A 72,089-nucleotide genomic window follows, 5' to 3' on the forward strand; every position below is an offset into this window, starting at 1 on the left:
TCTTTGAGTTTGCAAATATTTCTAAACTTTTATTGTGAGGTTGTGAGTTTAAGAAGGAGGATAACCCTTAAGAAATTGTGTTATTGATTGTATAGAGTTTTAAAGAATTAGGTTATAACATTCAACACATAATGGATTGAACTTCTTAGCATGTGAGGTTAAGAAAGATGATGTAGGTGCCTAAAGAAAGGGCTAAACTTTTATAAATTTTGGTGTTTGCTTCTCTATCTCTATCTTTTTAATTTTAAGATTATCAGTATACTCATATTTGTTGTATTTATTTGCTTAGAAAAATAATTTGTGAATTTTATGTTTATTAGATTTTAAATTTGAAAAATTTATAACGAACCCATTCACCACCTCTTGGTTTAATTCAAGTTTTTGAGATAATAATTAGTATCAGAGTTAGTACTATATTTTTGTAGGTCCAAACAACCTAAGAGTGATCTTGAAAATGGCTAAAAAAAGTACGATGATGAATGTAGAGCAACCATCCACAAGTAACAACAAATATGATGAGCAACAAAAAGTGTCTCATGGTCAATAAAATGGTTGCTACATCTCTTGAAGGTGAAGGTCATTCCATTATAAAACCTTTTTTCTTTGTTGGTGACAACTTCTCATATTAGAAGACTATTATGAGATTATTCATTTAAGCCAATGACAATGAAGTTTGAAGAGTTATTGTCAATGGTTCTCAAATCCTAATGAAGAAGGTGAATGATAGAGATATGGTTAAGCAAAAAAGTGAACAGGATACCAATTATATGAAGATGACTCAATTTAATGCCAATGCAGTACATACATTCTTTTGTCATTGAGGCTTAGTGAGTACAATAAAGTTTTTTTACGTGAAAATGTAAAAAAAATTTAGGACAAGTTAGCCATCACTTACGAAGGTATCAATCAAGTGAAAGAGATCAAATTTGACATGCTCACTCATGATTATGAGCTATTCAAGATTAAATTAGAAGAAACCATTAGTGAAATGTTAAACCACTTCATTGACATCATTAATGGTTTGAAGGGTATCGAAAAAACTTACTTAAATATGAATATGGTGAAAAAAATCTTAAATAGTTTATTAAAGAGTTTGAGAAGCTAATGTGATAGCCATTGAAAAGTCTAAAGACCCTCACACATTCTTTTTGGATAAACTCATATGTTTTCTCTTTACCTATGAGATGAAGCTTAAAAGCGTACAAAAACCAATCAAGAAAAGTGGTATTCCTCTCAAATCAATCTCTCAAGAAGATGAAGAAAAGTTTGAACAATAAGAGGTTGATGAAGATGAAAAAATGGTTATGTTTGCAAAAAAGTTCAAGAAGTTCATAAGATGAACAAGTTCTTAAATAGAAGAAGACTATAAAGGAAAATAATCAAGGGAGAATAAAGTAGAAAAGAAAAAGATCAAGTTGTTTGCTATGAATGCAACAAACAGGTCATATCAAATTCGATTGTCTTTTATGAAAGAAACAAAATGCAATTAAACTAAAAAAGAAAGCAATGGTTGTAACATGGAGTGATAGTGACTTATCCGATGATGAATCAAATGAAAAGAAAGTAGCCAACTTATATCTCATGGCTTTTAATGAGCCTAAGGTAATTTCTAATCCAAATGATTTAAATTCATATACGTTTGATGAATTGTAAGATGTTTTTAATGAATTAGTTATAGAATTTGAGAGCATGAACATGAAGTATAGGAAAATGATTTCTAAATTAAAATAAAGAATGAGCTCTTGACTAAGGTAAAAAAATGACTTAGAAAATAAAATTGAGCTTTTGAATGTCGATGATTTGACCAAGAAAAATGAGAATTTGTGTAATTTATTTTCTGAATTTTATATGAGACATCAAGAACTCAATGACATGCTTGAAACACAAAGAGTATTTTTTGATAAAGATGAATTAGCCTATAATGGTTGCGGCAAAGAAATTCGTTTGAAGAATTTTTTTATTAAACCAAATGATTCATCGAGTACATATGTATATTGTCATAAATTGAGTCATTCTATATAATATTATTTCTTGAAGAAAGTCACTTATAGAGGTAAACTCATTAAAAGTGTATGGATTCTAAAAGAAGTTAGTACATCTCAAGATGAGGTTACTAGGATGAAGTGGATTAAAAAATGCACAAGAATTGTGAGTACTAACACTCAAAAACCCAAGAAAGTTTGGATACCCAAAATAAAAATTTAATTTTGGGTATCCAAAACAAAATTACCCAAAATCAAAATTTTGATTATGTTTTTGTAGGTGGATGAGCATTGCTACTAGGCAAATTCAAGTAAAAACAATCCATGGTATCTTGATAGTGGATGCTCAAAGTACATGACTAGAGATAAAGCTCAATTTAAGGATTTAAAGGTTAAAAGTGGAAAAGATGTTACATTTGAAGACAACTCCAAAGGCTAAATTGAAAGAATTAGCTCCATTGATAACAATTCTTGTACTACTATTGAAAATATTTTGCTTGTGAAAGGACTCAAACATAATTTACTTAGCATTAACTAATTGTGTATAAAAGACTTAAAGTTGTATTTGAATCCATGTATTGTTAAGTGATTGATATCAAGACTAACAAAGTAGTTTATATTGGACATCATTAAGAAAATGTTTATGTAATGCATTTGGATGATTTATCTTTTAAAAATGATTGTTTTATGGCTTAAAAGGAAAATGAAAGTTGGATTTAACATAAAAGACTTGGACATGTAAGTATGCATGTAGTTTTAAAACTTTATTAAAATGATTTAGTTATTGGTTTACCAAAATTAAAATTAGAAAATGACAAGATTTGTGATGCATGTGTTTAAAGAAAATATAGAAAAATCTCTTTCAAACCTAAAAATTATATTTCAACTACTAAACCACTTTAACTACTTCATATTGATATTTTTAGTCTTACTAGGACTATGAGCCTTGGTAAACAACAATAATGGTTTGTTATTATTGATGATTTTAGTAGATATATACATGGATTCTTTTCTTGTATTCAAAGAATTAAGCTTTGAAAAAATTTATCACTTTTAACAAACAAATACAAAATGAAAAAGGTTATTCAATTTTTAGTATTAAAAGTGATCATGGAAAAGAATTTGAAAATCTTGGCTTTAATGTGTTTTGTAGTGAAAATAGTATTAGCCATAATTCTTCTGATCCTAGAATTCTTCAACAAAATGGGATAGTAGAAAAGAGAAATAGAATTTTAGAAGAAATGGCTAGAACTATGTTTTATGGAAATAATTTACTTAGATATTTTTAGACGGAAGCCATAACTACCTCTTGTTATATTATAAATAGAGCTATGATTAGATCAATCTTGAAGAAAACTTTTTATGAACTTTTTAAAGGAAAAAGGTCTAACGTAAGCTATTTTCATCCTTTTGGTTACAAATGTTTTGTTTTGAATAATGAAAAACATAATCTTGGAAAATTTAATGCAAAAAATAATAAAAGCATTTTTCTAGGATATTCTTTGAATTCAAAAGCTTATAGAGTCTTTAATAAAAGAACATTCATTATTGAAAAGTCTATATATATTATCTTTGATGAATTTAATCCACATTTGAGAAAGGTTTCTTTTGATAATGATGATTTAGATATACTTTAAGAAAATATTAATGTTGCATCACATGACATTGAGGAGAACATTCAAAATAAAGATGATGAATTTATAGATAAGCCACAATAAGTAGAGCAAGAACTAAATCACTATAGAGAAATGGGATATATCATAGAGAGTGAGATTATTAGTGATCCAACTCAAGAGATAAAAACTAGATCTTCTTACAATGTGTGTAATTATGTTACTTTTCTTTCTCATATTGAACCCAATAACATAGTTGAAACCTTAAGAGATGATCATTGGATATTGGCTATACAAGAGAAATTGAACCAATTTGAAAAAAGCTAAGTGTGGAACCTTGTACATAGGTTTAGTAATCATTTTACTATAAGCACTAAATGAGTTTTTAAGAATAAAATGAATGAGCATGGCAATGTTATTATAAATAAAGCTAGGTTAATAGCTTAAGGGTATAGTTAAGAAGAAAAAATTGATTATCAAGAAACCCATGCCCCGGTTCCAAGGTTAAAAGCCATTAGGATGTTACTTATATTTAGATGTTTCAAATATTTCAAGCTTTTTCAAATGGATGTCAAGAGTGTGCTTCTAAATAGTTTTATAAATGAAAAGGTACATGTAAAGCAACCTCTCGGTTTTGAAAATCCTTAATTTCTAAATCATGTTTATAGATTGACAAAAACTTTATATGATTTAAAACAAGCTCCTAAAGCTTGGTATGAAAGATTTTGAAGTTTTTAATTGAAAATGATTTCAATAGAGGGAAGGTTGATACTATACTTTTTATTACAAAAAAAAAATGACATTCTCATTGTGTAAGTTTATATTGATGATATTACATTTGGTGCTATTAATGAATCTTTTTGTCAAGAGTTTACTAATGCTATGTAAGGTGAATTTGAAATGAGCATGATGGGAGAGCTTATATTTTTCTTAGGATTATAAATAAAGCAAACAAAAGATGGTAACTTCATCAATTAATCTGTATACATCAAAGACTTCTTAAAATGTTTGGATTGGAAGAATCAAAGTCTTACTCAACACGTATAAGCACTACAACAAAACTTGACAAGGATGAAGGACGTAAATGTATTGATTCTAAATTATATAGGTCTATGATTGGTTCATTGTTGTATTTTATTGTAAGTGGACCTAATATAATGTTTAGTGTGTGCTTATGTGCTAGATTTCAATCATCACTTAGAGAATCATATTTATTTACTATTAAAAGAATTTTTAGATACCTTAACGATCCTAATTTAAGGTTATAGTATCCAAAAGGTTTATTTTTTGCCTTGCATGCTTATTATGATGCGAATTTTAGTGGTTGTAAAATGGATAGAAAGAGCACTTTTAGTACTTGTCAATTGTTTGGGAATATGCTCATATCATGATTTTCTAAGAAAAAATTAGTGTTGCTTTATTCACAATCGAAGTTGAATATGTAGTGGCCGGTAGTTGTTGTACTTAAGTTTTGTGGATTAAACAATAATTGAAGGATTTTAGAATTACCATGGATCACATTCCTGTTAAATATGATAATACTAGTGCTATTAATCTCACAAAAAATCCAATTCAACACTCAAGAACCAAGTATATTGAAATTAGACATTATTTCATTAGAGATCATGTTCAAAATGGTGATATTGTGCTTAACCATATTGATACCTTGCATCAATTAGATGATATTTTTACAAAACATCTTGATAAAAATAGATTTTATACAATTAGAGGTGAATTTGGTATGATGAATGCTCTATGAAATGTGATTTTTGACATATATGTGCTTTGTTGAAAAAATATGTGCTTATTTTGATAAATTTTTGAGGACTTGTTTATTATCATATTTATGATTATTTGATCCATATTTGTTTGGTCATATTGCATGCATTTACAAAAATTCTTTTAAATTTTTTAAAATAAAATTTTTTTAAGCTACATGTGAACCAATCAATCCTATGAAAGACTTGATCAATTAGTTCTTCAACTCATAACAAAAATAACCCAGGAAACACATCACGCGATTGATCTTTTAGGGACCCAATCGATCAGTCCTAAGTTCGCTTGCATCAAATCACATCTTTTTTGCATGAAAATCCTACTTTTTCTTTTCCTTAAACTTGCCAACCTTATTCATTCTTCACCTTTTATTCCATTCTCTCTTAAAACCCTAGGTATCCATCTCACAAAGTTTTCAAGATTCACCAAAACTCATCATTTTTAATCAAAATTTCTTGCAAAAATCTTTAAGTTTTCTTATTTTCTTGCAAAATCCTTATCTATTTTCATAAAAATCATATCAAAATCATCTCAAATCACTTCTAACCATTTCTCTCTTTAGAATTTGATCCCCTTTTTGAAACTTCATCATTCACTCAATATCTTTGCTCTTTACAAACATATATCACTTCCTATCACCTATATTGTTAATTTTCTTCATCAATTTCATAAAAGCTTACTTATTTTCTTATATCCAATTTTTCAAAAATTTTCATGGCATCTAAAACCAAAGGAGGTGTTGAACCAAAAAGGAATCCTCCAAAGGAGGCTTCTAATTCATCAATTAAGTCTTCATTCAATCATAATTTTGAAAATCATGTTGCTAAGGAAATGTATGAAGCAAATTTTACTCATAATGAGGTTAAGCATGAAAGGGTAATATCTTTTGAATTTTTTCAATCTACTGAATTTTCTTATCTATATGTATTTAAGGATTTTGGTTGGATGAGTTATCTATGCATGGGTGAGATAGTTTATGAGAATCTAGTTAATGTGTTCTATAGTAATGCTATATATATTAAGATTGAAGAGAATGAAAATATATATTGTCTTGATAGGTTTAGAATTTTTATGATGGGTAGAGAGATTATCATTAATAAGCAATTGTTGGCTAAAACTTTTATGCTAGATGATGATGAGGACACAAACACAAGGTGTGACATGTTGGATTTAGCTCAAAATATCTTTGAGAATGAAAACTTAAAAGTTGCTCCTATACCGACCACTAAACTTCTTATGCATGATAGATTGTTGCATTTTATAGTTACTTATGTTTTGGCACCATTTGGCACCTAATATTCAACTATTTGGGAACAAGAATACTAGTGGATGAACAATATCAAACATGAAGAGAAACTTAATCTTGTGCATTTTATCTTTAATGACATGATAAAGGTAGTGCAAAACATAAATTACTTTTGATTTATGGGTTTGCTATAAGTAATCTATTGAAAAAATTAGGTATTAACACTAGGAGTGATAAAGAGATTGTGTTTAATGACTCATTTAGCATTCTTGAAGTTCATACTTTGCATAGTGTGATTTATACGCAAAATGTAGTTGGTTTGGATAAGAAAAATTGAATTGTGGTTGTGCAAAAAGAAGAAAATGAGTATGATGCTGTAGATGTTCCAAACGTCCTTCAAAAAGGCCCTTTTAGTCTATCGTTTGATATTCAAAGTGCATTATAAATTATTATAGTTTAAATGAATAGCTTGCACTCCATAGTTGGGGACATGAACTCAAGACTTGAAAATTTAGAGTTAAATTAAAATGCCAAGATTGAAGAAATTCACTAATGAAGATTGAGATAAACTAACACTTCCACCATTTCCCACCTTATCCTCTTTCTCCATGATCTACTTTGATGCCATGCCTTAGATATTTTCCTTATATATCTATCTTTTAAAGTTTTTTAACTTTCTTAAAGACAAATTGCATTATGTTTTTAAATCTTGGTGCTTAACATTTAAATTAATGACATATGCATTTCATTTTCATAATGGCACTTGGTATATTGTGTTGGAGTTGGTTTAAAATTGACATTATGTGACAATTGGTATTTTGATTGAGCTATAGCATTGAGTTGTGGTATTAAGTTAGTTTGATTTAAGCATATATTGTAGTTTGATTTAAGCATATATTGAGCTTATTGTTGCGTTAAATTGATTACCATATTATTTGATTGTCTTGTTCTTTTTGCTATGACAAAAAAGAGGAAAAGTAATGAAATGAAAAATTTTACCAATTTTGCTAAAGTTAGAAAAGGTTTTGCAAAAAGGGAGAATGTATGAAATGAAATTTGATCACATTACTTATTTGCTGAAATTGAAAATTTGATGACTTGCTTATTTTAGATTGAATACTTATTAAAAGGGGAGTAATCTTTGGTCTTATGCTTAAATGAATATCTTGATATTGCCTTTACCTTTTAATGTTCTTGATATTGTGCTTAATGTGCCAATAAATAATGGATGGTTATATTTATGTTCTTAGCTTGTTAAATATATATTTTTTATGTTTAAATTTAGGAGGAGCCTAATGGAAAAATGTTTTTCAAAGCAAACTTTTTTCATTTGATTTTGTCATATAAAAAAGGGGAAGATCTTTAGCCTTTAATTGATTAATGTATTTTGAAATGACAAAACAAAAACTTGCTTAACTTGGACCAAATTGATTTAATCTCAAATTAAATATTTTTTTAGCATTCTATCTTGCTAAAAACATTTTTGAACCAAAACAAAATAAATTCTTGAAACAAAAATGAGTTTTGGACAAATTCAAATAGAAGGGATCGATCTTTCTCGATCCCCTAAGGTGAGGGATCGATCTCCTCACATGACCCAATCAATCCCCTAGCTCAATGGATCAATCCATTTTTTTTGCTAATAACCTATCTCGTAGAAAAATTTCAAGAATCAATCGATCCCTTTCCTATAGGGATCGCTTTGTTAATGTTCAATAAGAAAAGATTGATCCTTTTTTTTAATCAGAAACCAAAATGTTTTTGAAATTTGCAAAAATGATTGATTACCCTAAAAAAAAGATTGATCACCTAGGATAAGGGATCAATTAGGTCCCTTACTTGATTGTTTAGGTGGCCATTTAATGCATGAAAAAGGCTTGTATTTTGCTTAAGCCAATCGATCCCTTATATGAAGAGATCGATCCCCTCGTATCCAAAAAGCAACCAACAATTATTTTTGTCTAAAATTTTGCAGAGGCTCCAAAAATTTAATGTAAGCAATGGTTAATTTTCACTCTTTACATAAAAAAAAAGGTTTCTTACTACATTTCAAGTTATCAAGAGACAAGAAAAACTTATTGCTTTCATTTACCATCTTCTCTAAGCATTAAAGAGCATTTGTTGTGTGAAAAGTGTAGAAATTTATCTTGTATTTATTTCTTTCTTGATATTCTTCTTAATCTTGATTTGTACTTCAAATTAGTAAACACTCAATCTTAGAAAGCTATTTTGAGTTTGCAAAATACTTCAAAACTTATATTGTAAGGTTATGAGTTTAAGGGTGAGGATAACCATTAAGAAATTATGTTGTTAATTGTATAGAGCTTTAAAGAGCTAAGTTGTAACATTCAACATATAGTAGATTGGACTCCTTAGCAAGTGAGACTAAGGGAGAAGATGTAGGTGCCTAAAAGAAATGATGAATTTTTATAAATTTTAGTATTTGATTCTTTATCTCTATCTATTTACTTTTAAGATTATTAATATACTTATATTTGTTGTGTTTATTTGCTTAAAAAATTTGATTTGTGAATTTTGTGTTTATTGGATTTTAAATTTGAAAAATTTATAATAAACCATTTCACCCCTTCTTGATTTAATTCAAGTCTTTGATCTAATAGGGTGTAAACAAATAGAGTTTTTTACAAACAATTCATAAATATGTTAAATTTCTGTTTGTTTATTAAACTTAGCAAATGATCTTGAATAGCATTTTTATATTCATTTATGAAATGAATCGAACACGAATAGATATATTTTTTGTTCATTTATGTTTACAAATAAACTTCTTTAACGTTCGTTTAAAACTCGTTCATTTTTTTGGTTTGTTTATTATTCGTTTATTCTTAATTTTATAATTGTATGTATGTTTATTTACATTTTTTTGGTTATGGTTTATTTATTATTAATGAACATGTTTTTTTTTATATATATATGTTTATGAACATGCTTGTTTAATGTTTATTAACGAGTTCATTTAACTTAAACGAACCGAACATAAACTGAATGCAAACATCTTATCATTTAAATGAACTGAGCTTGAATGTAATGAACAATATTTTTATTGAAACAAACAGTTCTAAAAAAATGAACAACCATGGACATACATTCGTTTATTCATGTTCAATTCGTTTACTCATTTACTGTTATAGTAACCAATCTTACTGTTTTAATAACTAATCTCACTTTTATTGTTGTTTTCAATTTTAACAAAACTAATCTCACTATCTATTCAAATAGAGCCAACCGGTGGTTAATTTCAAATTTGTATTTGAAGAGGTTCATGCATTTGGGCTTAACTGGCTTTTGTAAATAGCTATTTCCTTTAGGCTCAATAAGTTGATATTAAAAGATGCCCTGATGTGCACTTGTGTTAAGGGTTAAAACTTCAGCTATAGGCTCGTACAACTCTTGGGGTTTGAGAATAGGCTTGTCGACGTCCAAGATCAATCACACATTTGGATTAGTGCTCAGCTACTTGAAACTCTAGGGCCTAACTACCCAAGTTGTTGTTAAACAACATTGCACATAAGGTGTTTGAAAAAAAACTAAAGAGAAAAAGAGAGATATAAGGCAAGAGTAAGATTTGTATTACTCAAGTTCTGAAGTGTATACATGAGGGTGGATTCTTTATTTATGGTTGAAGCCCCTTTACATTAATAGTTGAGATTCATCTTATCTAATGGCTTATATAGAGTCCAAAAAGTACATAAGATTACATAAGAGTTCAAATTTAAAAGGACTTATCAAGAGAGAGTTTGAACTAGGTGGGGCTCTATTCTAAAAGGTTTCAAGTTTGTTTTTAGTAATGTCTATGCCAAGCTTACCCTTTGCATCTATACTTATGCCCGTGTTTGAGGTTGTCTCAAAGTTGCTAAACTTGATCACCTAGTTTGGGCTCATGAAGCTCTTTTCAATGCTCGCACACTTTTTTTAGGTCTTGGTTCCACCCCCAAAGACCTCTGTTGCACTTTTAGGCTTGCTCTTCTATGCGGTCTAACTTAGTCTTACTTGAACTAGAATTCCGCCTTGATTTAGAGAAAAACCCCAAGTCTGGTTCATCTCATGGATTGTGACATTCTTCCTCATTCATTCTAGGAATGTCCTCATTGCTACGGGGATGTTGTTCTTGAACTGTAAGTCCTTATGCATGTCGATTCCATCTTCTACCTTGTGGACTAATTTTTCATCATCTTGGCCCTATACTCTAACAGATACTTTATTAGTTTTCATTATTTTTGATTTGAGTATCTTTAGCATTAACCTACAATGATTCTTTTTTCCTGTATTGTTGATGCTTCTTTCACTGCTTCAAGTTATCCATTGCATATTTTCTTAGGAGGGATTAGGTTACTTTTTAGGATTCTTACTGTGGTGTACCACTACCATTTGTCTCCCCTAAGCTCTTGGAGAGGTTCTTACTCTTGACAAAATCGAATAGCACCTAGTCACATCACTTTAGGCTCCTTTTAGTGTTGTTCATCATTACTGTTGCTCTTGCCTTTAGACAGTCCCTTTACTTGCTCGATGGTTGAAAGCTTTTTATGCTTCAGGCATTCTATAACCTGATGATGATTAGCACATAAAAAGTAACTTTTAAGCTATCACTTCTTATCCCTGTCCATAGCAGCTTTGTTGATTTTAGCCTTACGAAATCTAAGTTTCTTCATAATCCTCTCATTGGATGAGCTATTTGTGTCTCCTACATTGTTTTCTTTATCTATAGGCTTTGGATGCCTAGTGTGCTCAAACTTAATCATTAATTTCATAATAGCAATGGCCTGATTCAACTCCTGTATGCCTCTTCGTTGCAGCTTAGTCTTTACCTATGGCTTCAGACCATCCATGAAATAGAATAGAGTCTCATCCTAGCTTATACTTGGGATCATTAGCAATAGGTTTGAAAACTCTTTACAATTGTCTTGGACTCTTTCCCTTTGAATAAGCCTACGGAGTTCCCTTCGAGCTTTATCTTTAGCATACTTTGGCTTGAATTGTTGTCTAAGATCCTTCACGAACTCATCCCATATGATGATTGCTCGTTTACCATGCCTGACATCGGCATACCTAAGGCACCACTACAATAGAGTATTATTGCTAAAATACATAGCAACTAAGCTTACCTTAGCATTATCTACTGTTTCAACCATTCAAAAGTACTATTTCATACCTCACACAAAGTCTTTCACATCTTTGATTAAGTGATTTCTTGTAGGTGGCTTCAGCTTAAGCATTTTCACCCTGGGTCTTATACCTGTACCAACAAGCACGATAGCTCGCAATGTAGCATGATCAACCCTGAGCCATTATAACTATTCTTGTAAGGTTATCACTATGGCTTCCAATGCTTTATTTCACTGTATGAGTATCTTAATTACCTCGTTCACACACTTTGCATCCTTTCCTTGAACTCTTTTTTTATTAAGTCTAGCTCTGTGATGTGACCATTGGTGTCCTTAAACCTGTTCTGCATATTTACAATGGGCACCTCACACTTTTTCTGTTGGGTGTCTATAGACATAAGCATATCTCTTAAGCTAGCCTTCCTTTCTTTACTTATAGGTTGGCGCTCCTTATGTGCCTCACTCTGGACTTCTGCCTAGTTTTCCTTAGTCATGCTATTGCCCAAAATAAATTATTAAACCATGAATGCACAAACCAAGGAATTTGCTTCAACTTTTTAATGGATTCAAGTGATCTTAGTTTTGTTTCAAGCACATCAACATTGCAATATGTTAGCACAAAACACCAATACAACATTTATGACCTACACATTCTGTCAAGCACCAATTTGCACATTTGTACTACACATCCAACAAACCCATAAAACTATAATAGCAATCTATCGAGCACCTGTTTTGCACTTCAGCATGCGCGTATACACCACACTTGGGGGTGTCACACTAGTACACGAGCACAACAACACTTTAGGATGCCCGTATCACACAGTAGAATGCTCGTATGCTTAAGTCAAAACCTCGTCTAAGGCCCACTCTAGTTTTGGTAGCAACTCAATACTGATTACCAATTTTAAACCAAGTTTTTTTGCCAACTTTGAATTAGGCTCTGATACCAACTCTAGTCTTAACTAAGCTCTGATACTAACTATCATGAGTCGAGATTTCAGTTTCAATGTTGTGCGGCTCTTGGACCCGAGAATAAATTCGTTCGACGTTTAAGATTAGCCTAACACTCGAACTAGTGCTTAGCCACTCAATACTTTAGGGCCGAGTTGCCCAAGCTATTGCTAAACAACATTGCACATAAGGTGTTTGAGGAAAGACTAAAGATATACATATATATATAAGGCAAGAGTAAGACTTGTATTATTTTGGTGTGTGTACAATGAGGGTGGGAGACCTTTTATTTATAGCTGAGACCCCCTTACATTAATGGCTAAAATTCATCCTATCTAATGGCTTATATAAAGTTCAAAGATTACATAAAATTAAATAGGAGTTCAAATTTACAAGGACTTTATAAACAAAAAGTTTAAGCCAGGTAGGACTTTATCATGAAAGGTTTTAGGTTTGTCTTTAACCGCGCCCGTAATTGGGCCCTCCCTTAAATCTATAACTATGTCTGCAAGTGGGCTCGCACCTGTGCTTGCAGCTGGCCCTGTCTCAAAGTTGCCAAACCTGATCATCTAGTTCAGGCTCTTGAAGCCTTTTTTAGCTCCCGCACACTCTTTTTATGTCTTGGCCTTGCCTCCTAAGATCTTCGTTGTACCTTTGGGCTTGATCTCCCATGTTATTTGACTTAGTCTTGCTTGAACTAGAACCCTACCTTGACTTAGAGAGAACCTTTCATCTTGTGGACTGTGACACTTGCACCAACCATATATAAACTCATAAAAGCAAGGTGACATGAAAAAGGATAAGAAGGTACATGATTATTTTTTTTTCATGTTGTTTTCTTTTATGGTAAAAAAAACACTTTCAATTCTTATGAATTGATGAGATATATCAAGTTAAGGAGTAAGGATATCAATGGGTAGGGTATAGAAGTGGGTGGAATATTTTTCATCATCATATTTAGATTTTATATTATATCTATCCACATACTTATATCTAACAGGTATTTCAAATCTATCATCATCCATCCGGGTGTTTAATAGGTATGAGTATTCCCCATATATATAACTTTTTTAAAAAATAACAACCAAAATTTATTTTTTATTTTCTTTTATCTTGAATATTTATATATTTTTTAAAAATATAATTAATATATTTTTAAATAAAAATATATTAATTTTAATTAATCTAAAATAATAATTTATACTATTTAATTAAAAATTTATTTATTAAATATGTATAATATATGTAAAGTACACATATGAAACGAGTATTATATTATCTATTTTTATCTCATAACCGATAAAAATTTAAAATTATATCAATTCTCATTTTTATCTCTATACTATAATATCTATTATTGTCTTCATTCGGATAAATAGTTAATTTCCCGATGGGTATGGTCAGATTTACATCCTTATTGAAGAGGTAAAGAAAGTAGAAGCTTATGTTATATATCCAGCACCAATGGTAAAAGAAACATTACCAGAAGAGACGAGACACCCACTAATAATATCAGCTTTCCTCTTGATTTTCCAAACACGGCTGACAAAAAAAATCCTATAGACTCTTAATATTTTGTTGGTCATTCTCAGGCATTTTTTTTTAATTAGGCTCTAAAACTTGATTTGACTTGCTAATGCCAAGCAGTTGCTAGCCATGTGACGGAAGCGTTCATTAGTAGCAGCAAGACGAGACCCAGCTTTACCGGCTTCATCATCGCGTGTCACATAATCAGCAACCACTGCGCTGAGGTTGCTCATAAGGCTGCTAGGGTTCTTTTGGTTGATGTTGTCCAGGGATTTCTTCAGGTTGTCAATGGCATCGTCGTAACTGGTAAGGCAGTCATCAAGTTCAGGACTTTTCCAAGCTTGGCAGCTGATGCCTTTGCTTCGTTAGTTTGATCAATCATGCTTTAATAGAAATTCCAGAAGCAAGTTTTGGGTCATGCACTGTTCCCTTTACAACTGCCCTGTAAAGCTGTGGGTAGTCTGTCTTGCGACACAAGCCACCATCAAGAATGCGAGCTGTGGCCTGACAAGAAAGGATGAAAGTGGCCGTGGCGAGAAGGACCAAGGAGAAAGAAGTGAAATGCTTGATAGACATGAATCTGATCCTTGAATTGGCTCTAACAAATGCTTTTGATTTTGTTTTATATTTGGGTTCTTCCTCTTTGGTCTTTTCCCCAGGTTAATGTCAGGATCTTGTCTGTAAATGGTAGGATGATTCGGTATATTATAGTATATATGTAGATTGTAGGAGTTCTAAAGCTGCTAGGAACTTGCCTATTTCTGGTGCTTCTCTGTTGTTTGATTATTTTCTATGTTCCAAAATTAATGCTTGGCTGACAATTGCCGTGTACAGCTATTTTTATTGCTATGGTACTCTGGTTACCCTTAATTATCGTAGAAGCTTCTTATATTGGTATTCTGAGATTGATTTAGGCCTAGTTTAGTGAGGTTGTAAATAATTTTTGTATTCAAAAGTTGTTTTAAATTCAATCTCAACCTTAAATAAATAAAAAAAAATTATATTTGATGTAATGTTATAAACTTTATATATTGTCAATGAATTGATTGATTTTATCTCATTATTGAAGTAAATAAATTATACCACCTTAATAAGTAAATTTTTTAAAAAATATTAATTTTTATTCATTTATTTTAAATACTGATATTTACTTATTAATGAGATGATATCATTTCATTTATTAACAAGGTATAAAGTTTACATACGGACTATGTATCAAATATAAATTCATAAAAAAATATGATTTTTGAGTTTGAAAGTATGAGTTTTCAAACACAAATAAAAAATTTGTTTAAAAATGCTTTTACAGTGAAAAAAAAAGTGTCTAGGATAAAAATTTACAATATTATCTTTATATTTATTATATTTTATTATTTTATACATGAATTTTAAATATTGCAATTACTCATAATATTTTTTCATAATAATATTAAACATTCAAAAGTTTTAATCACATTTTTATTAACAAACTTTTTAAATACATTTTTTTTCAATCCAATATATTTTTAACCATAACAAAATTATTAAACTAATCCTTATCTCCTATGAGGACGTTCAGACTGCCCAATGCCGAAATGGTTGCAAAGGATGATTTGGTCTCATAAAAGTGCATTAAAAATTAATAATAAAGTTCTTTTGTATCAATTTGTCTTCTTTTATATGGGTTGGTGGGGAATAATTATAGAGTTTATATTTGATATATTATTAGTATATAAATTTTATACATTAGTAGTAAATTAAATAATATTATTTTATTAATAAATAAATATTAATTTTTAAAATAAATATATAAAAATTAATATTTTTTAAAAAACTTACTTATTAATAAAATAATATTATCTTATTCACTTCATTAACGAAATGACATCATTTTACAATGTATAAAATTTTTATATTGACAATGTATCAAATATAAATTCATAATTATATGCATCTATCTAAAAAAAGTAAGAGAAGATATGACTATAAAAGAGTACCAACGGCAAAATATATAACTCAAACAAAAGTGCAAACATATTTCAAATTGCAAAAAAAAATAATAATAATAATAATAAAAAAAGTGCAAACAGAACTCGAATATTGGGGTATCGAGGAAGAGGTTCCATGGTTTTCAACCCAATTAGTCCTACACACCTTGCCTTACAAACGGTTCTGCTGCCACCAGGCTAAGTAATATTGAAGGCCTCACATTGCACGACCTAACCATGTAAAGCTTCTAATATAACTCTTCTTGAAGGACTTATGTGCTGTATTATTTACAAATATTTAATTTGTTTGGAAAGATCTTGAGCCTGCCTGCATCTTATTACACCATGCAAGTGAACATTTCTTTTCAAGGGTAGAATGCTTGTGGACCTGATTTTCACATATCCTTCCTCCCATCCAAATGCACCTTACTTTGTTAAAGGTAATTACTCTGTAAATATATTATGTTCAAACTCTCTTGTTTTATAATCCAAAATCAAATGTTAATTAAATCTTTTAATTGCCGAATTCTTCGCAATTTGAGACTTATAACATTTGAAATACATTTTAAATCAGGTCAATTGAAAGATTTTTCATCGTTTTTCAAAGATCATGGCCATCCAATTTGGTTTTGAATTTCACAATTTTAGTGCTCAACTTATGAGAACTGATTATGAGCATGATGGCTTCTATAGTATACGATTAAAATATGTTTTTACATATTAAAATTGTAAAACAACTGCTCTCAAAATACATTTGCATGCGCAAACATCTTATAAAGTTGCACAAAATAATTAATGGACGGATCTTTTAAGTCCCTCCCTCTCGTTACATATATAATATGCTCAACAATCAGAACAACGAGCTACAATATCATTTGAGTTTCTTTTCATCGTTCACATCATCTTGTATTAATTCAGAATTTAATTATAGTTAGCTTGCTTTAATGAGAATTCCAAGCACCTGGAACCCAAAGATTTCAGGGCTGCGTTATTGGGGATAAAAGGAGACGGCCTGGTGGATTGTGCAAAAGAGTAATCACAGTTATCATACGCATGCAATGCCGCCAGGATGACGGCTTTGAGGTCTCCGGTGTCTTTGCCAGTGCCCTTAACTAGACCCACGGCCTTGTTCAGGCTGTCCAATGCAGACGAATAGGCCTTATCGCAGTCCTGAACCATCTTGCTGTTCCCAAGGACCGGAACCTTGGCCTTTGCACGCTGTGTACCACTGATCATCTCGTTTAGAACCATTTCAAGAGTTGGATTCGTTGCTCCATCAACTTTAGACTCTAGGAGTTCACGTCGAGCGGTGGCTTGACCAGCCAGGAGAATCATGGCCACTGCAAGAAAGGCCAATGAGAAAGAGATTTGCTGCTTGTTAGCCATGTTTCTGAACCTGGTTTTTTCCGGACGCCTTTGGAATTCTGCAATTGTAACAGAGGGCTGAATGGGATTTATTTAGGAAATGTCATCGAAAGGGAAAAAAATAGTACAAAAAACCAGAGGTCATGAATCTGTCAAGGGGTTGCCTGTTTTGGATATATCTTTGCGGTTTGCTAATTGTCCTCTAATTTTCTAAATTTGAAACAGGATCAAATTCAAATGTTTGACTCACAACAAATAAACGTAGCCCTTTAAATAACCGTAGGGCTCGCCATTGTTTTAGCTGATGCTCTCTCGGGTATCGGCATAATGTTTCCACTTGCCTCTGATCTCTTCGTTCACAATTCATATTCTCGGAATTCCTTCACGATTAATTTGAGTGAAACTCGGCACAATTGTTTCATTTTCTCTATCATCCCAACTGTGAATATTTTAATCACGAAAACACTCTATCGCTGGCAAAGTCAAACATGGAGGAGAAAAAATAGTAAAGAAGTTCGAGGCAGAAAACGTTTATATTAATAATTTTTTATTAAATTAAAATATTAACTAATTTTTCTTTATTTCTTTATTAATATTGAAGTCTTTAATTATTAAAGTAAAATTTTCTTAGATGATAATTTTTTAAAAATTAAACATAGACTAATTTTTATGTATCTATTTTTTATTAGTCTAGAACTTTTTATTAAAGTAAAATATTTTAAATAAAATTTAAATTTATTTACTATATAAAAAACTAGAAGATGTATGGTATTAAATCATGAAAGATTTCATTAAAAAAAAAATCATGAAAGAGCTCAAACAAATAATTTTTACGTACCTCGAAACAAAGGATACATTGTGATTGTAGTATAGAAATATTTTTTTAATAAAAAATCAAAGCAGAATCTAACCAAATGAAAGAATGCAACTCCCTCAGTTCTTGGAAAAGGCTTTGCAAACTCCCAAATCCCAAGTAATGCTTCATTGAACTTGTTCCTCAACATCTGTATCACTTTGACATGAAATCCTTTTGAGTTCAGACCACCAACCAACAAGATTAATCAATTTCAAACACAATAGTTGCCATTACTTAATACACAAACATTTGTTTGAAGTGGACCGACAGATCCAAGTTGTAAGAAAAGAGGAATTCCAGTTGTTAGACTTACAGGCTCTATATAATTTCAGCTATAGGACACCGTTTACTCTCAACCTTTCTCCTGCAAAGGAGGAAGAAAAGCATGCGTTAAAGAAAGCTTTTAATCTCTAAAATTCGTTTATAGATTCTTCTATTGTTTCACCCCTTATTAATATGGAAGTGCAGGGTACCGCACTAGAATCACACCCTCCAAAATTCACTCTTCTGGTGGACTCGGAACACAAGGCAACAGAGTTTAGGCTATTTTCAGTGGTAGCACCTCACATGAGAGCATTTCATCTCGCATGGATTACCTTCTCTTGTTTTCTATATACTTTTGCTGCTCCTCCACTGCTTCCTTTTATACGAGATAACCTCAACGTCACATCAACATACACAGGCAATGCAGGGATTGCTGCAGTCTCTGGTGCAGTCTTTGCCAGACTTGCCATGGGGACTGCTTCTAACCTATTTGGTCCCCATCTTCATCTTGCCTCTTCCTCGTTAATCCTCCTAACAACACCAGTCTTACTTCATTTGCATTGCGTCATCACCTGTTTCTTTCCTTCTTGTTCGCTTCTTTACGGGCTTCTCCATTGCTACTTTTGTGTCAACTCGATTCTGGATGAGCTCTATGTTCTCTGCTCATCTGCTCCTGTTGTTGGTAATTGGTACTGCTAATAGGTTGCAGGTGGTTGGGGAAACCTTGGAGGTGGCGTAACACAGCCAATCATGCATATAATGCTTGTTTCAAACGTTGGAGAAATGCATTCTTCATACCGGCCTTGTTTCAAACATTGTCAGCATTTGTAGTTCTGATTTTTGGCCGAGATTTGCCTGACGGGAACTTTTGGGGGCTTCAGAAGTTGGGGGACAAAACGAAAGTTGAATTCTCACTTGTGTTCTTTCATGGTATCACAAATTACAGAGGATGAATTGTGGCATTGACATATGAATATCGTTTTGGGGTTCAGCTGGCAGTGGATAACATAATTGCCGAGTACTTCTATGACAGATTTAATCTTAAACTCCACACTGCAGGAACAAGATTTGGATTAGCAAACGTGATTTCTGGACCTGGAGGAGTAATTTTATCTGATGTAGTGGCAATGAGGTTTGGTATGAGGGGTAGGCTATGTGAACCTTAGGAGGCGTGTTTTGTATCATTCTTGGGCAGGTGACACCGCTGTGTCGGAACCAGAAATTTTATCCAGTCCGGGTTTAGTTTAAGTATTAAATTATAAAAAAAAACAATAATAATAACACTAATGATAGCAGTAGAAAACTAAATCTTCTACGTCCAATCATCACTGTTAAAAATTTTAGAGTTATTTTATATTTTAAAAATGTTTTACAATAATTTTTTTTATCTATACTTTTGAACACGATCTTTTTCAATATATATAATTAAATTATCATTTAATCAGTAATCTTCCATTTGATTATTAAAATGAATTTTCAAGATATTTATTACTAATAAAAATGCTATAATCGATAAAATTAATGTTAGTCTAAACAATAAATAAACTGAATTAATAAAAAAATTTTAAAAATTTTTTGGCCTCCAGCCCCCACTGGTCCTTCCCTGAATTCGCCGAGAATTGCGGTGATGATTGATTTCTCTTTGTTTGTTCAAGTTACGGCTCCATTTCTTTCCTTAAAATTGAGAAAATGTTTTCTGAAAATAATTACATTTTCTTAAAAAGTAAAGATTTTTTATTATTTGGATGAGTTAATAAAAAATATTTTTTTTATTTAATTATTTTTAAAAAACTCTGTTTTTTTTTTTATAAATAATATTAATATAACTATTAAAATATTAAAAATTATTTATTATTAAAGTATATTAAAATTATTTATTATTAAAATTATTAAAGTATTATTAAAGTTTATTAAAATTATTTATTATCAAAATTATTAATATTCAAGAATAATTAAATTTAAATAATAATATTTAATATTAAAATATTATATAAATATAGAAATATTTAAAATAAAACTATCTATTCTTCTTTATATTAATATTTTAAAATATTTTAAATAGTATCACTATTCTTAAAATATTATTTTTATTAATATTAAAATGGTAATATTTATTATTAAAATATTTATATTTTATATTGAAAATATTTATTATCAAATCATAAAAAAATAATTTTTTATTTATATTTATTGTTAAAAAAGTAATATAAACAACTTAATAAATAAAAATATAAGATTATATATTTTAAACTAAAATATAATAAGAAATTATTTAAAATATTAATATTAATAAAATAATATTATTATATTATTTAACATTAATTATTAAAATAATAAAGATATTATTATATATTATTTATTATTAAAATAATAATATAATACTATTTATTATTGAAATATTAAAAAAATTTATGTTTAATAATATAAAAATAAAAATATTTAAAATTGAAATATCCAAAGATTTTTAATGTTAATATTTTCATTTTTTAATTAAAATTAAATAATTTTTTATTAATATAATAATATTTTAAGTCGAATCAAATCAAATTTGAGTTTAAAATATTATGTGCAAAATCTTACTTGAATAAAACTACAAAAATATTTAAAATTAAAATATTAAAAGATTTTTAATATTGATATTTAATTTTTTAAGTAAAATTAAATAAAAATATTATTTATTTTAGGTCGAGTCAAATTAAGTTTGAGTTTAAAAAATAATGTATAATATTTGATTTGAGGAAAATTATGCTCAAACATATTGATAAGAAGTTCTATTCATAAATAACTCTTTTTCAAAAATTATTTTTCCATTTTCAAAAGGATAAGACAATTTTCAAAAAATTTATTTTATTTTTTGTTGACCAATAAGTTATTTTCCTTTAATCAATCAATTTTTTATCAAACAAATATATGAAAATATAAAAATTATTTTTCAAAAATCATTTTCTGCTAAACAAAAAAACGTACGTGTTGGCCCACATTTGGAATGGTACCATACGTCTCTCGAAGGAAAGGTATCTACAAGAATTGTGTGCTATATTTTCTAGTTTTTCTTGCTTTCATCATATGATTCTGGTCAAACAAGATATCTTACAGCAACATTTTTCTTGCTTTCATCATATGATTCTTGTCAAACAAGATATCTCATAGCAAATAACATAGATTCTGAATTCAAATGCAAAAGAATACTTCTTCCCAAGAGTATTGGTTGTTAGGATTGATTAGATATGACAATGCAGAAAAAGAAGATATGCTCTGGAGAATTTAATAGTTGTTTAATTTCAAGAACAAATTAGCTTATCTTTTGACTTCATGTGAGTCTTAAACACCATTTACATCAAGTAAGAGTGTAAGACTGATGAAATTGGACAATTTTTCTTAAAGGCAAGGCAAAATAATTATAAATCAAGGAGGAAATTGGACAATGTTTAAAGTTGTTTTAGTATGATTTTACTATGTCCTTTTTTACTGGATAATTATTGGCTTCCAAGAACAAAAGAACTACTAATTCAGCTCATTGTAGCGTAAGTCTTCAGTGGATAGATTATTTATTTTGCTGTTACTGTCAATAGTGGAAAAAAAAAAAAACCCTTAAATTACCAACTACTAATTAAGCAAAACCAGCTAAAATGATAAGCTGAAATGATAGTTTTCCCTATCTGCGGTCCATTTCGGAATCGAAATTCTTCAACTAATCAGAAACCAGTTCTGTCTGAACAAGATCTGAACTGTCAATATTGCACGGTCATTTGCATCAGGGAGAGTAGTTCAGAGTTTTTTGTACAACATGACCTCATTGTGATGTTTACCTACAGGGCATACTCTGTATAATGTGGCCATGTGGGCGCCGTTTTGACTCAATTAATTTTCTTCGAAGGATCCAAATATTCAAAAGAAACGGGGATTAGACTTATGGTTGTCATATCATATGCTGCACCCTTCCTGTATGCTTGATATACTTCCCCCAATGGCTTGGAATGTTTTGAGGTCCATCAAACAAGCAGACGAAAGAAGACTATTACATGTCTGAATGGAATAGAGAAGGAGAACGGATTACATCATGCAAGCTAGAAATTTGCTGATAACGGTAGAAGTGAGAAGGGCAGAGGAGTGAAGGCTGCAGCCATGCCCACAGATGAATCATCACCTACAAAAGTTTAACCAGTCTACAACTCTTTGTACATGAACAAGTAACACTAACTCATTGCAGTTAGCTTTAACTTTCAGAGACTGAAGGAAGGCGTTGGTTTTTTAGTGTAGCCTGCTAATCTGGGGCTTGGGAGTCCTAGTAGACGAACTGAGGGGCCAGGTTCAACTAAAATTATGAGAGAATATGCAACATGCGATAGATGCAATATCATCAAATGAGAAATGAAAATATATTGGGTTTATGCTGAAGTTTTGGCTTATTAAAATATGGTTGTGGCACCAAAATATGATAGTGTTTTGCTTATTAACATGAACCAAAATGTTTGCTATAGAAGTCAAATCAGTAGAACTTACTTTCCTGCTAATTATTTAATTATTTATCACAGTGAGTTTCGCTGTTTCAGCATCTTCTCCTGTGTTATGGCACTCAATTCAATGCATCAACATTTGCTAGAATAAGATGGGGTTGGTTGCCATAGAACTTATCAACAGCACTGCACATTGTAAAACAGTGTTCTGCAGATGCCATGGTTCATCATGGAGATGCTTAATAAAGAGAGTTTAGACTTCTTTATTGATTAGACAATTGTCTCTGATAGATTTGACAGGCTTAATCTCTGTGCTTATCAAATCAGTATCATTTTGTCATGAATTAATGTGCAACCTACTCCACTCCCTCAAATATGGGGAAGCAATTTGGAAGATTCTTATCAATGCCATGTGCTTAAAATCACTTGTTAAAGAAAATGAACCGTTTATTTTCCACTGACAATTTTTTATGATTATTCAACACTTGCACCACCATCTGTTTGAAGCTAATGCGGTTACTGCTAAACACTTCGGTGAATAGAATTTGAACGAATATCCACAACAAAAAAAATTTGCCAGACATGCAGTGCTTCATACAAGGTTTTAAACTGTAAAAGTTTTGATGTTAAAGCAATTAGATTAAAACTAACAAATCAAAGTACGACTACAACATCATCGTATTAGCTGAGCATAATAGTTGATTTGCAGTTCCAGTCCGACAGAGGTTGATTTCGGCCTTTCATTTGGTCGTTTATATGATCGGAAGTTGGATACAGTCAATAGCAATGATAAAGGTTAGTTGGAGTGATCAGGTGCTTTCAGGTAAATTATTGAATAGCCAAATCAATAAATAATTGTGCAAATGTTTGACTTTTATGGGGAGAAAATAATTTTATATGAATTCCATAGCATTCTTATAACGTCAGGAAAATTCAAATGGCCATGATGATGCAAATTTGGACAGAATCTAGGAACGTGCGATCTTTGTTTGTTGTGTTGTCGCCAAAATCCATGGGGAAGGGGAGCTTCCTAAAGTGGGAGCCAAAAAGGTTGAGAAAAGCCAAGCCTTTCCAAATTCTTCTGCCTAAATCTCGAAAAGAATTGATGGGATACAAATTTGATCCAATTAGGTCACCCCAATAAGATCCAAATTTGACTTCCTGGTAAAGCTGGGAAATACCGTAAACCACGTTTAGAATTCACAAGAAGCATACCTTCCCACAAACCTAATAAAATATTTCGGCCATTCATGGCAAGTTTACAAGATTAAAAAAAATATGATCCCATTTGAGATGAAATAAAATAAAATAAAACAAAAGGTTCTGGTGCAATTGTATAAAAGTCAGCTGCTTATTTGATTGGATGGTTCTGCTTATACAATTATGCAGCAAAAAATACAGATTGATGTAACTTGAGAGAGACTACAGGAAGACGACTCCATAATATGGTAATTTTCTTGAACAACGACTAATGAACCAAAACCTGGCTTATTGCTAGTAAAAGACATCAGCCGATAATTCAAGGTTCAAAGCTGTCTCCAATCAAGTCATGCATGCATGGTTCAGTTCCTAGTAGGGTATGAACCTAGCACCTGTAATACAGGATATGAGGATGAGAGGAAATTCCAGAAGGCAAATAGGCCAACATGAGAGCAACTTGATAGCTAACTTTGACATTCCAGGCTCCATCCACAAGTTAACGTAACGCACGTAGCAGTGACACTGCAAGTGGGACGTACAAATCAGAGCTACAGAAGGAGGCACAAAAACCAAAGGGAGAATGAGTCATCTAAGGGCTTGGCAAATGATCATGATTTTTTTTGGTATTGAATATTCTCAGAATCAACGAAATCATACTATAACCCCGTTGAATATTCCCACCCAAATAAATTAATGTATTAATTTAACAAAGAAAATGCAAATAGACCAAAATGCTATTTTCGCCGCAATTAAGAAGTTCAATCCCAATGCTTAATTAATTAAACTACTTTTGTCATAAATTTTGATAGATCTATTTGCTTATATCAATGGACATAGAGACTACAGTTATGCATCATATCCCTTATTGATCTAACCAAAAGATTAAAAAAAATACCTACAAACAGTTAAAAAAAATCAATATTCTCTTGAAATAAACAAAAATTTAATATGAACTGATTGAATTTACCAATAAATAAATTCTTTCACCATAGGAGAATCATAACAAGAATATCCCATTGTTGGTCTACATCATTTTGTCAAAATTATTTTGCAAAGATTATCACATGTTTTATTCCAGTATTTGGCTCAGCAAATAGTGGTGCACGATTTTCATGTTCAAAAAGTGAGTTGGAGTTCGCCCTTCCCTAAATTTAAAAAAAAAAAAACTCCACATGTTTGTCTCTCATAATTTTTTATCAGAATCAGATTCATTAAGCACTAAATTGCCACATGTTTTAGATATTCGCTTTTCCAATTCTTCATGCCTTGATTGTGCCTTTGCTTTTTAAAGACGAGTGATCGGGTGAGAGAAAGATCAGGGCACACTGGTCTTTTTACACAAGAAACGAAGCATAAAAAAAGAATCTCCTATCAAGTAACGCACATCGCTCTGTTTCAGTTCCATACTGTGGCCCCCAACTCCCCGACCTCCGAAGTCAATGTTTAATTACAAAATCGATTGCTATATTCGTGGTCTCTTCCTTTTGGCACACAGAAATCATCCTGGTTTGATGCCATCAGCCGCTAAAAAATAAAACTTGACGCACACTTCCTGCCAGCTACTTCCTTTCACAACTGAATTCGAAAGCTTTTCAACTTCTTTTCAGGTTAAGCTATGGTTAAACAATGAGACTCGGCGCAAGGGCAGATTTTTGCTGAATTTTCAAGGTTGCCTTTTGACCATCTAAAAGCCGTTACTGCAGGATACAATCCTCCAAGTCACAGGCTGTAAAACCAAATACATTTGTGAAATTTACTAGTTTACCAATCTTGAAAAGATAAGGACAGCTACCTTCCATCTTTCAATAACAATATCAATATTCTTCCCACAATTTTATAGAATATGAATCCTATTCTGTTGAAATCCAAAGAAAAAGAGTATGCCAGAAGAAATTAGCACCATGTGACATATAGTTCCAAACTCCGTACTATATAAGCGCATTTTCCCTTAAAAATGAGCAAAGAGAGAATGCAACCTTGAAATCTTCTCAACTGCATCAACGTACTACTTTTTACCTAATCCAACTCTATCCAAGCGTAGGAGATGGAAATGTCCAGCACCATTACAGAAACTCAGCCTCAAAAGTTTGCTCTTCCAGTGGATTCAGAACACAAGGCAACTGAATTTCGTTTATTCTCAGCGGCTGCACCCCACATGCGAGCATTTCACCTGTCCTGGATCTCATTCTTTTCCTGTTTTGTATCCACTTTTGCTGCTCCACCCCTCCTTCCTATCATACGTGACAACCTAAATCTCACAGCAACTGACATTGGGAATGCGGGGATTGCTTCAGTCTCTGGTGCAGTCTTTGCCCGGATTGCCATGGGAACTGCTTGTGACTTAATTGGACCGCGTCTTGCTTCTGCATCCCTCATCCTCCTCACCGCACCAGCAGTTTACTGCACCTCCATAGCCTCATCACCTGTCTCCTTTCTCCTTGTCCGCTTTTTCACAGGCTTCTCCCTTGCCACTTTTGTGTCAACACAATTCTGGATGAGCTCCATGTTTTCAGCTCCAGTAGTTGGCACTGCTAATGGTGTTGCAGCCGGCTGGGGCAACCTTGGAGGCGGGGCAACACAGCTTATCATGCCCCTTGTTTTTTCTGTCATCCGTGACATTGGTGCAGTCAAATTTACAGCTTGGCGAATTGCATTCTTCATTCCTGCCCTGTTTCAAACATTATCAGCTTTTGCCATTCTGATTTTTGGCCAGGACTTGCCTGATGGGAATTATCAGAGGCTGCAGAAATCTGGGAATAAACAAAAAGATAAATTCTTACGCGTCTTCTACCACGGTATCACAAATTACAGAGGATGGATCTTGGCTTTGACTTATGGATATTGTTTTGGGGTGGAATTGACAGTGGATAACATAATTGCAGAGTACTTTTATGACCGATTTAATCTGAAACTCCATACAGCAGGTGTTATTGCCGCAAGCTTTGGTTTAGCAAATTTGTTTTCACGACCAGCGGGAGGTATAATCTCAGACATGATGGCAAAGAGGTTTGGAATGAGGGGTAGGCTGTGGGCTTTATGGGCAGTGCAGACTTTGGGAGGAGTGTTCTGTATCATACTCGGGCAGGTTGGATCTTTGAGCGCATCTGTGGTAGTGATGATTATTTTCTCTGTCTTTGTCCAAGCTGCTTGTGGTCTTACATTTGGAGTGGTTCCTTTTGTTTCCCGGAGGTAAGATTTCCACATTTTATCCACACTAACACTATACTTCTCAATAATTTAAGCCTATTTCTTTTAAACCTCCATAATTCTTAATTTTGCATCAGGTCCTTGGGTTTCATATCTGGGATGACAGGAGGAGGTGGAAATGTGGGTGCAGTTTTGACACAATTAATTTTCTTCAAAGGGTCCCAATATTCTAAAGAAACTGGAATTACTCTCATGGGTGTCATGATTGTATGCTGCACCCTCCCAATATTTCTAATATACTTCCCACAATGGGGAGGCATGCTTTGTGACCCATCCTCAGAAAAGATTGCCACAGAAGAAGACTACTACTTGTCTGAATGGAGCTCAAAAGAGAAGGAAAGAGGTCTACATCAGGCAAGCTTGAAATTTGCTGATAACAGCAGAAGTGAAAGAGGAAGAAGGGTACACTCTGCAGCTATGCCTTCTACAGATACTCCTACAATTGTTTAGCCAATCCCACAAGTTTTCCCACTATCTTTTAATTTAATGTATTTTTGTCTATATTTCTTATGCCGAAGTATTATCACGAGCAGGTTAATGGTCGCAAGTAATCAAAGTTGCAATAGAAGACATTTGCAAGTAATCAAAATCACTTTAAAACTCTAAGCTCACTTTGGGTTTCTTTGTCTTTTTCTTTTCCCTTTCTGATTTGGGTTCTGGTTCTCTCCCTTAATATATTTTAAACCCTTTATCCTAGCTATTGTATAGGATTTTCATTAGCTGAAAAGTTTCTTGTGAACATCATCAAATCCATTTATTGAACTTGAAAAGCTAGAGATATTAACTTTTTATAAGCTTAACAAATATGTATGACTAGTTGAACTAATTTACCTTAAAATATTATGGACCTAAATTTAAGAATATTATGGATATTCAATCATAGAGAAAGAGATAATCCTCCTCAGTAACAGATGAGTCTTCCTAATGGGTCAGGTTAGGGGTTTATAGTTCATAAGTTTCCTAATCTATCTATTTCTGATTGGCAATCAAAGTGGTCATTTCACTAGTGACACCAAATCAAATTAAATGTTAGATTAGTTTAAAATCTTATACATAATTAAGTGACAAACATAAAAGTCCAAGGCAACGACCAATTCTCGCCGATTTGGAAGATAGCATCTTGAGATAGCTACATTTAAGATAAAAGAAAAACCCAGAAACCCAATAATCCATGAAAATACAAAGAAAACGAAATGCTATAGAAGTTATATAAGTCAGCCAAAACCTTTCGAGAAAAAAAATATATTACTTGTTTATTTCAAATAAATTTGTCAATTTTAACTACGAAAAGATAACACGATACAAAAATTATACAAAAAAAAGAAGAAAGTGATTATTTAAAATTTTAGAAAAAACTATATATAAGTTTGACAAAAATAAAAAATGTAATTCACGTTAAGCATGTTTATACGAATTTGACACAACAATTGTCATGTTTTACATGTTTTTGATATAAAATAAACACAACATAAATACATAAATTCTCAGGTCTAATATGACTGTAAGTACTATAGTTTATTAAAAGCCACGAAATTATAGTTTAAAACTAAGAAGAACAACATGAGCCAAGTTCTCTATCGGGTGGCAGTTCCAGGGACGAATGAGTCGGCTTATGTTTGGTTAATTTCTGGAGGACATTGAACTATAATTCTTGTAAAGCTTGTTTGGAGACTGCATCTGCATCAATATTAGGATATTGCTTGCCTTGGTCAGAAGGATGGGCACTCAACACTGGCTGTTTCATTTGGTACTTGACACGGATTTCCTCAATAAAGAAACAGGAACTGGAATTTCAAGAGGTAAAGAATTTTTTCTATTCATCATTTGTCACATACTATCATGTTAGTTAATTAGTACATTTTGGTTTCATTATATACTTTCCTGTGTATTTTCAGTTCCCTGGTTATTTTTTATATGGAATTGTTTATCTGAATTATTAAATTACATGGATTGTTACAATATTTCCTTCTTGGAATTGTGGTGAGGGAAGTTTTGGTTTAATGGCATTGTACCGATTCCAAATTTGTTACCTAGTTTTCTTTGCATTTCAGGTTCAAATCATGCAGAAAATTTGGTGAAATATCTTCATGATATAAACATAAATTTCAAGTACTCTACACTTCAGAGGGCTACAATATCTTTCAACGATGCGAACAAGCTTGGGCAAGAAGGATTTGGGACAGTTTATAAGGTAGTTTTTCCTCTGATGTCCACTGCTCTTCTTTGGCATCTAACCAATGTGTTCTGGTCACAGATTTTATTTATCGTCTGTAGGGAGTTCTACCTGATGGAAAAGAGATTGCTGTCAATATGCTTTTCTTCAACAATCGACACAGAGCAGCGGATTTCTGCAATGAAGTGAACATTATAGGCAGCGTGGTGCATAAAAACGTGGTCAGATTGTTGGGAGATTTATAAAAGCTAGCAATATCTTGTTGGATTCAAAGTTCCGTGCTAAAATTGCCGACTTTGGGTTGGCAAGTTCTTCCCAGGAAGATCAGAGTCACATCAGCAATGCCATTGCTGGAATGCTGTAAGGATCACATTATATCTGTTTGTTCCAAACATGATTTAACGTTTAACACATTTAAAAGCTTCTTAAATTGGCTCACACGAAAATCCAATTCAAGAGCATGTGCACTAGAAGAGTAAAATTTGTTTTTCAAATGTCCATTTCTTAAATGCTTGAACAAGTAATAATTTCTATTTCTAAAATCCAGAGATATATGGCTCCGGAGTACCAAGCCCATGGCCAGTTAACAGAGAAGGCGGATGTCTATATTTTTGTTGTGTTTTTATCATGGGTGGAGCAGACGTGTAAACACTTTCAATTAGGGATCATGAAGGAGATTTATGGCCTAAATCTAATGTTACATAATAACAACCATAGCAGCAACGTTAATAATGAGGTTTTCTTTTTGGATGAATGAGTTTATTCTTTTTTTCATAAGGTAGCAAAGGGTTCTGCTACAAAGAATTGTTTACAAGGATGAATCAAGCATCAAGGAAAACAAATAATTAACGAATATTTGCATAAGAAGGTCCCAATTCAAGCATAAACTCTGGTTAACAGCATTGTCAGCAAAACGTTGAGTATTATGCAACCAAAATCTTCTTGTCTCTTTGATAAAGGTCAGAATACTTGCATTTGTGCCACTTTGCTTACCGATTACTCTTTTGTTCCGTTCCATCCAAACAGCATAAATGAAAGAATTCAACGCACGTTTAAGGATAATGGCTGAAAGAGACTTACTTTTCAAGATACTTTTTTTCCCAATGAAACTCATGGTGCCAATTAATCACCAGACGATGGATTCTACAGAGAGACAATACTTGCATCTATATCTGTTTGGTGAAATCACAGGTGAAAAAGAGGTGCTCTTTTGTCTCGATTTCTTGGTTACAGAATGAGCAATTCTGATTAGTAATAATATCCCATCTGCTTAATCTTTGTTTAGTGGGCAATTTTTCTAAAATAGCCATCCAGGAGATAAAAGTGCGTCTAGGGATATGGTATCTAAACCAGATTTTCCTATGCTAGTCAACTTTCTCGTGCTTGTATCAAATTTCATTCTGAGTACTGCTAGTGCACTACCTATTCACTGAATTCAGCCATAGTACTCTCATTGGGGAAGCGTACAAAACTGAGCACAACATGTCGCAGTCTGAGTAGTTTTTCTCGAATTCCCGCTACTATTTTGTGACGGAAAGATGTTCCAAATATTCTTGTCTTTGAGATAAATGCATATTGGACTTCTTTGTGCCTAAGAGATTCCGTCTCTAAGACCATCAAAGTCGAAGGTACTACAGATGCTAACTAAGAAAGACGAAGACCTCCCTGCACTAACTAATCCCTACTCTTATGGATGAAAGAAATTACGGAATTCAATGACAATTGGAACAAATACTATCCCCTCAATGCAGCGTACACTGATTCAATTGCCACTGTCACCCACAATTCCTTTCACGCAAAATGATCTTTAGAATCAGGTGGGATGAAAGGAGTATATCTGACATAGAACAGCACTTGAAAGTTTGATAGGGGAAAAGCTTCAATACAAAACATTGCATAATGCACAAAAACTTTTGACTTGCTATGAAATTTTTTTGTTGATTTATAACTCAGATCATTTTAACATTCATAGGAGCAGATTAATTTCTCAGTCTTCAAAGTACGCAGCCTCTACAATAGATAAAGTAATCCCTATATGTAACCTTAAGAAGTACATAAAAAGTATGATATGGCAACTTTGATGCAAAACTAGAGCATTATTATTTACTATTGATTTGTCAGTTATACAGAGACGAAAATAAGGATTCAGTTTAACAACCTTCATGGAAAAACCATACCATATCCCCAGAACATAAGGTCTGCATTTAGATAATGTTTGGAAATTCGTTGACAACAGAATGCTTCTTCATCAACAAACAAATTGAAAACTGCAAGAAAAGATAATGCATGAATTTTCATTCATCGTGTGGCAACCAAGTTCCCCATGAGGCCTCCACCAATCTCATAATGTCTGGCATAGGAAAACCCTGCATCTAAGGCAAGTTTCTCCAATTCCTTCCCTACAACATAGGACAGACTATTTAGTCCAAAGCCAATGTTGAACTACATCCTCCCTAGACTTCAGATTATTTCTGGTTCTGCATTCAAAGCCCCATTACAGTTTGCAACAAATCAAAATCTCAATTTTTTCAGCTTTCTGCGAAGTAATACAAATAGATAAACCTATTTTGGAGAAAAGCATTATTGCATAGTTTGGTGTGCAGATAGAATAGTTACGTTCCAAAGAAAAACACCTGGTCTACAAAGAAAATCTGACTAAGAAAACCTAAAATGAAAATTAAACTTATATAGATCTAATAGGCACCTCAATTACGATAATCTATAAGTTATAAATATCTACTCTAAACAATATTAAACAAAATTAGATCTCCAAGAATGAATTTGCTGTGACCATGAAGAAAATAAAACATTGCTGAAAGGAATAATTAAGCAAGAATAGCTATAGCCTATTGAAGGATAACGAACCTGTTAAAAATTCATTGATTGAAGTTTTCAAATACTTGTACTCCTTGGCAAGGCCATAAACTGTAGCCGTAGGAACTACTACATTATCAATCATCCATTCCTTTCCAAAAGCAAAATTTAACATAAATTTAGTTTCTGATTCAGTCGCATATTTCAGTATTGAACTTGATGTGCTACAGGTGCAATATTTCTCCATTGAACTTGATGTGCTACAAGTGCAAGGTTATCCAACACAGAATGATATTCACCACTATCCATAACTCTTTGCAACATTCACAAAATTCATAAAGGTATCTATGAAGTTGAGGCAGTGGTATAGAACCAAAAATGAAGGCACAATGGTGGCTGCTACCTGAAACAAGGCAGTAAATGGCTGCGTGCTTTTATTAAAGTCGAGAATTGACACCCTTGACCCTGAAACAAAAGCAAAATTTAGAACACTCTCATCAAGCTATGGCTACAATTTAATTAAAAAAGAAAACCTAATTATCAACAGGAGAAAATGAAGATTGACAATAGTCTATAGACCTGGCTTTAAAACTCGAAACATCTCCTGCATGGCTCGACGTTTATCAACCACATTACGTAGCCCATAACCCATAGTAATAGCATCAAAGTAATCATTAGAAAACGGCAAATCAAGTGCATCACCTTCAACCCATCTGGATTCAATTCCAAACACATTATCTCATGACATAACAAAAAAAAAACTTGTAATGATTTTAGACCCAATTATAAATAACTTTGCAACAATTCACCAATGGCCCCCATTTTATAAAAAGAACATTTTCATTTTCTTAAACATTGGTTGTTAGATAAGAACTACTAGTTAGTTAACAACTAAGATTTACCAGTGCTCACTCAATGTTATTGTAGCAAGCCTTTGAAAGAAAGTATTGCCTTGATGATGCAATTGAGAGCTGCTCCTTCGAGAAATCAAGGCCAGTTACCTACAGGTTTACCAATTCAGATATCATTTCTCTTTTGCTACATTAAATCCAAAATACCAATAAATAGTAACAATGGTAATAAACACGTTAAACAAAACACACTTTGCCGTAGGAACCAACTTTCTCGGACAATAGGAACGTTAAATCCCCGCTTCCACAGCACAAATCCAAGACGGAATCTCCCGTTTTGGCCCTGTTTCATTACTACTTGTATTAAAATTCCACGAAACAAAGAAGCAGAAAAAAGCGAGAATTTTGAATACCTACCCACTCCAGGATACGGACATGCGTTTCCATATTCGGTGCTGACCGAAACTCAGCAAATCATTTAACTGCAATTTGTGTCCAACCCAAAAACAAAAATGACAACAAGAAGAGGAAGAAGAATTGGCAAATAAAGCGATAGAGAGGACGAATTCGGTTTACATTATCATAAACAGGAGCAATGCGGTTAAAAAGATCCTGGCGCTCGGTAGCGCAGCGAACCGGACGGCGTTTGAACCGGGAAGCAGCTATGTGCGGAACTGAGAGTTGAAGAGAGGCCATTTTTCCTTGCCAAGGTTTCTGAATTCCAATGTGTATCCTCTTTATAATTACATTACATTTTGATTACTAAATTAGTAAAACGCCGGGAACAACAAATCCAGCCCATTATTATTTGGGCTTCAGTTCAAACCTACCCCATCATCGTCTCGGATACTTGGGTTTTTGTCTACACTCTTCTGTCTGCCCATGCAATTGCATATCTAATACTATTACGTTAATTATCATAATAACTTGATATTTTTTAAAAAAGTAAGAGAAAATTGAGTAAAATATTTAACATGACTAAATTTTATATATAAAATAATATTTTAAATAGCAATTTAGAAATATAATAAATAATAAATCCATTTTCATCAGCTAAAATTTTCCTCATATTCATTCTTTTATATATATTATAATAAATTCACTCATCCATATTCGTGTTTGTGTCTTTGCTATTACTGAATTAGGTTTTTAACTTCAAAATATTATCTATATATATATATATATATGTATATGCACTCATCTTTGTTCTAAGTTCTTCTCGATGAAATTGTCAATTAATTTCTGGTCTAGTTTCTATGAGTTTATATTTTGAACATTTAATTAATGGGACAATCACACATAAGGAGAGAAAAAATATATATTTTTATTAATTTAAATTTATTTGGTTTATTTTTTGTTATTTTGTTTTGCAAAAAAAAAAAAAAGTAACAATATCAACCAAATGAATTTTTAAAAATTACATCCAAAACATTTTTAGCTTAATAGTAATTATATATATCCTACTTGCTTAAAGAACTTGGTTGAGCCAATGAGACATTTTAGTTCCCCTTGGTTTTCTTAAAACCATTTCGAAAATCTTGGAAGTCAGCCCGCAAGGAAAGGAGGAAAAATGAGAAGTTAGTTACTTCCATTTCCTAGTAATATTTTTTTTTATGTAATCCATTTCCTAGTTTCTTTTCCTTGTTTTTTGCTATATATTCATCTTATATTTTTGAAAATAAAATAGGGAAATATGCATATTTATTCAATACCAGGAGAAAGAAGTCATGTTTAATTTTTTTAACAAAAAAAACCTAAGTACTAATACAAAGATTGAGACTGTATAATAAGTTGGGTAGGTGTTGATGATGGCTTGAATTTCCAAGTCTATCTTTGTTGACATCTGCAAAGAATTTTACTAGCCTTCCAAGATTTATGCAACAAAGAATTTTACTAGCTTTTTATAAATAGTAATATAATATAAATGCCTAATTTTTGTTTGAGACAATTTAATCGTATTTGATTTTGATTTTGATTCAGACGTATCTATTTCAAGCAATTCGAATATTTTAATTTGACTGGGTTTATTTTGGTTTCGTATTAAATATCTAAACTCATTTTATATGGATTGAAGATTGATCTAATTCAATTTTGGATCAATGGGCTTGAAGGTTCAATAGGGGTCCGAGTCAATTTTTTCAAGTCCAAAGTCCAATTCTAAGTCCAAATTCAATTTTGAAGCTCAATATAATTTTGGATTAAATTCATGATATAAGCCTAAAGCCCAAAAGCCAATAAAGGCTCACATTTAAATTTTAAAGCCTAAAACCCAAAATTTGAGAGAAAGGTAAAATTTTCGCAGCCTTCCCCTCACTTTCCCTTTCCCTAATTTGCCTTACTACTTCTAGCTTTTCCTTTTTTTTTTTTTTTACCACTATTTGTACCTTTTTGACTTATAGCATAAATTCATCAAAGACACAATGATAAAAAAAATCTAGTAGAAATTAAGATTAGCTGCCATTGTTACATTATGCAACTATAGTATAAAATCCTTAATCAAGCAAAGTCAAGATTTTTTTTAAATTGAAAATGGAGCTGAAAAGAATCCTTGGAAACAATAAAAGATGCACAGAACTTCACAAGCCAGAGGAGGACATGAACTTGAAATAAAAAAAACAACTCCCATTCGACATTCACAAGCATAACCTCTCAAACACCAAGCAAAATACTAGCATTCACCATTCAAAAACATTCGTTCGACTAAACCCATTAGACCACTATTATCACATCCATCGTCACTGCCATCTATAAACACCTAATTTTGTCTGGGCATAATTCAGTTAGTTGTAAGGTTCTTACAGTCTGATCCGGTTCAAATCCAACATTTTTTAAATTTTGACAAAATTTTAAAATCAAATTTGAAACCAATTTGACCCAAATGCTTTAAGGTCAAACTTGATCAAACAAAGTTAAATTTGATCAAAATCGATCAAACCGAATTGAACTCAGGTCAAGTTTTTAAAATTCACAACCAAATAGAATTAATCAGTCTTGGGAACAATATTTTATGATTTTAAAGCATTGAAAACTTTGATTGCACTTCAAGAAGGGTAAAATTACTAAAATGTCATTCAAGGGAATTTTTTTTGTAATTTGACCTTTTTAAAGTTGAATTTTCTTGAAAACTTTCAAATCACATTTAAATATTATTTTATGATTTTTGATGCATCAAAACCCTTATCACACCCTGAGAGGTGTGAAATTATCAAAATACCTTTAGGGATATTTTTGTAATTTAATTTTTTCAAGGTCGATTTTTCGTAAAACACTTTAGATCATGGTTTTATATTATTTCAAATTTTCGGTGCATTGAAAATCTTGATCACACCTTGAAAGGTCTAAAATTTTGAAAATACCATTATAGGTATTATTGTAATTTGATCTACCTGATATTAGTTTTTACGAAAACTTTTAGATCATAATTTCATATAGAATTTTTGGTGTTTTAAAATCACAAAATTGAAAAAAAGATCATGGTTTTCCAAGAAAATTGCATTAAAGGTGAAAACTTTCTAATGAGGTAAATGGTCTTTTCACATGGTTCCAGTAGCATTAAAAATGTAATTTTTAGCCATAAAAATTTTGAGACATAGAATGATCTTGATGGGCTAAATTCAACGGTGAAAGGCAATTCTTTGTAAAATAAACAAGAGAGAAAATAGAGGCATTAGATGGAAAATGGATCTAAAGACTTGCATGTATTTTACATGAGATATTTATTCATATTTTAGGGCTGGAAGAAAAAAGAAGGTTGCTAAAAATTGATGGAAAATGAGGGAAAAAAGAAAGAAAAATTAAAAAAAATTAGAAAAGCTTATGAAGGTATAATTTCTACTAGTTTTCTTATATCATTTCATATCATTGTTCATAGTTTTCATATTATTTATCTTTTAATTTTTCTGTTTTTGTGAGAAAATTTATAGTTTTTTTTATCTCTTTAAATTCAAGCTTGATCCAAGTTTTTAACAAACTATCAATAGTTATGTTTTGAAGTAAGGAAAAATAAAACAAATATCAAAATTCACCATTAACAACCATTAAGAGGTTCGGCCAAGCATTGCTCCACCATGGCTGAACCTCTTCTTGATTCTTCTTAAATGTTTTTCTTGCTTGCAATAATGTTCATGAATTATTTGAGTGTTATTCCATATGTTTAATGCATGTATGATGGTTAGTTTAGTAATTTATGTGTAGTGTTTGGCTAAGTATGTATGTTTTCATGGTTTCCTCACTAGTTAGTTTATTCCATATATTTAATGCATGTATGATGGTTAGTTTAGTAATTTGTATGTAGTGTTTGGTTAAGTATGTATGTTTTCATGGTTTTCTCACTAGTTAGTTTATTATATGTTTGAAAAACTTCCTTTCATGATGAAAATGCCTATACATTAAGTTTAATTAGTGTTTGATGCATGATTTAACTAAATAAAATGATGGATGATTGTGGTTTTACCATAAGGGTATTGGGCCAAGCCATTCCCATGCTTGGCCGAACCTTCTATCCATGAATGATGGCCATATAGTGCTTGTTTCATATATGTTTGCTTGTGTTCTTGCTTTGTTCTTCAAGTTTTTTATGTGTTTGATCAAATTTCCAAGGAATAGGAATGTTAGATTAGTAGACTTTTTAGTGATTTTGTATTATTTGCATGTGTTTTGATTCAAAAAAAAAAAAAAAACATGTCTATTTTTTTTAAACCCTTGCATGTATATTTAGTTTGTAATATATTTGTAAATATACATGAGTTTGTAATATGTTTGTTTTCATACATGTTCTACGCATTAAAGTTTACATTTTCATTAATGACATTTTGGTAATTTTTGCTATATGCATTTCCCATGCATCAAAGTTTGCATTTTAACCAATGCCGTTTTGGTAATTTTGTTACATGCATCAAAGTTTGCATTTTTATCAATGGCATTTTAGTAATTTTGTTATTTGCATTTTTCATATAAACCCCAAATGTAAACCCTAAACCCTGAACCTTAACTTTAAATTCTAAACCAAATCCTAAACCCTAAATACTAGACCTAAATCCTAAACCCAAACCTTAACCATAAAACTTAAGCCCTAACCCTAACCCTAAACCAAAACTTAAACTAAAACCCTAACCTTAAATCCTAAAACCAACCCTTAACCCCAAACCCTACACCAATATCCAAACTCAAAAACCAACTTGATCCCATTCATGCATTGCATTTCATTTTTTTTTTATTGTTACATCATTTTTTTAATTGTCATGCATTTCATATTTTATCATTCATGTTTGATTATCATGCATTCATCACATATTATTATGTTCTTGCATTCCGTGCATATGTTTTATAAATGAGGTTTTTTAAGAAAAAATATTTTTAAATAAGATGGCATATCAAATAAATATAGCCTTTGAGATTTGATCTAAATATAGGAAGACTTTCAATAACTATCATTTAAGCGAGGTATCATCTCGGTTTTTATGGGACAATTTGAAAATTTTTAAATTAAAAATATTTTTGAAGCTCTACCTAAATATAGGAGAGTGGAAGAAGTGTCATGATACTTAGAACTTTTTCATTTTAATAAAACACATAAATAAATTATTTTGCTTTCCAAAATAAAAAAATAAAATGATTTACTTTCAAAAGAAAAAATGAAAATTTGATTTTTGGAATAAATAAAGGAATTAGTTTATAAACATTAAAATGGGACCATCTTTACCAAAATATAAGGATAACATTCAATTAATTCATATCGTCTTCGACGGATGCTATGGGGTAGCTAATCCTTTCTCACATATAACTGACTCACAAACCTAACTCTGATTTTCGTAGATTGTAAAAATGTTCTTTTAATAAACTTTAAACTCATTTTAAATGTTTTATTAAAAGGATAAAATTTTTAGGTGACCAATCACACCCTAAAATATATTGGTGATGACTCATTGGTTTGGTTTTTTTATTAAAAATGCTTTTAGCCTCATTTTTTCCATTCCCTAAGTCTGGCAATTGGGTTCTCGAATTTGTACATCACGATATCTTGGTGACTTCGCTAGGGATACATTTTTTTATAAAGTCAAGCCAAAGATTAATTGCATATTATCCTAAATTTTGATTTAATGGTCCTAATTAGTATTTAATCTTAATTTCTTGGTTTTAATTTTCTTGTTTTCTTAAAAGATTGAAAAATTGAAAAAAAATGAAAAAAATGAAAAAATTGGAAAAAACAAAAAGTATGTTTTGATTTTAATTTCCTTTTTCCAAAGAGTATAAAATAAAAAATATATATATGTTTTACATTTCATACATATTTTAATTATATCATTTATTTTAAATTGTTGTTATTTATCTTGTGGGGCATTTACGATTGGGGTATTATAGGAAAAGGTAAAATGTTTGTATGTTCCTTCACATATACTCACATTTGTATTGCATGTATAAATTGTATACCTAAGCTCTACCCTTTTTAGGAGGAAGTGTAATAGCTACGTTTTTGTAAGATATAAACCTTTGCAATGGTTAGTCAAACATTCTTATTCAAATTGAACCCTTTCCACTCATAGCTTGTAATGAGTGAGGATCAATGTGCCTCATTAGTCTATGATAGACGATGTGATGAACAATTTGGGAACCTATAGACGCATCAATTTCTAACCTATCATATAATAAACTTTAAGGAGTCAGCCTTAAGTAAAGTCATACCACATCTTATCTCTAGAAACTATCTTAAATAAGTCATATAAAGGAACATTCTGATACAATATGCATTTAAGGGTAAAAATGGTGTGAATAAAACTAAAATTTTGAAAAAAAAAAAAGAGGAAATAAACAATAAAAGAGAAACATTCCTTCAAAAAATTTTCTTTTGCCATGTAGTTTGATTCATTTGGTGTTTGTTCAAATTTTGCATTTTAAAGAAAATTTTAATAAAAAAAATGAGAAAAGAAATAAACGATTTTGTATTATTACCCAACAAACAAAAAAACAACAACAACAAAAACAAAAACAAAAATGTTTCAAAAAACAAAAAAAAAAAAAAAAGAATGAAAAAAAGAAAGTTTTTCTTAAATTCTTTGTTGGCTAATAAAAAAAAAATCTTTAAATCTTAGTGTTGCAATGTCTCAGGATCTGAGGGCCAGCTAACCTAAAAGTTGGATGAATAGGGAAATTTTGGAAAATATGGGGATTAAAAATATTTATTTCGTTAAAAACAAAAACAAAGAGTTGTCACTAATCTTTTTTAGATTGTGATTAGTCATTAAAAATTTTTATCGTTTTAATAAAATATTTTAAAATGGGTTTTAAAAATTAAAAAAAAAGAATAAATTTACCATCTAGGAAATTAAAGTTGAGTCAGGAAACACCCCTATAGTGCCCGTTGAAGACGGTATCAATTAATTGCATATTATCTTATAATTTTAATTAAAATGATCCTATTCACTTAATGTTTAAAATTTACTATTTTTCTTCTTTTTTTTCTTTTTTTTTTTTGAAACAAGAAATAAATCAAATTTAAAACAAAACTTTTTTTTAAAATAAAAACAAATCAAATTTAAAACAAAAATTTTTTATTTTTGGATCAAAGAGAAAATATTTTAAATATCAAAATACTTTTTCTACTTTCCTATAATTAGGTAAAGCTTCAAAAATATCCCTAATTTAAAAATTTTTAAATTATCCCTCAAAACTAAGATATCACCTCTCATATATAATAGTCACCAAAAGTTCTCTTATAATTAGGCAAGATCTCAATTACTATAATTACTTGAGATATTATCTTATTTTAAAACTTCTTTTTAAAAACTAATTTTTTAAAAACAAATGCATGAACATAATATCATGTGATGAATGTATGATAATATAATATGAATGACAAAAATATGAATGCATTGTAATATAAAAATACATGTGATGATAAGATAATATAAAATGCAAATGCATGATTGATTTAGGGTTTGAGGTTTAGGATTTATGGCTTAGGTTTAGGGTTTAGTGTTATGGTATAAGTTTAGGGTTTAAAGTTTTGGGATTTGGGATTTAATGTTTTGGGTATTGGGTTTTAGATTTGGGTCATCAAGTTTTGGGTTTAGGGTTTGGATTTAGGATTTTAGGTTTAGGGTTTCAAGTTTAAGGTTTGGAGTATGAGGTTTTGTTTTTGTTTTTTTGTTTTTATGGAAATGGACATGAAATGAATGCAAATTACAAAAATGATATTAATGAATGCATGTGTCAAATGCATGACCTTAAATATGATTACAAATTAAGGTATTTTCAAACTTAATATCACAAACATGTAATGCATTAAATTTTGAGACAAAAATGGATCAAAAATTTTCAAACTTAATATCACAAACATGTAATGCATTAAATTTGGTTTGAATGTTCCACTATTGTTCATCATTCATAATAATCAAACAACTTAAAAAATTCACCAAAAACAACCATCAAACAACATTTTTTCAATGAAACTTCTTATTTAAACATGTTAAAAAATTGCCAAACATCATAAAAACATAGCATAAAGCCTAGATTAAAGAACCAAAAATTATAAAAACATGGAACCAGGTTTGACCAAACACATGCACACCATGGCCGAACTTTAATGATATTTTGTTACCTCCATTTTTGCAATCATTTCATCTATACAAAGCAATGATCACTTGGAATTTACTTCGTAAAGAGATTTATGGAATTAAAACAACTTCAATAAACATGTAATGATCTAAAAATGACAAAAAATTCATACGAACAAAAATGGTAGGGAAATAACATATATATTAAATCAACAACAAAACATGCTAAATAAGCATATAATCATTATTTAAAAATCATAAGCCAACATTTGAAGCAACAAAGAGATGAATGAGGCCAAGAAGAGGTTCGGCTAAATAAGACACACTGTGGCCGAACCTCCAACTTGTTTTCTATAGTGGATTTATGGTTTTTTCTTACTTGAATTTTGGCTTCAATCTAACTATTAGTTAATAAAGTTGTTTCAAGTTTCAAGTAAAAAAAAAAAAACTAAAAAGCTTTGAGAAAAAACAAAGAAAATGGATTAAACTAGCATGGAAATGTTATGAAATATGATGGAAAATTCTTGAAGATTGGAAAAATGGTGTTATGAAAGTATACTTTCAAAACCAAGCACCAAAAATTTTTTTCCCTTTTTTTTCACAATTTTTCTCTCCCACTTTTCTTTTCCATAAGCTCCTCTGTATTTCACATTTCTTCTCTAGTTTTCTCATGCAAAAAAAGCTCTCTCGTGAATGAAAAAGAAACAAAAAAAAAAAATCTTTCAAGATTGAATATATGTCTTAGAATCAAATCTCATCCAAGGGCAAAATTATTCTCTTGTTTTTAATCCAAAAAGCAATTTAGTCATTGGATCAAGATTTAATATGAGATCCAATGGTCTATATTGTTCACTACAAGATGTGATTTTTAAAGTGCCTCAACCAATGAAAAGATCATTTTAGCCTTTGTACAAAATTTTTGATATTTAGGTCATTTTCTTGGAAATCAATGTTCCCATACTCATTTTTGAAGTTTTCAAGCATAAAAAATTATGAAATATTATGAAATTGAGATCTAAAAGTTTTCATGAAAATATGATCTCAAAAGGTTAAATTATGAAAATACCCTTTAAGGGATATTTTAGTAATTTCACATATTTTAGGGTACTGTTATGATTTTGAATGCACAAAAAATTATCAGATATTATAAAATTATGATATGAAATGTTTCAAAAAAAAAAAGACCTCAAAAAGATCAAATTATGAAATTACTTTTAAGAGATATTTTGATAATTTCACATTTTCAAGGTACAATGAAGGTTTTCAAAATTTTAAAATATTATAAAATCATGATTTGAAACTTTTCATGAAATTTTGACCTCGAGAAGGTCAAATTACAAAAATATATCTAAGGATATTTTGATAATTTCACACTTTTCAAGATGCAATCAAGGTTTTCAAAATTTTAAAATAGTATAAAATCTTGATCTAAAACTTTAACCAAAATTTTGATCTTGAAAAGGTCAAAGTACAAATATACCTTTAACAGTATTTTGATAATTTCACACATCCCAAAGTGTGATCTGAGTTAATGCATAAAAAATCATTAAAAAAATTAAATTATGATCTGAAAATTTTTATGAAAATTCAATTTTGAGAAAGCCAAATTACAAAAATACCTTTAAAGGCATTTTGATAATTTTATATTTTTTAAAGTACAATTAAACTTTTTAGTGCTTTAAATAAATTTCAATTTTAAACTACATTGATTTTAACTTGGTTGTGAATTTTGAGAGTTGACCTAAATTCTATCTGTTTTTATCAAGGTTGATCAATTTTAACTTTGTTTGACTAATTTTGACTTTATTGACTAGGTTTTATTGGAGTTGACTTTGGGGCATTGGGTCAAATTGGTTTAAATTTCAATTTTAGAAACTTGCATAATTGAAGAAATATTAGATTTGAACTAGGTTGAAATTTTAAGTGCTTCACAAATGGCAAATATTTTTTCCTAGATAAAATTAAGTGCCTACACCTAGTCATTCTTTTTTAATAAAAAATGTGTGTCCTTAAATTTTTCCTCCTAAAAAAAAAAAAAATCAATATTGTTTCCTTACATTTTATTTGATTCTATTTGCATACATTCTCATGTTTTGGAGTTAGAATAATAAGATAGTCTATACATTTTATCTCATACACATTTTAATAAACAATACATGCATTACATTTCATGCACGTATTAATAGATAGTACATGTATTCCATCTTATGCATATCTTAATAAAGAGTACATGCACTAAGCACATCCTAATGATAGTATCTACCTCAGTAGGTTTGCATAACACAAGTATTGCATTTTAGGTAGACACATCTCATGTATATGATATGCCAATCCATCTTATATAAGTTTATTGTATCAGTCATAGGTATACATCTCATTACTCATGAAATGTCATTGCATTTCATGCATAAGGATCCATGAATGATAGGACATTATAAAACATACATTGTATAAATTGTATTTCATGAGAACATATCCCATCACCCCTGCAACAAGACACCATCAGAACCATCCTACAAAACCAAAAATGCTAGCAAACTCTCCAACATCTAACATCAAGTTCCATCTCCCTAATCGAAACCTCCAATTGTCTCTTACAAAACCATAGCCCCAACACCAACTGAAAAACAAAAAATATATATCCAAAATCTAAACTCGAAAATCCAACCCAAGAACCAAATAAGTCCTTTTCATTTTTTTTTAAAATCACACAAAAATAGAACAAGCCATAGTCCTCCCCTAGTTAAAAACCTAGTCAACCTATAAAAACAAAATGGCAGTTTTAGGTTGGAAAAGAGATTGTTTAGCTAAAAAGAAAGAAGAGAAGAAAAAGAAAAAAAGAGGGAAAAGAGAAAAATAAGGAGAAGAAAGGAAAGGAAATAAAGAAAAAAAAAAGAAAAGAAGTTTGTCATTGGCGTGAGAGAGAGAAAGAAAAATAGAGGATAGAGAAGAAGAAAAAGAAGAAAAGAAGGAGAAGATAATAAGAAAGAAAAGAAAAAAAGAAAAAAAAAATGAGGAATGAAGGGTTTAGAGTCAAAATGGGAGAAAGAAAGAAAAAACAAGAGGAAAAAAGAAAGAATGAATGAGAAAGAAAAAAAAAGAAAAAAATGTAAAAAAAGTCAAACCTTAAGTGGACTTTTGAAAAAAGTAAATAAATAAAAAAAAAAGATAAGGAGATGGAAAGGTAAGGGGCCTGAAATAAGTAGTAAAGGATTTTGCAAAATAAAAATGGAAAGAGGAAAAAGAAACGAGTCAAACCGATCTGATTCACTAACTCAACTTGAACCTACTTTTAAAGGACTCGATCTAAGTCAATTTTGGCCCAACAACTTGGTTCCTTGGGCTTTGGTGTGCATCTTGATTGTGGGCTTCAACTTTTTTAGGTACAATTTTTTATCCTTTAAGCTCTATTATCACATTATTATATGTAGTTTTTTTCATAAGCATATATATGCATGTCAAAATATAAGAACACATTTCTTAGATATGAAATAATTTTTTGCGTATTTATGGTTGAAATTTTAGTATTTATTTGTAAATAAAAATTTACTATTATTATTATTATTATTATTATTTTGAAGAATGTGGTGTGGTATTTTTAAGTAAAAACATGATTTTGAAATCTTTGCCTAGATATTGGAGGGAATTCAAATGATTATTTTTGCAAAGAAATATTATCTTAATTTTTTAAAAAATATGTATGTGAATTTCTCCAAAGAATTTATTTTTTAATTCCACCTAAATCTTAGGGACTTAAAAATATAAAAACAAACAATAAATATTTTTTACACTAAAAATGCCATTGTTATCATTAATAAAATCTACTTAGAAAAAATATAATTATATATATCACTTAATTTATGTAGTCACATATGCATATCATGCATTAATAATAAATGTAAAATAGGAAAACAACAATTCCAAAAAAAAAATCTTTTAGAAAAAAGACGTGTAATAGTATTTAAAAATGATTTTGGAGACCTTACATAAATATTAGAGGGGATTCAAATCATATTTTGCTAAGGGACATCATTTCCATTTTTGCCAAAAAATTAATTATGAAAAATTCTTAAGTGAAGGATTGATTTTCATAAATTCTGTTTAAATATTAGGGAATCAAAGAGATTTTTTCAAAAAAAAAATTACAAATAAAATTTCTTTTATCATTAATTTTTTTTAATAAATGATAAAAAACTAAAAAAAAATAAAGTTAAGTAGGATCACATTGGTCATTTGCATTTTAATTTGTATTTGTATCATTCATTTGCTTCATATTACATCACTTGTATTTTATTATTATCAAAATATATGAGTTAACAAATGGTGATTTTGAAAATTTTTTTTTTGAAAATAAAAGCTAATATTCTCAAAGAAAAATAATTTTTGAGATCTTATTTAGATATTGGAAGGCCTATCAATAATTATTTCTTATAAAAGAATATTACTCTAAATTTTAAGCATTATTATGAGAATCTAAGTGGAGAAATATTTTTTGAAATTTCACATAGATATTGGAGAATTTAAAAAAATTCTGAAACTAAAGATTTTCATCTTATTCCTAACTAAAAGTTTTTAAAAGGAATTTTGCAAAAAATAGAAAAAAATTAAAGGGATTATTTTAAATATTAAAATTAAGACCACTTTTGTCAAAACAAAAGGATAACATGTGATTAATTGATACCTTTTTTAAAACGGATGCTAAAGGGGTACTAAGAATTTCACACGTGTAACTTAACTCTTAAACCCAGCTTTTGTTTTCATAGATCAAACAAAAAATTATCCTTTTAATAAGTTTTAATTAATTTTAAATTTTTATTAGGAAGATAAGTTTTTAAATGGTCAATCACACTGTGAAGCCCTAATCTCATATCGAGATAATTGCAGATTCTACTGTGATATATATATATATAGTTCTAAATCCAAAAAACTTGTGAGGCACCTTTTATGAGATCAAATCATGAGACTTTTAGATCAAAGTGGACAATACCTCACTGATTAGGTATGGGTCTTTACACATGGTATCAAAGCCAGTTTTCGATCCTAAGGAAACCTGCACCTAACCTACAAGGTATTATTCGCTTTGACCCGAAGGTCTCATAGTTTTATCCTATAAAAAGTGCCTAGATTTAGGTTTAAGCCTCTACATATATATCATAGCAGATCTTCAAAGCCTCTCGATGTGGGATTGTGGTTTCACAAACTCTCTTTATTAAAGTTTGACATCCTTGTCAACCCAACACAATGCATATAGATCCACTAAATAAAAAAATTTGTGAAGCCCCAATTCCACATTGAGATAATATAAGGTTCTACTATGATATATATATATGTGTGTGTAGAGATCTAAAACCAAAAACTTGTGAGGCACTTTTTATGGGATAAAATCGTGAGACCTTCGGGTTAAAACAGACAATACCCCATAGGTTGGGTGCAAGTTTTCACAAATAGTATCAAAATAATTACCAGTTAGATGAAAGCTAAGTGTTACACGGTAGGAGCCACCTCTAGAATATCAATATTTGGTGTGATCCTGTGATTTGTATGTGCTTTATGTTAGGTTTACCCAACGTTTGGTGTGATTTAGTGGATCTATGTGCTTTGTGTTGAGCTTGATGATAACGTCAAGCTTTAACAGGGAGAGTTTGTGACACCTCAATCTCACATCGATATAATTTGAGGTTTTGTTATGATATATATGTAGAGATATAAACTCAAAAAATTGTGAGGTGCATTTTGTGAGATAAAATCGTGAGATCTTCGAGTCAAAGTAGACAATATCTTGCAGGTTGGGTATGGGCCTCCATACATACATAGATAGAAAAGATTGGTTATGACTCTCTTGATTTTGAAAATTTTAAAGCTTTCATCTAGCAATCCCCAAAACCATTATGACAACTGGGCAACTTTATTGAGGATTCAATTTTTTTAAGAGTTGAATCAAAAGAATCATGTGTTATCCTGAGTTTTAATTTAATGGATTTAATTGATATTTAATATTAATTCTCTTTTTTCATTTTTTTAAAATTCAAGAAAAATGTAAAATAATGAAAATGTTGCAATAAATAAATAAAATTGTTTGCATTCATGCTTATTTATGTTACTTTTGCTTGTATTAATTTGGCATTTTTTATTCAATAAAATGTGGGGAATTTAAGAGGGGTATTTTGGTAAAAAAATGTCAGAGATTTGTTTGTTTCTTTACACACACGATCACATGTGTATTGCATACATGAACTCTATACATGGGCTTTTACCCTTTTAGAAAGGAGTGAAATACCTTTACTATTGTAAGATGAATACCCCACAATGGCTAACAAAATACTCCCACTTAGATTGAATCCTTTCTATTTGTAGTATGTAATGGGTGAGGATTATGGTGCCTTACTAGTCTATAACGAACAATGATATGAACAACAATTTAAAAACTTTTAGATGTATAAATCCCAACATATAGTGAGCCTTAATAGGCCAACCTTGGATGGAACCATGGCAAACTTTTTCTCATAGAATGTACTCAAAGAAAGGACATACGAAGAAAAACTCTTTACCTTCCACTAAATTTTTTTAATAAATTCATGAACCATAGAACAAGTTACGTTTAATTGCATCTTAACACTATTGCCCCTAAGGTACCATGATACTTAATAAAAGCCCTAATTATATAAGTTTTTAGAATAAAAAGGGAAATGTCTTTGATAAGTGAAAGGGTAAATATTTTTAAAATGGTAAGACTAGTTTTTATTTCTATCTTGAAATTTTATTCATTACAAAACTATTTTTGCTAAATTTTCATCTTTGTGTTTTTTTTCTTTCTTCCTTTTTGCATGCATTATCAAAGGTCAAACTGTCACATTTAGGAGTATTTTTATTTTAGATAGTGTTCAGCAAAAGACACTATCGTTGTGACCATGGAATCTTAGGATTGACATCCAATATTTGCCACTAGTAAAAAATATCAGGAAGTTAAGGATCAGTTTGAGAATAAAAAACAAAAAGATAAGTATAGTCTAGTAAAAGGATATGGGCCAAATTTTCCCAAAATAATCCATTTAGACCTACTTCAGAATGACTTAACTGAGTTGAGAAACATTTGGAATTAGTGAATGGTAGACAGGAAGAACTATTTTACTAAAAGGTATAGACATATCACATTGCTTATTCCAGTAAAGGCAAATAAAAGGTTGATTAATGCAATAACACGATTTCAAAACCCATGATACCACTACTTCACCTTCAACAAAGAAGATATGGCACCCACCATCAAGGATACTCCACTTCTCCATATAAAGTTATTTAGGCTAGATAGGATATACTGGAAAGAAAAAAAATCAAGGTATCGAAAGAAGCTTGCCAAGATAATGGGTTTGGATGTTAAGGTAATTGATAAAAGGAAAAAAACCAGCAATGCCATCTTGTGGACTTTCTTATGTGATCGCATTCTTTAAAACCCTAGTAAAGATCTGGTTATTAACATTTTTGCCTTGATAGTTTATGGTTTGGTGATCTTTCCAAGGGTATTAGGGCAAGTCAATGTGTCAATAGTAGACTTTTTAGCTTAATTGGATAAACATGTCAACCTTTCACTAGCTATCTTAATGTAGATAACCCAATCATTGAATTATTGTCAAAAAAAAGTGGAAAGGCTTTTTTTGGGATTTGTGCAACTTCTATAAATTTGGTTTTAAAGCCACTTTTAGGGCAAAGATAAAGTTCATCTCCAACAATACAAAAAATTCTTTGTTCTTATTACAAAATTCTACAAGAAAGAATAGCCATGAAACCTCACTAAGGAGTAGTGGATTGTATTTTTTTGGAATCTTAAGAGGGAAAATGTGACAAGGAGAGCACACTGGTTGCCCCATACATCTATACTTTATGGTTATGGTGATAAACCATAGGTTCCATTCTTAGATATTTAGGATGTCATGAGTTATGCACCACTCATGGTCAGAAAACAATATGGGTCCAAACAATTAGTTCCAATGACTCATGAGTTAAACTAGTTGGAGTTTGATTATGGAGAAGCTAACCATGTGGGTAGAGTGCATGATATCACTAAAGCATGAGGACAAACCTACTAGGTAGAATTTGAAAGCTGTAATGATGATATAACTTTGAGATGCTTGGTATCGATAGCAAAATGGGTCAATGATACAGTATTCCCTCTAGATGATGGCTCTGATCAAATGGTTTATCCATGGGTAAAGGTTTCGCCATAAGAGATTAAACCTGCAAACTTGATTTTGAGGCAGAAAAAAAGAAGATAAGGAAGGAAAATCTAAGACTCTAAGAAGAATTGGGACATTTGAAATATGGAGCCATTGTATAAGAAAGTCAATTGCGAAAACTCACAAAAGATAGAGATGTGATTCATAGGGACCTTAAAGACTTACATAAGAAAAATAAGATGTTAAAAGGTACATTAAAGGATGGATGTTAAACCCGATAGCAAATAGCAAAAAAAAAAAAAACTAATAAACTTCAAAAGATGATATAATTTTGGAAGCGCAAAGCTACATAAAAATAAGAAAAAGCTACTCAACTTGCCCAAAAACAACAAATTAGGAAAATTTATTTTCAACTAATATGACAAGATTGTTAAAAAGCCATAAAAAAAATAAATAGCTAAAAGCAGATTTGAAAAAGAAAAAGAGGAAATGTTTGGAAATGTAAGGAGAGAAAGATACGCTACGTTAGGCAATCAAAAGGCTAGAGCGGTAGCTATAAGAATATAAGAATGATAGCAATACAATGCAAAATGAATGGCATGAGAGAAAGGTAAAATGAAGATATACATGTGATTTAGATACGGATGCCCACATGAAATAGAAAGTGGAAAGCTTAAAAAGGTAAATGTATATAGATCACTTGGCTACTCAGATTCGTAAAACAGTAAGAAAGGTGAAAGAAATGGTTGAGAAAGTGAAAGCTCTATAACAAGAAATTACCCCAACTGGTAAATATGGATAATGTTTTCTCAACTTTTTAACTAAAGCCAATGAGTAATATAAGCAAGTTGAATGTTTTTATAGATTTAATTCAAGAATGTTGGATGATATGTAATATTGAGTACCTTGGAATCAATGAAAGATCTTTTTGTTTGAAATGTCTAAAAATAAATATCCTTGAATGCCCAGTTACATTCCCACCTAGTAACCCAACCTTTCATTCTGCAGACCAATCAAATGAACAACCAAAGGAGTTCATACAATAATTAAGTAAAGACTTTTCTTAATCCAATCCCAATGTCTGATATTGACCTATACCCATAACTTTTGAAATCTCATCTTATCACCCTTGTTCGCCTAGAACCTTTAAAACCAACATACCTCAGGTGGAATGATACCAATGCTTCGTGTGATTATCATTATGGCAATATGGGTCATTCCACTAAAAATTACACAGTCTTGAAATATAAAGTGCAAAGTCTAATAAAGATCAAGCTGTTGAATTTTTATACCAAAACCAAGCCAAGTGTTAGTAGAAACTCTTTGCCAAATCATACCGGAGGAACAATTAACGCTGTGGGTAATGAAAATGGTATAAAGATTAAAATATGCATGTACGAAGTGAAGACCCCATTTAAATAGGTATATGACTATTTTTTTAAGACGACATGATTCAGTCGATATCCTTGGATGCTAATGGCAACCATGAAAACCATGATCAAATTTGCAAGTATAATGGATAAATGGCCGGACATTCAATCTATAAATGTGAATCATTTCATCAAATGTTACAAGGTCTGATGGATGCGACTGTAATAAAATTTTATGATGAGTATGATGAAGACACTGTGAATATGGTAGTAGGTGAATCTTCCAGCATACCTTTTATCCCTAAGCTTGTGACTATATTTTATGATGAGAAATTATGGCCTGTAACAGAAAAACCTATCTCTTTCTTTAAGGTAGCAGCGACGATTTATGTTCCTAGCTTGTTTCTATACTAAAATGACAAAATAGTCCCACGAAAGTATGATTATGATGTTAAGGTCCAAGGACTCGATGCCAATGCCACTCAAATAATTCAATTATAGGGAATGCTGCAAACATAACAAGCATAGGAAGAATGACTATGAGTGGCTAGTGTTACACTCCAAAAATGCTAAAAAGAGTTAGAAATGGAAAAGGTAAGGTGAAAGAGGAAGATGTAGAAGAAAATAAAAGAACTCAACCTCTAGCAAGTCCAAAAATGCAAATTAAAAAACCAAAATCAAATAAAAAAGCTTGTCAATTTTTAAAAATTATCAAGCATGGCAAGTACAATGTTGTTGATCAGTTGAACAAGATGCCCATTTGCATCTCATTGTTATCTCTATTATTAAGTTCTAAGCCACATCAAATGCTTTGTTAAAGGTGTTAAATCAAGTTAATGTTAAGCACAACATCTTCGTTAAAAATGTAGACCATATTATTAAAAACATAATGGCCTGCAACTTTATCACTTTTAATAATAATGAAATATCATCTAAAAGATGTGGTAATGTTAAAATTCTCCACATTATCATCAAATATAAAACCCGTACCATGCTAAATGTACTTATTAATAATGGGTTGTCGATCTACATCATGCCTATGATCATCTTGGCAAAACTACCTATTGACCCATCTTACATGAGAAATAGCCATATGGTGGTGAAAGCTTTTGTTGGGTCCTATAAGAAAGTGCTAATGAACATTAAGATCCCATTGTAGATAGGCTCGTGCATTTTTAATATAGAATTTCAAGTGATGGATATATCTCCATCATATAGTTGCCTGTTAAAAAGGCCTTGGATTCATATAGCGGGTGTTGTGCTATCATCTCTTCATCAAAATGTGAAGTTTATTGTTAAAGGAAAACAAGTTTGTTTAGCACAAAAGAAAAAAAAAATTTGCTTGTAACCAAGATCCTGACTACTCTTTATGTTAAAGCTATGAAAAAGGTGCATGAATGCTCCTTCAAAACTTTTAAATTTGCTAACTCCACTTATATGCATGAAAGATAAAAGATACTAGTCTCGTGTCTATCGAAGACTACAGGGATGGTAGTTAACTAAATAATTGGAAAAGATAGGTGCTTGGAATCAGCCTAGGTAAAACTTTGCAATGAATAGAAAATGCATTAAAATGTTCTTGAAAATAAGGAAAGGTTTGGTCTGGGCTATAAGTCAACCATCACTAACAAGAGGAGAATAGTGTTAGAAAAAAAAAAGAAAAAAAAAGAATGGCTTGCCTCAAAGGGCAAGAATTGGGTGAAAGCAAAATGGAAATTCCTTACCTTTATGACAAATTCTGTTAAGATGGATATGTTCACCCTAGGTCATCGGAGGTGGAAAAAAGAAACCTAATAGAAAATTTAGAGATGTCTTTCTCCAAGATGCATATAGGAAAGATAAAGTAAATAAAAGAGGTGGAGATGAAGGATGATATTGTTTACTTATCTTTTTGGCTGTGGATTTTAAAGATCAATGAAAGATGCAGTCCATTTTATTTTCGCTATCCTTAAACCTTGCAAATGTAATAAATTGAAACCCTTATTGTCTCTATATAAGGGCATGTGGGAAGTCTATATGGGCGTATCTTTCGTTATCATTAATAAAATAACTAATGCAATACATTTCTAACTTCACATTTTGTCATTTCTTAGCATACATTTTTCTCTTGGTTTTCACTGATATCCACCTATATCTTTGTAATCCTACCTATTTTCATATCTTTAAATAATGAACATTATGGATAATCACGACAATAATTCTAGGTTTGATTTCAAAACTTTATTCAAATTGATGAACTTAATAATAATGAAGATTCATAGGACTATGTCTTACCTCTCAATCTGTTAAGGTTGATGGAGTAAGAAAAGAGGTTGATAGAGCCCTATCAAGAGGCCTCGAACACGATCAATTTATAAGATAAAAAACATTAAAAAAAGTTAAGGTCAAAACTTCATTTCTATCCGTTGAAAGGCAAAAATTAAAAGATTTGCTTCAAGAATATATAAATGTATTTGCATGATCATATCAAGATATGCTAAGGTCAACATGGACATCGTACATAGGCTACCTTTAAAGTAAAGGTGCAAGCCAATGTAACAGAAGTTAAGGCGTATGAAACTGAAAATGCTATTAAAAATCAAGGAGGAGGTAAAAAAGGAGTTTGACACTAGTTTTTTAGAAATAGCCAAATACCCTGAATGGTTAGCCAATATAGTCCCAAGCTCAAAAAAGGATGGAAAAGTGAGGATGTGCATAGACTACCAGGACTTAAATAGAGTTAGCCTGAAAGATAATTTTTCGTTGCTTTATATCAACACCCTTGTAAATAACACTGCTAAACACTTTTTATTCTCATTTATCGACAGTTATTTTGACTATAATCAGATCAAAATAGCTTGAGATAATATGAAAAAGTCTACATTTATGATAATGTGGGGCACATTTTGCTACAAGGTTACTCCGTTTGGGCTAAAAAAATGCTAGTGCTATATATCAAAGAGCGATGGTAACTCTTTTTCACAGTATGATGCACAAAAAGATAGAGGTGTATGTTAACGATATAATACCAAAGTCTCACAAATGAGAGGACCATATTGCTAACCTTAGAAAGCTTTTCCAAAGGTTATGAAAGTATCAACTTAAGCTAAATCTAGCTAAGTGTACATTTTAGGTTAAGTTAAAACAGTTATTAAGATTTATATAGTCAGTGAAAAAGAAATTGGTTTCTTAGGAAGGTTGAATTATATCACCTACTTTATCTTCTAACGCACCTTAAAATACGATTTTATTTTTAGGCTACTTCAAAAAAGTGACCTTGGTGAATGAAATGAATAGTGCCATAATGCCTTTAAAAGAATTAAGGAGTACTTATCAAGTCCACCAATATCGATACCACCTATCGCTAGTAAACCATTGATTTTGTTTTTAATAATTCATGAGAATTTCATGGGATGTGTATCAGTGCAAAAGGATGAAACTAATAGAAAGTAATAAACCACTGACTATCTAAGCAAGAAGTTCATTGAGTATAAAGCCAAGTGTTATCAATTAAAGAAAATATGTTGTGCATTAGTGTAGACAACTCATGGGTTTAGGTAATGCATGCTTTACCATAATATTTGGCTTGTGTCAAAGTTAAATCCCCTTAAGTACATCTTCAAGAAACCATCTTTGTTAAAGAGAATAGCAAGATGGAAGGTTATACTCTTTGAATATGATAATGTGTACATAAAATAAAAAGGCCATTCAAGGAAGGATAATAGCTAACTTTCTTATAGATCACACTGCTGACAACTATGAGCCTATGAAGTTTGAGTTTTTAAATTAAAACTTAATGGTAGTCCTATGAGACGAGGATGAAGAATCTGTAGGTGAGTTATGGAAAATGTTTTTTATGGGACATCCAACATTATGAGGTATGACATTGAGGTAATACTAATATCCATGGATGGAGATTATCATCCTCACATTGCAATGCTAGATTTTAATTGTACCAAAATGTGACAAAGTATGAAGCCTGTGCCATTGGCCTGCAAATGGCCATTGAAAAGAAAATTAAAATACTGAAAGTGTACAGGGATTCAATCTTAGTGATTTAACAACTACATGATGAATGAGAGATGAAAGATCAGAAGCTAGTCTTATACCAAAAGTATATGACTAATTTGATTGAGCAGTTTGAGGAGATCCAATTTCAACATATCCATAAAGAAGAAAATCAAATCGTTGATGCCTTACCTATGTTGACTGCAATGTTTAGTTGAACGTGAGTACAAGAGTGCAACCTATTATAGAATACAGATATGAGAATCGTTAGCACACTACTTGAGCATTAAAGAAAAAGTCAATGGTCAATCTTGGTACTATGATTTCAAGCAATAAATTAAGTATTAGATATACCTAGAACATTCATTTGAAAATGATAAAAGAATCATTAGGAGATTGGTGATAGGGTTCATCATTGATAAGGAAATCTTATATAAAAAAAAGTTAGGATCAAATTCTTTTAAGATATATAGACACTGCTGAAGCTAGAAACATTCTTAAAGAAATGCATGAATGAATCTATGAACACATGTAAATGGACACATATTGGCCAAACAAGTCATGATAGGTTATTATTGGTCAACATTGAAAATTGACTGTATTAACTATGCCAAAAAAATACCACCAATACACGTTCTAGCACCTCATGGCCCTTTTCAATATATGGTATAGATGTGATTGGACCTATTACCCTAAAGGCTTGGAATAGACATCACTTCATATTTGTAATGATCAACTACTTTACAAAATGGGTTAAAGCAGCTTCTTATGCCAATGTCACAAAGGTAGTAATGTGTAAGTTCATCAAGAAAATTGATTGTATATACACGATTCAAGATAGAATATCGTAACTTAGTGTCAAGATAAAACACCATAACTTAGCGCTATATCACTCAAAAATGAATGGTGCAGTGGAAGCAACCAAGAAGAATATTAAAAATATATTAGAGAAAGATTAATTCTTATAAAGATTAGCATGAAAAATTAGCTTTTGCTATGTGTGCTTACAGAACATCAGTTTGTACTTCTATTAGAGCCACCCCATTTTCTTTGGTATATAGCTAGAGGTCATATTGCTTATCAAGGTGAAAATTTCTTCGCTAAGAGTTTTAATGTAAGCAAGACTAAAAGAAACAAAATGGGTCTATAGTCATTTTGAACAGTTGAACCTCATTGAAGAGAAAAAGCTTACAACACTTTGCTATGGCCAAATGTAACAAAAACAGATAATACATGTGCATGACAAGAAGTTGCGACCTAAATGCTTTCACGAAGGTAAGTTGGTTTTAAAAAAGATCTTATCAAGCCAACATGATAATAGGAAAAAATGGACACCTAATTGGGAAAGTCCATATATGGTGAAAAAACCCTTATTATGTGGAGCATTAATTCTAACTAAAATAGATAGAGATAAATTGTCAAATCTAGTGAACTCATATGTTATAAGAAAAATTACGTCTAAAACTAAAAAAAAAGAGAAATGAAGAAAGAAAAACAAAAACAAAAACAAAACAAAACATAAAAAAAAACCTAGATTAAAAACTAGTAAAAGCAGTCTGAGTCAAAAGAGGGATATCCAAGTTGAAAACTTGAAAATGTAGCCCAAGTGCCAAAAAGAGTAAAAATGGTATAATGGAGTTGAAAACTCGAAAAGATGGCGTAGATGTAAGAAGGATTAATATCGATAGTGGCTTGAATCAAAAGGTAAGTCTATGTTAGTCTCAGATTTTAGGGGTAAAGATTAGTTCAATGAACTCATAAAGATTAATGCCATTGATAGAGGGAATTTTGGGGAAAAGATCCAAACATATTGGATCTGAGTTGCCCAAATGTTCATTATCTAGGGAACTGATAATTGATTCCATAGTTTTTATCTTTTTGGTCACTTTCTTCTTTTTACTCTAAAAGGTTATGCTTTTTTTTATTCTTTTTAAAGGGATTTTAATTCATTCTTGTACTGGTAGTAATGGATATCTTTTTTTCTCTTTGATTGAACTCTTCTTACCCATCTTTTGTCATAAATTCATTACATTTGCATTGGAATTAGGATAATGATCGATAATGTTCATACTAAACCTTATGATACTTTGGAAAGATTTGAAGCTAATGAAAATGAAGGAGAGATAAATGAAAAGAGGAAAAAGAAAAAATATGAAAAAAATGAAAAAGAACAAGAAATGAAATGAAAAGGAAATTTTCAAAACAATTAAAATTTGAAAAAACAACAAAAAAAATTTTCAAAAACTCTTTAAATCGTAGACTCCGGACAAAATTATTTTTTATATCTTTGCCTTATTTCTAATTCGCAGTAATATGCAAAGGGAGACAGCTATAGACACTTAATTTTGTTTGGGATAATTTATTCATATTCAATTTTGATTTTGGCTTAGACGTATCTATTTTGAGTAATTCGAAAATTTCAATTTGATTAGGCTCATTTTGATTTTGTATTAAATATTTAGACTCATTTCACATATGATGAAACTTGATCCAATTCAATTTTTAGTCTATTAGGCTTGAAGTCCAATAGGAGTCCGAGTCAATTTTTTTAAGCCCAAAGTCCAATTCTAGGCCTATGTTCAATTTTAAAGCCCAATTTAATTTTTGGTTAAATTCATGATATGGGCCTAAAAGCCTAGAAGCCTAAAACCCAATAAAAGCCCATATTGAAAATTTAAAGGCCAAAACCCAAATGCATTTTTTTAAGAGCAAAATTGAACTAAAATTCTTTAAAAAAAAAAAAAAAACAAACCCATAGGGTCGACTACTAATTTGCAACCTTCCCCACACATTCCCTTCTCCCAAATTTCCACTTTCGCTTCCCTTAATTTGCCTAACTATTTTCAACTCTTCTTTTTTTTTTTACCATATTTTTACCCATTTGACTTATAGCATAAATTTATTAGATACAATGATAAAAAAAAATCCAACAAGCAACAATATCAATAGCTATTATTGCATTATGTAACTAATCGTAATCAAACAAAATCAACTTTTTATTATATTGAAAATGGAGCTAAAGAAATCCTTAAAGACGATAAAATAGCTAAGGAACTTTACAAGCCAAAGGAAAACACGAAATTGAAACAAAAAAAGAACTCTTACTTGGTATTCACAAGCACGAGCTCTTAAACTCCCAACAAAATACCAGTACTCATTATACAAAAACATATATTCAGCTAAACCCATCAGACCACTATTAGCAAATCCATCATCACCACTATTAAAACCATCCTACAAAGCTAAAAACATCACTAAAGTCTCCAACACCTATCATCACGTTCCACTTCCCATAATTGAAAACCCCTCACTATTTCTTACAAAACAACAGCCCAACACCAATCAAAAAACAAAAGAGAAATATCACCCAAAATCCAACCCAATAACCAAATAAATCCTTTTTTATTTTTTTTGGAAAATCACTCAAAAAATAGAACAAGCTATAGTCTTCACCTAGTGAGGAACCCGATCAACCTATAAAAAAGGCCAGTTTTCAGTTGAAGAAAGACTATTTGGCTAAAAAATTAGAAGCGAAGAAAAAAGAAAGAAAAAAAATGAAAGAGAAAAGAAAGAGAAAGAGAAAAAAGAAAAAAAAAGTAAGAAAATGGTTCAATGTTAGCGTGGGAGTAAAGAACAAGAAGAGGGGGGGAAAAAGAAGAAAAGGAAAATGAGAAAGAATAAGAAAGAAAGAAAAAAAAAGGTGGAAAAGTCAAACCTTGGGGAGATTTTTTTTTTAAAAAAAAAGTTAATAAAAGAAAACAATATGGGTAAGGGGAAAAGGAAAGTGCCTAAAATGGGTAGTATAGGATTTAAAAAAAAAAAAAAGATGAAGAAACGGGTCAAACTAACCTAACCAATTGACTCGGCACAACTGTTTTTAAAAGGCTCAATTTAAGTCAATTTTGGCCCAGCAACTTGGTTCATTAGGCTTTGATGTTTATCATGATTTTAGGTTTCAACTTTATTGGGTATAATTTCTTATCCTTCAAGCTCTATTATAATATTATCACACGTAGTTTTTTTCATAAGCATATATATATACATGTCAAAATATAAGAACATATGTCTTGAAAGTGAAATAATTTTTGGGTATTAATGGTTGGAATTGTAGTACTTATTTGTAAACAAAAATATTTACTAGTATTATTATTTTGAAGAATATAGATGTGGTATTTTTAAGCAAAAACATGATTTTGGAACCCGTACCTAATATTGGAGGGAATTCAAATGATTATTTTTGTAAAAAATATTATTTTATGTTTTTTAGAAAATATGTATGGGAATTTCTCCAAAAATTTTATTTTTTAATTCTACTAAAATATTAGGGAATCAAAAAATATAAATAAAAAATAACAATAAATTTTTTTTACATAAAAAATGCCACTGTCATCATGAATAAAATCTTCTTAGAAAAAATATAATTATATGTATCATTTAATTTATGTGGTCATATATGCATTTCATGCATTAATAATAAATGCAAAATAGTAAAATAATAATTCAAAAAAAAATTCTTTTAGAAAAAAGATGTGGAATAATATTTCAAAAATGATTTTTGACACCCTATCTAGATATTGGAGGGGATTCAAATCATATTTTGCTAAGGGACATCATTTCCATTTTTACCAATAAATTAAGTTTCTTAAGTGAAGGATTGTTTTTCTTAAATTCCACATAGATATTAGAGAATTAGAGAGATTTTTCCAACAAAAAAATATTGATAAATAAATTTTTTTATCTCTAAATGTTTTTTTTAATAAATGATGAAAAATAAAAAGAGATAATGTTAAGTGGGATTAAATTGGTCATCTGCATTTTAATCGTATTTGCATCATTCATTTTCTTCATGTTACATCACTTGTATTTATTATTGTCAAAATATATGAGTTAACAAATAATGAGTTTGAAAATTATTTTTTAGAAAAGAATATTACACCAGATTTTAAGAATTATTATGAGAATTTAAGTGGAGAAATATTTTTTGAAATTTCACCTAAATATTGAGAAATTTAAAAAATGTTTTGAAACTAAAAATTTTTATCTTATTCATAAATAAAAGGTTTTAAAAGGATTTTTGCAAAAAATAAAAAATTAAGGGAATTATTTAAATATTAAAATTAAGATCACTTTTATCAAAACAAATGGATAATTTGTGATCAGCTGGTACTATTTTTGAAACGGACACTGTGGGGTGTTAATCCTTCCCTACACGTAATCTAACTCTCAAAACCCGACTTTTGTTTTTACAGACCACACAAAAAATTATTTTTTAATAATTTTTAATTAATTTAAAGTTTTTATTTGGAAGCAAGTTTTAAGTAATTCATGTTGACACAAAAAAAATGAAATACATTTTTTCTTTACATTAAACCCATATACAATTTTTTGCCAAAGTTTTCACTGATGTCATTTTTTTTATATGTTTTCATATATTATGTTACTGTGCCACATTTTGAATTATTTGGTCTAGTTCTATTCAACTTTTTTTGTTGCAAAATTTAAGAAATTGAAAAATAAAAGAAAAAAACAAACGAGAATGAAACATGCAAGTTAATTGGCTCATTTTTCTCACAAAATTAATCCAAAAATATGACAAAAAAAAAACATAAAAACTGGGAAACGGATAAACAAAAAAATTTGAAAAAAAAACCATAAAATAGAGTTAAAAAGGAAAAAAAAAAACAAATAAAGGGTGCTATATTGGCATATAATATTAAACTTAAAATAAAAAATTCTTAAATTAAAGTAAAAATAATTACTTTATTTAGATAATACATATATATAACTAAATAAATAATTACATATATATTTTTGTATGTACTTTGAAATAGGTCAAAACAAAGCACTATAAACACACTTATGATCCAATCTCACCTTTTTTAAAAACTTGCCCCATCTATATTAAATCTTGATTTTAAAAATCACCACTTTATCATATTGATAGGGGTGAGAATAAAAATCGAAAAATAAAAAATTGATTCGAAATTTTAGTGTTTGATTTGGTTCAAATCTATTTTTCTATTATTTAGTTCGGATTAAGTTTAGATATTAAATATATATATTAGATTCAAATCGAATTTTGGATTGAGAAGTGAAAATTCAAACAAAAATTAAACCAATCGAATTATATATTTTTATTAGGTTTTATATATTTTTTAAATTTTTATAAAATAAAAGTAATTATTTTATACTAAATATATTTAAATTCAATTAAAATCATATTAAAATGATATAAAAAAAATTATATTTAAAAAACCAACAAACCAAATCGATTAGTAGAATTCGATTCAGATCAGATCAAGTCATATAAAAATTTGGTTTGGATTCGGATTAAATTTTAAAAATTCATAATTCTATACATTATCCAAAAAAATCAAACCGAATCCGATCCGATTCAAACTATTATCACTTAATGGATTGAAATGGATTAAAACTCATGGGATATGAATTATTTTGACATCTTTATCAATTGGCAGATTAGGTTGTAAAATTTATATTATTAAAAAAATACAAAAAAGAAATGAAAAGTAAAACACATGGACACATCCATAAATTTTTTTAAAAAACTTAATTTTATTAAAAAGATAAAAATAGAAAAAGAAATCAGGAAAAAAGTGAAAAGAAAAAATTTTTTAAAAAAAAAGAGAAAAGAAAAATAATGGGAGTATTACGCGGACATCCCAATTGAATGGGATTTATTGGATACATTGTTTTACCATTGCTATGAATCAGTTCTTTCTATTACAAAATTTATCTGATAAAAAAATCAAAGGAAAAAAGCAAATTAAGGTGTTATATGGGCACACATATTGTTTCTTTTCATAAAATTATTCTAAACAAAAAATTAAAAAAATCTATAAAAAGTTAAAAAAAAGAAGAAAAAAAACACATAAGATGACCCATTGAGACTTTGAATGAGGGTAAAAAAATTAAAATGAATCAAATTTATGTAATAGATGAATCATGTTAAAGAAATTTTATTTTTATTTTTATTTTTTAAAAATATTAAATATTTTAAAAAAAAGTAGATAGCAATAAAATAAAAAGCAAAAGCAAAAAAATTCAAATAACTTAACACATGGCATATTCTTGATATCAAGTGAGACTAAAAAAATTAAATTAAAAAATTTGTTAATTAAATATATAAAAAAGAAAAAAATTAATACAAGACAAACCATTGTTATCAAGTGAGTCTTAAAAAAACTAAATCTAAAGAAAATCTTTATAAAACATTTTTGACAAAAAAGAAAAAAAGTTAAAAGAATAAAAATGTAAAAGCAAAAAACATTTGATATGTGTGTTCCACACAAAAATTAAAATCTTTAAAATATATATTTTTCTACAATTTAAAATATTATTATTTATTTTAAAAAAAAGGTTACAAGGTTAAAAAAGAAAGAAAACCAAAAAATTTGTACAAGTGAATCCCACACATAAAAAATAAAATTTTTAAAAATATAATATTCTTTTAATTTTAGAAAATATTTGTTAAACATTTTTTAAGAAAAGAAAAAAATTTTCAAAGTAAAAAAAAATCAAAATTTGGCATAAGTGAGTCCCATACATAAAAAATAAAATCTTTTAAAACTAAATATATTTTATAATTTTTAAAGAATCTGAAGACATTCTTTAAAAAATATTTTTTAAAATGGGTAAAAGACAAAGTAAAATTTTTTTTGATATAAGTGGGCCACACACATTAAAAAACAAAATCTTTAAAAATATTTGTTATATTTAAAAGATATTATTTAATATTTTTTACAAAAGAAAAATTCAAAAAAGGTAAAATAATAAAGCAAAAAAGAAAGTTTGGTATAAGTGGATTCCACACAAAAAATAAAATCTTTAAAATATATTTTTTTTCTAAATTTTAAAATATTTATTAATTTTTTTAAAAAAATTAACAAAAATAAATAACAAAAAATTTTTTTGATATAAGTGGATCCCACACATAAAAGGTGAAATATTTTTTAAAATATTTATTTTTTATAATGTTAAAATATATTTATTAAATCTTTTAAAAGAAAAAGTAAAAAAAATAAAAATAAAAATAAAAAAGCAAAAAGCAAAAAATAAAATAAAATAAAATGAAACTTGATAGCATAAGGAGCCAATACTGTGGACCATACATTTGCAAAATTTATTGCTTAGACATAAAGGTATAATAAAACCTATATTCGGTAAGTGTTAAGTAGTATTATCCTAAAAACGGTCATAGGAAGATTAAGGTGTATTGATTTTCAAGGTTCTTTGAGAGTGATTAAAGATGACAATAGATATTAAATAAATGGATATTCGTTATTATTCAATTTGTTTATGTCAAATTCAAATAATTATAAAAGGATAATTAACAAATTTGGACAAACAATTTACTATCTGAAGATTCAGATAGAAAATTTACTATTCGTGATGGATTTGGATAGGATACAAATAGTATCCCTTAGATATCCAATATCTAAATCTATTTAAGTTTTAATGAATGGTAATATATATCTGAATCCATTACCCATTTATATATGTACAATATGTAAAATTTTATGCTTGTGGAATGTTTCGAACCTTAATAAATAACTTTTATTTGTTATTAATTAAGAGTGAACTTGAATTTTGAATTTAATTCTTGTTTATTTTATATTTTAAATAAATAAATATTTTAACGAATTTGGATTTGGATAGTGATATTAAACTTAAATGGATATTTAAACAGATTTAGATATTATGAATATTGAACAAACTTAGATATATATACCTAAAAAATAGAGGATATCCGTTCAATTGCCATCCCTTAGAGTGATCTTTATTATTGTAAATTTGGTGACTCTTATAGTGAAAACTGATGCTTTTTTTTTCGCCCATGGAAGTTGGCCATTCAAAGATTGAACTACATAAATTTTTTGTCTCCACTTTTATTATTTCTTGAATTTCTTATTTGTTATCTTGTGTTGACATTTTTATAATAGCATTTTAGTTTTATGGTCCATAACAATAAGTTTTCATAGCATACTAGGAAGGTTATTGTAAATTGGTGTTATTTATTAAATTTTGAATTTTTTGTATTCTATATATAGGTAGAGTCTTTTTTATCTATTTCTAAGTTTGTTTTGTACTTTCTATCTATTATCAATTTATGATATATCAAGGTAACTATGAAGTTATCAACCAGATGTGATAGAAACCTGTAGTGCCAATGGCATTTTAACCTTCACAAGGGATTTGGTGCAGCATGGCTGATTCCCTATTGCATTGAAAAAGTCACCAAACAAGCTTTAAGGCTCTGTTTGGTAATAAGGAGAATTGTTTTTGGAAGTCATTTTATGTATTTTCCATTGTTTGCATTAATAATTTGGTCAACAAAAATTACTTTCAGGTCAACAAAAAATTATGCCATAATATGCAAAAATTATCTTCCTTTTTTTTTCAAAGTAAGACAATTTCCATCACTTTTATTACTCCCAAACTCTATCGACAAACCATAATCTCTTTCAAATGTTAACCCATTCTCTATCTCAAACCACCATCAAAACTTATATATCTCCATTGATTTTTCACTATTTCTTTTGTTTTTCTTTCCTCTTCTTTTGTTTTTGCACATATCTTTTATTTGCTTCGTGGGTAAAGCACTCTTGTTCCAGCACCAATTGCTTTGTAGGTAAAGCTCTCCTATTCCAATACCAGGTTCAATTTCAAATTTCTCTTTTTGAAAAATTTGATTTTTAGATCCTTCAATTTTTATAATTTTTTCTATCCCTAGTTTCAAATCTTTGAACTTTATTGATATACTTATTATTTTAAAATCTTATTATAATTAAAGTTTTTTTTTTATTTTATCTTTGTTCATCCATGGAATTAATTATTTTTTCCATTCCTCTAAGTATTGGGTTTCTTATCATATATGTCTATATCAAAGTATTTATTATCTATGATGAGTGTAGACACCTATTTGTGTCCGGGCCCAACTAGGCCCATTTAGGACTGAACCCAATTAGGCCCATTTGTGTCCAAGCCTAATTAGGGCCCATTTATGTTCGGGCCTAATTAGGCCAGTCTCTTTTATATTATAGTATATATTATAATATGGTATACTATTGTTAATACTATTATTTATTATTATATGTTAGCTTTTTAGGTGAGATGGTGATCCAAGAGGGGGATGAATTAGATTTCTTCAAATTCTTCCCAAACAATGATTTCAATATAGTTGAATTGAAATTAAAACAATAAGCACGTTTGATGAAAATATAATGTAAACAATAACAATTAATGAACCTAAAATCAAATATAAAGAACAATAAATTGTAAGGAGATAAGGATAGAGAAATCAAACACAATGATTTATAGAGGTTCGATCCTTCTCCACAATGCACCTACGTCCTCTTTTCTTGATTGTCCACACAAAGGCTTCAATCCACTATTCTTGAAATGAAAATACAACCTATCTTTTTCTTTTTAAGGCTTAAGATAGAAACCTCTACCCTTTGTAGTATTTTACCCAATCTCACTACAAAGCTCTCTAGAGGATACCTCACCTCTTGTTCTCTTCCACCCTTGTATATCAAAGGTAATTTTGCAAACAATAGAACAACCTCTCTAAGGCTAAGTGTTTGCTAAGTTTAAGTACAAGAAAATGATGAATAAACAACAAATATAATTTGGATACAATAAATATAAAGATATAGACTTTGAAGCTCTAAAAACTCTTGATTCTTTGAGAGAATGAAAATATGATTTATTGGCTCTTGCTCTTTTAGTTCATCAATCTTCTTGGTGTGTTAGAGTTCCCAATTTATAGAGAAATTGAAGAAATAGCCCTTGGGGAAGCTTGAAGTGAAGAAATGCCCGTTAAAATCATGAAAAAATAACCGTTGTTGTGCTTGCACCCAGAACTGATCGATCCCTTACTTGAAGGGATCGATTGGTTCATTTTTTGAACCATTTTTCACTTGAAAATAGCCTAACCGATCGATCTCTTTTTGTAGGGGATCGATTGGTTAATGGAGTGATCGATCCCCTATATGGGAGGATCGATCCCTTTTTTGGATTTTTAATCCTAGGAGCATTCTGTTTGAAAAAGCAATCGATCCCTTCTAGAGGGGATCGATCTTGTCTATGTTGGGTGGTAGTCTCTTATTTTACACTCTACTTACTAATTTGATCATATCTTGAGTTATACAAATTCAAATTACAAACTGTTTAGAGATTTAAAAACTAGACTTAAAGGGATTTCTATCCATATAAAGTTCATCACCTAATTCACTGTGTACGAATTATAGTGAATTTTTAAATATACCCCTTATGCAGTTTTTAGACAACTGTAATGTGTCTAGTAAAAATTCAAAATCTTTTCTTAAAAAATTTGGATTTGGATTTTGTTTAATCCATTAGAAAGTACACTCAAAGTTCTTTCCAACCATATAAAATTCAAACATTAAGACTTTGTGAATTAATACAAAAAAATAAAATAATTTCAATGTTGGAAAGCTTTGTTCTTGTAAAACAGCTTTCTTAAGTTAATCTATTTCTCAAAACCAACATTATAAAATTGTATTAAGTCCAAAATAAATAAGTTCACTTTAAAAACAACAATTTGACTTTCATTTAAGCTTAAATAAATAATCTTTAAAGATAGATTTGATTTGAGAAATATGAAAACAAAATAAGGTTTGTTTAGGCTTTGAAAATCATATTATTTATTTAGCACCAAAATATAAAACTTAAGAACATGTACTAAATACATCTTTTTCAAAATCTTGATCAAGTTTATTTAGCTTTAATGTTTTGTCATTTCAAAATAAAGATCAATTCAAGGCTAACGTTATATTATATTATATTATATTATATTATATTATATTATTATTTATATTTTTTATTTTCGTTTTATTTTCATTCCTTTTTTTTCTTTTCTTCTTTCTTTTTTTGTTCCAATTTGCATATGGATGGAAAAGAGTAATCGAGATAAGAATCCCTTGGTCAAACACAAAATCGTATCAATGTGATCAAACACAAAATCCTCAGAATCATCGCTTGCCAATAGACCAAGACTCAGACAATAAGCTTTCAGAGTTAGAGCATGAAATAGAGAAGGAGAAGCTGAAGTAAGAAATTTTGAAGCTGTAGGAAGAAAAAAACTAGTGGTAAATAAAGTAAAAAAATTAGAAATCTAAGTCCATAAGATTTTTAAGAAATACAGCAAGGCCCAAAAAGTTGTTAAAGAACAGGATGATACCTTTAAAGAGTTGAAAGAGCTACAACAATAATATAAGAGGTTATGCATACAAGTGTAGGCCAAAGAAATAAACAACACAGATCTGGCTCGTGAGACTGAAAAGTTAAAAAAAAAGCATGCCCAAATAGAAGATGACTTTATGAAGGTTGAGTAAGAGAATCAAATGCTTACAGATTACATTTTGACTCTGACATTGAAGTTGAATGAACAAAAAAAATCATGTCAAAACCCTCACGAAAAGGCACAAAGAGTTATCCTATCAGGTGTGGTGCTGCAAAAGAGAAAAGTTAGAAAGACAAAGATACATAGAGCACCTCATAGCTTAGATAAGCAAGGCTGTGAATAAAGCAAGTGAGATGGTAAAAAAGGTTGAAGCATTGATAACTTTGGTTACACCAGTAGATGAGCATGGACAGAGGCTGTTAAATTTCATTAAGGAGGCCAAAGATCAATATGAGCAAGTTAGGTATTTCTATAAAGGGATAATACTAGATTCAATGTAAAATAGAATCTTGTAGAATAAATGAAAGTTTTTTTTTATTTAATTTTTTTAAAGGGGTAAATATTTTCTTTTCTTTTCTTTTTCATGGATTTGAATCACACTCATTCATTTATTCATTATCATAACATCATCATTGAATCTTCAATTGTGAAACTAAGGTGCAAGAATAACTACACATCTATACAACACCCGGCTCGAGCTAGAAAGATGGAACAAGACAATACAAGTCATCTTAAAAGGATAGAAAAAGCTCAAAAAGCACTAGAGGGAAAGTTGAACAAGATTTTGAAAGCCTTAGAAAAAGTAAATAAAGGAAAATCAGTAAAAAAAGATACTTCACAAGAAGCTACTGAATCAGCATATCCTTTAGGCTTCAATCTATAACAAACTCAGACTGCCCTAATATTCCAACCTCAATAGGTAGCTTTTCCAAAATACAATTACCTGGGAATGACTTATGCACCCGGTCATAAAAGCATCTAGAGTTATGATAATCTTGTTTTCATCAAAAAAATAGTTGAGCCCATTCAGTTCTCTACTTTGGATGATGCAAAAGAGAAAAAAAAGCTACAGATAGCTATGCCCTTGGAGAATTCTAAGATTGATCAGGTAATAAATAGGCTGGAAAAAAGATTATGAGCTGTGTAGAAGGAATTTACTTCTACATATCCATGGATGCAGTGAGACTTTGCCTAGTACCAGATGTGGTGATACCACCTAAGTTTAAAATATCAAAGTTTAAAAAGTATAACGATACTAAGTGCCCTATCACACATATCACCATGTACTATCATAAAATGATGGCACATGCTAGTAATAAAAAGCTACTTACGCATGTGTTTCAAGATATTTTGACTAAGTCTATAGCCAGATGGTACATTCAATTAGATGAGACTCGCATAAAGACATGAAAAGATCTGACTAGACTTTTTATTAATCAGTATTATCATATCATTGACATGGCTCCTGACGATCTTTTCTTGCAAGCAATGGAGAAGAAGCATCTAAATCCTTCAAGCAATATGCTTAAAGGTGGTAGGATGTAGCTACCCAAGTACAACCTTTCTTGACAAAAAAAACCTACGGCATTATTTGTGAGCACTCTAAAGTCATTATATTATGAGAGAATAATAAAAAATGTGACTAAAAGCTTTGCTGATATGGTGATTTCAGGAGAGATCATCGAAAATACCATCAAAAATGGTAAGCTTGAAGGATGTGACTCTTTTAAAAGAGCACCTAAGAAGAAAAAGAGTGAGACTCAAGCTGTGAGTCTTAAAGGGTAGCCATTCAAAAACTACTCTTGGCCTACTTACCTTACATACTACTACACGGTGAACCACATTTTCGCATCTCCTTACCAATTAACCACTCGACCATCTTATCTATTGTGATTCTAATGGTATGATTCTAATCCTTATTGTGACCATCATTTTGGAGTAGTGGGACACTCTACTAAGAATTACGTGCCTTTTAAACATAGGGTGTAAAGTCTAATCAAAGAAGGATTAATAAGTTTTGATACTAATAGAAGTTCAACACCCAATGTCAGTGAAAATCTCCTGCTCAGTCATACAGTCAACGCTTTGGATGTGGGTGAAAAACATGTGAAAAAGAGAGTAAAAGAGCTTAAGATGCCATTTAACCAACTGTATGAAGCTCTATGTAAAGCTGGAATGATACAACCAGTGCCTCCATGCACTTATGTGAAAAGATGTGTCCTAAATCAAATATGTAAGTATCATGACGGGGCACCAAGACATTCAATTGACACCTGTAAATAATTTCGTGGTAAAGTTTAAAAACTGATGGACTCTTACCAAATAGAGTTATATGAAGAGTTAAAAACCTCAAAAAATATTGAGGTGGCTATGACAGATAGGTAGGTGCCAAAACCTATCACTATACGTTGTAAGAAGAAGTCATAATCAGTTGAAAATAGGTTTGTTCCCAAGCCAGTAGCTCTCAAAGTTTCATGCCCATTTCTTTATAAAAATAACAAAGTAGTGCCCTGAAAATATGAGTGTGAGGTGACAACTTAGGGGTAGCAAAAGCAAATTTTGAAAGCTAAAACTGCCAATATAACGGGTGTAGGAGTCATAACTAGAAGTGAAAAATGTTATACCCTAAAAACTTTAAAGAAAATAAGAAAAGGGAAGGAAAAACAAACAAAACTAGAGATTTCAGATAAAGATACCTCGAAATCCATGCCTAAAAATGAGGCTTACAAGTTTTTAAAGTTAGTCAAGCACAGCGAATATTCTATGGTAGAACAATTGAATAAGATGCCAACCATAATTTTTTTACTATCACTTCTTCTGAACTCTGAACCACATCATAATATCTTGTTAAAGGTATTAAATTAAGCTTATATGGCCCATAATATATCTATGAAATATGTGAATCACTTAGAAAGAAATCTAGTGGTGCCACACCATATCTCTTTTAGCAATGATGAGATTTCGCCTGAGGGTAAAAAGAGCACCAAGGTATTGTACATCACTGTTAAATGTAAAGACCACATAGTAGCTAAGGTCCTTATTAATAATGGATTAGCTATTAATGTTATTCCTATGTCTATTATAGCCAAGTTACCTTTTGATATATCCTATATCCAAAACAGTCAGATGGTGGTCTGAGCATTTGACGAGACTAGATGAGAGGTCTTAGAAGATGTTGAGTTACCCATATATATTGGGCCGTATGTTTTCAACATAAAATTTTATGTCATGGATATCTCTCCATCATATATTTACTTATTGGAAAGACCATAGATCCATAAGATGGACGCCATTTTTTCTTTATTGCATCAAAAGATCAAATTCAATGTAGAAGGACAATTGGTGATCATGGCTGGGGAAAAAGATTTATTGGTGACCCAACCCATAAATGCCCTATATGTGAAAATGGCAAAAGAATCATTGAAGTGCTCTTAATGATCTTTTAAACATGTTAATACACTGGGTGAAAGATTTAAATTCAGTGGGATTATGATCAATCAGATGGTTAATAAGGGTTGGAGTATCGAGTTTAACCTGGGCAAAAGCCTTAAAAAGATAAGAGAGATTTCTAAGATTAAAGATTATAGTTGCAAACTAGACGGGGTTAGGAGATGGAGGAATGGCAGAACATTAGCAGAAGGATAAAGAAAGATTCAATGATCTTTTCTCATTTGAATGAAACTTTCATTTTTGGATGATACATGCACCAAAGAGCTTAAGAGAACACAAAAGAAGAACCAAAATAGGAAGAAGTTTTTATCGAGCTATCCATTCATATGATGGATAATAAAAGTCAAAATAAAGAAGCTTTGGTTTACCCCTGCTCATCGAGATATGAATTACAGAATTGAAAAGTCATCCAAATGCCTATTGTTTTTTTATTTTGCTTCAATGTAATCATATCTCCTAATTGCTTACGCCTAAAAGCATTGGGATAAACTCTTATGTTTGAGCCTCTTATTTTTCATTATTTCAATAAAAGTAGGAGCATGCATTTTGTTCATTTCTTTCATTCCATTCATTACCCCATCAAAGTTTCTTGCCAATATTTCTTATTCTATTAACTTTCAGGTCCCCAAATGAATGTGAAAGTAATCATCACAATGATTTGGGGTTTAACTTTAAAAATTCAATTAATACCGATGAACTTAATATTGAGGAAAATTTTGAGGAATATCTTTGTCTCTAGATTTAATAAAGCTAATTGAACAAGAAGATAAATCCATTCAGCCTTATCAAGAAGTTGTTGAATTGATCAATTTAGGTGATACCGAAAATAAGAAAAAAGTTAAGATTGGTACTTCATTCTTAACGATTGACCGGTAGCAGTTAGAAGATTTATTTTGAGAGTTTGTGGATGTATTTGTCTGGTCCTATCAAGATATGCCTAGACTCAGCATTGAAATAGTGG

At 30.3% G+C, this 72,089-nt stretch overlaps 5 protein-coding genes and 1 pseudogene across 7 annotated transcripts; 3 read left to right on the forward strand and 3 right to left on the reverse strand.

The window, feature by feature from the left end:
* Positions 1-14,141: 14,141 nt before the first annotated feature.
* LOC111281528 (uncharacterized) lies at positions 14,142-14,851 on the reverse strand. The gene is made up of 2 exons (XM_089760379.1): positions 14,606-14,851; positions 14,142-14,565 (listed from the first exon to the last, which is right to left on the reverse strand). The coding sequence occupies exons 1-2, from the start codon at positions 14,795-14,797 to the stop codon at positions 14,308-14,310; spliced, it is 450 nt and encodes a 149-aa protein (XP_089616505.1). The 5' UTR covers positions 14,798-14,851; the 3' UTR covers positions 14,142-14,307.
* A 2,258-nt stretch (positions 14,852-17,109) lies between these two features.
* On the reverse strand, positions 17,110-17,574 carry LOC149518718 (uncharacterized). Its single transcript, XM_089760380.1, has one exon. The coding sequence runs from the start codon at positions 17,572-17,574 to the stop codon at positions 17,110-17,112; it is 465 nt and encodes a 154-aa protein (XP_089616506.1).
* A 1,291-nt stretch (positions 17,575-18,865) lies between these two features.
* LOC111281530 (high affinity nitrate transporter 2.5 pseudogene) lies at positions 18,866-19,924 on the forward strand (annotated as a pseudogene).
* A 6,231-nt stretch (positions 19,925-26,155) lies between these two features.
* On the forward strand, positions 26,156-28,148 carry LOC111282278 (high affinity nitrate transporter 2.5-like). The gene is made up of 2 exons (XM_022870288.2): positions 26,156-27,519; positions 27,615-28,148. The coding sequence occupies exons 1-2, from the start codon at positions 26,375-26,377 to the stop codon at positions 27,985-27,987; spliced, it is 1,518 nt and encodes a 505-aa protein (XP_022726023.2). The 5' UTR covers positions 26,156-26,374; the 3' UTR covers positions 27,988-28,148.
* A 143-nt stretch (positions 28,149-28,291) lies between these two features.
* On the forward strand, positions 28,292-30,464 carry LOC111281531 (cysteine-rich receptor-like protein kinase 2). 2 transcript variants are annotated; one of them, XM_089760767.1, is made up of 4 exons: positions 28,292-29,336; positions 29,589-29,728; positions 29,792-30,070; positions 30,258-30,464. In XM_089760767.1, the coding sequence occupies exons 1-3, from the start codon at positions 29,255-29,257 to the stop codon at positions 29,897-29,899; spliced, it is 330 nt and encodes a 109-aa protein (XP_089616893.1). In that variant the 5' UTR covers positions 28,292-29,254; the 3' UTR covers positions 29,900-30,070; positions 30,258-30,464. The 2 variants fall into 2 exon arrangements, with proteins under 2 accessions (XP_089616893.1, XP_089616892.1); XM_089760766.1 differs by having other exon boundaries at positions 28,329-29,336; positions 29,812-30,070.
* A 1,322-nt stretch (positions 30,465-31,786) lies between these two features.
* MENG (S-adenosyl-L-methionine-dependent methyltransferases superfamily protein) lies at positions 31,787-34,116 on the reverse strand. Of its 2 annotated transcripts, none has more exons than XM_089760765.1 (8): positions 33,952-34,116; positions 33,793-33,857; positions 33,628-33,718; positions 33,437-33,525; positions 33,104-33,237; positions 32,928-32,989; positions 32,576-32,675; positions 31,787-32,187 (listed from the first exon to the last, which is right to left on the reverse strand). In XM_089760765.1, exons 1-8 carry the CDS (start codon positions 34,069-34,071, stop codon positions 32,171-32,173), a joined length of 678 nt encoding a protein of 225 aa, XP_089616891.1. In that variant the 5' UTR covers positions 34,072-34,116; the 3' UTR covers positions 31,787-32,170. The 2 variants fall into 2 exon arrangements, with proteins under 2 accessions (XP_089616891.1, XP_022725808.1); XM_022870073.2 differs by having other exon boundaries at positions 31,787-32,109; positions 33,952-34,114.
* Positions 34,117-72,089: the final 37,973 nt, after the last annotated feature.

Source organism: Durio zibethinus, chromosome 5, assembly GCF_047325235.1.
Source record: "Durio zibethinus cultivar Kanyao isolate XHJ-2024 chromosome 5, ASM4732523v1, whole genome shotgun sequence".
NCBI classification, from domain to species: domain Eukaryota; kingdom Viridiplantae; phylum Streptophyta; class Magnoliopsida; order Malvales; family Malvaceae; genus Durio; species Durio zibethinus.

Bases quoted from the DNA above. Each gene is read 5' to 3' on its own strand.
- MENG (XM_022870073.2), bottom strand. From the start codon at position 34,071: ATGGCCTCTCTTCAACTCTCAGTTCCGCACATAGCTGCTTCCCGGTTC. The intron at 33,858-33,951 runs GTAAACCGAATT...CACAAATTGCAG, and splicing joins TTGCTCCTGTTTATGATAAT to TTAAATGATTTGCTGAGTTT. The intron at 32,990-33,103 runs GTCTATAGACTA...CTTTTGTTTCAG, and splicing joins GTTTCGAGTTTTAAAGCCAG to GGTCAAGGGTGTCAATTCTC.
- LOC111281531 (XM_089760766.1), top strand. From the start codon at position 29,255: ATGGGCACTCAACACTGGCTGTTTCATTTGGTACTTGACACGGATTTC. The intron at 29,337-29,588 runs GTAAAGAATTTT...TTTGCATTTCAG, and splicing joins AGGAACTGGAATTTCAAGAG to GTTCAAATCATGCAGAAAAT. The intron at 29,729-29,811 runs GTAGTTTTTCCT...TATCGTCTGTAG, and splicing joins GATTTGGGACAGTTTATAAG to GGAGTTCTACCTGATGGAAA.
- LOC149518718 (XM_089760380.1), bottom strand. From the start codon at position 17,574: ATGGCTAACAAGCAGCAAATCTCTTTCTCATTGGCCTTTCTTGCAGTG.
- LOC111282278 (XM_022870288.2), top strand. From the start codon at position 26,375: ATGGAAATGTCCAGCACCATTACAGAAACTCAGCCTCAAAAGTTTGCT. The intron at 27,520-27,614 runs GTAAGATTTCCA...ATTTTGCATCAG, and splicing joins GTTCCTTTTGTTTCCCGGAG to GTCCTTGGGTTTCATATCTG.
- LOC111281528 (XM_089760379.1), bottom strand. From the start codon at position 14,797: ATGTCTATCAAGCATTTCACTTCTTTCTCCTTGGTCCTTCTCGCCACG. The intron at 14,566-14,605 runs GCATGATTGATC...GGCATCAGCTGC, and splicing joins CTTCTGGAATTTCTATTAAA to CAAGCTTGGAAAAGTCCTGA.